At 30.9% G+C, this 72,089-nt stretch overlaps 1 protein-coding gene across 1 annotated transcript; it reads right to left on the minus strand.

Annotated features, from left to right (window-relative positions):
- Positions 1–4,539: 4,539 nt before the first annotated feature.
- LOC148273687 (trissin receptor-like) lies at positions 4,540–47,543 on the minus strand. The gene is made up of 6 exons (XM_088238346.1): positions 47,318–47,543; positions 29,777–29,921; positions 28,737–28,896; positions 26,968–27,165; positions 14,228–14,338; positions 4,540–5,386 (listed from the first exon to the last, which is right to left on the minus strand). The coding sequence occupies exons 1-6, from the start codon at positions 47,493–47,495 to the stop codon at positions 4,862–4,864; spliced, it is 1,317 nt and encodes a 438-aa protein (XP_088094472.1). The 5' UTR covers positions 47,496–47,543; the 3' UTR covers positions 4,540–4,861.
- Between the last annotated feature and the right edge of the window lie 24,546 nt (positions 47,544–72,089).

Genomic DNA, 72,089 nt, shown 5'->3' on the forward strand with positions numbered 1-72,089 from the left:
TCAAGAGACCATCGATACAAAATATCGATTTAAAGGGTGTTTATTTTATAGTACATGTCTTATTACTATTACATTACATTATATATTATACTCTGGTAGAAGAAATATTGTAAAGTGTTCTCAGTACAGGTTGCCTACATGGACGAGTAATTTATTTTTTTTAAATTAAATCAATATATTATTCAAATATTCTTCTCGTAAAATTTAGTGAATTGATCGATGAAAATTTTAAAACATCGGTTTTAAATTTATTTTATAATTTATACAGAGTAAAAATTGTAAGGTACGTTAGTTAAACAAAAAATAAAATCTTTTAAAAACATTTTCATTTCTATTTAAAATAAATCTTATTCAAATTTATAGACCAAGGCAATAGATTGGGGTTTTTATGTGACTGAGTTTTCAAATAAATGAGTAGAATCGACTTATCAGACAATTATTTTAACACATTTTAAACAGAAAGTGTTGTATTGTTTCCTCTTTATAAACTTTATTAAGTAAGGATATAGGAATTATAAACAACAGCTGTCGTTTCATTTATCATACTTACTCAATTTGTCCGCTCACATGCTGTGTAAACATATTATAGTGTCCACGAATTCTTCACGGGTCTCCCTGACGGCAGCCAATACAGTTTAATCGTGAACTGTACACTGTCAGCCGTAGACGTATAAATCAGCGAGTACCTTTAGAAGAAGAATTTTTTAACGTTAGGTAGGTGCCATGCCGGAGGATACGCGTTATGCGTTGCATATGCGGTGTTCACTAACTAATAAAATTTCTCATAAATCAAGTATTTTTTATGCAGTACGTCGATTTCATTGAACTTACCTATTATCAGAAATATATTTTATGTAATATACTAGATAACTTTATGAACGCAATTTTCAAATAAGATTCATTTATACGAGGGTTGCTACTTAAGTTTTGAGATAAACATGTAAAAACAAATATTCGTAATCGAAAATCGCTTTATTGTTTTTCAAAATATTATCTTTAAAGATCAATACACTTTTGCATGTGTTTTCCAATTTTCGAACCAATTTTCGAAGCATTTTTCTAGTCCGATTGAGGCTTTTTCAGGCGTCGAAAATCGTTGACCTTGCAATTTATTTTTTATATGCGGGAATAATTAAAAATCTTTGGGTGCCAAATCAGGACTGTTCGGCGGATGACCAATCAATTCGATGTTTTGAATGCTCAAAAATTAACTTGTTTGAGCAGATGTGTGACAGCTTGCATTGTCGTGGTGGAGAATGATTATTCTTCTGCAATTGGTTTCCTTTACTTTTTCGAACACTTCTGACAAACAAATGGTGGTATACGATTCAGAATTGACCATTCTACATTGTTCTAATGGAACAGTGGCGACATGTCCTGTTATTCCTAAAAAACGGGTGACCATTTGCTTCGAAGTGCTTCGTGCGCGAACAACTTTTGTTAGATTTGGCTAGTCTTGAAAGACCCATATGGTCAATTGTTGTTTAGTTTCGGATTCATATGCATAAATCCACGAGTCGTCGCCTATCGCGATCTTACAGACGTGTTTTGAAGCACTGCGATTAATTTTTTTTGAACATTTGTTTGCACCAATAGACACGAGCTTTTTTTTTAGCGATTTTCAAATTATGCGGTATCCAACGCGAACAAATCTTTATGACGACCAAATGTTCATGCAACATTGAATGTTTGCAAGTGGGACTAATGCCCAAGCGTGCTCCAATCTCACGGTATGTCACATGACGATCTTCCAATATCAGTTCACGCAAAACATCGATGTTTGCTGGCACAACAGCCGATTTTAGACGACCTTCACGAAATTCGTCCTGTAACGAAGAGCGACTACGATTGAATTCAGAAAACCAGCGAAACACGATGGCTCGAGATGGCGCTTTATAATCAAAAGTCGCAGCGAGTTAATCGGCACACTGTTGCTGGTTTTATCTACGTCGAAATTCATAGAAAATCATCGTAAGAAAATGTTCACAATTAAGTTCCATTTTTTCAACAAAATTAATTTCTCAAGTATCTGTAAACAACACAAATATTATTCGTATGACAAAACGTTCTGAGTACGTTTACCATGAGAAATGGCAAATTTTACGATGACAATGTCAGACTTGACATATTCACACTGGTGTTGCCATATCTCAAAACTAAGCAACCCTCGTAGTCATAGACTCCGAGCGAAAAAAAATGTAGGTATATTGTCGGGAGTCAAACCCGGGACCACATGCATAGTAGAAAATTGTGATAATCGATACACCATATGGTTAATATGATGTTAGAATTGGAAATCATTTTATAGTTTTCATTCGCAACACACGTGCATATTTTTTTTATATTATAGATGTTAAGTTAAGTTAAGCTGGATTATGTTTCAACATTATTAGGTTCATGCATTTTTTAAATTAATTTATTTTATATCTTGAAGTAGGGCACACATAAACATATTATTATTTAAGTAATTATTAATCAATAATAATATTGTATGTATCTTATAATAACATTATGTATATAATTAATTTATAAATAGTTTAACACATATATCTCAACTTGAATTTTTATGTTTTATTTTTTTCTTCATATTTTTTTCTTCATATTTTTTTCCCCGTATTACAATATTTTTGTATTGTTTATTTAAAGTTTAAATTTGTGACTTCGCCTTTTTTCTAAATGGTGGTCTGATTTTAAGCTTCGCTTTTGTATCACTAACTTTAAGCATCTTTTTTTCAAAATTCTGTGTTTTTTTCATTTATAATTTTATACACAAATATTATAAAATATTATTTGCCTGTATACTTTACCCTTGTATAATTTTGCATGAATCCGTATCAAAAAATCTTCTTCCTCTTCCCAAAATTGAATTTTTCAAATCAGCAATCTTATCGGCATTATAAAATTTCGAAACATAAAATAAATAATACCATTTTATTTTTACCATTTTTTTATTATGTTCTTGAAATATTAATATGAGTTTAATAACAATACACATATTTTTTCAAAATATGAAAACATTACCTGATTTAAATTTAAAAAATCATGTTATACCTACTTATGTTTTACAATAAACTCTTACTCTATCAATTCAATTTAAAATGACTAAAAATTATTTCGTCATTTCCCTTTTTTTCGAAATATAAAATATTGTATGAATTGTTAAAAAAATTCATTTTATTTTAAGTAACCTCTAACTAGTGTAAACTCTTACATTTTTCTGATAAATAATATTGGATTGCTATAAACTGTAATTAAAATCAATTTGGTTTATCAATTGTAGTTTATTGTGCATTTTTTTTAATCAACGGTGTACTTAAAATGCGTGATTAAAAAAGTAGTATTCGATGTTAAATTATGACTACAATTTTTTTTTGTATTTTTTATTGCAATGAAAGATAACTGTTTTTAAAGTTGGCAGAACTATTTAAACCTGAACTATTTTATTTTTATATTTTACCTACGTTATTTCTAATAAAAATATTAATTTAATTACAATCATGATATTTTTCGTATGTGTTGAATAATCTTATTCTTACTAGAATGATAAATCTTATTAATTGTTTATAATTATGTTAAACAATGTCATACGCGACTATAAATTTATATTTTTACCCTTGTAAATACATATATTGTATTTTCGTGATACGTTGTTTGAAAAGCATTTATTTAAACTTTAAAGTTCAACCTTAATGTTCAAATACTAAATTAAACGTTTTAGCCCTAACAAGGATTTATTAAAACCTATTTAATATACTTTTAATAAAATTTGTAGGTACATCAATGTATGTTTATTTGAAAAAGTGTGATATTTATTAAATAATGAGTATGAAAAAATATATTTTGTTTTTTTTTATCATACCCATTTTTAAATTCACTCGTGATCTAACTCTTCACACATTTACGTATCGTATTTTTATTTTTACTAAAAGTATGTATCTCTCATTTCATCAAATATCCTTATTTTTTTACTCTATATGTAAATAATATTCAACTAAAAAAAAAATGCCAACATAGACGAAATCTTCAAACAAGAATTATTTAGAATCTTCAAGTACAAATAATTAGTGCGTTGGCATACTTATTGCTAAAAGCAATATCTTCCAGCCAACCAAAAAACAAACTGCTCAAAAGAACAATTTGTCAAAAATTTGTACTAAAAAACGAAAATATATATCAAAAGATACACACATTTAAAAAAACATAATTTATTAAAAATAAATAGTTTTTTCTAGTATACTTGTGTTTCTTTTTGACTTAGATTTAAAGTTTTAGTAAACTTTAATTTTTTTGACCTTGTTATATTATTATTTTTTGCGTAAGTACATGATCATTTACTACCCTTATATATATAAATAATATAAATGGCATACATAATTTAGCCAAATAAAGTACAAACATACATAAATTACTCTTTGTATAGCAAAAAATAATAATGTTTTGTACTACAATGTATTAATAATAGTATCACAGTTTTTTGATAAGAACTATGTTATTTGCAAAATCGTATTTTTTAAAAAGGTGCTTGGACATTTAATTTATATGAGCGATTTTGCGTATTTTTCAAACCTTAATAAAAATCACTTGGGAAAAATAAAAAAATAATCTTATACAATTTGAAAGGTCACCTTTCAATATATCATTTGAAGCAACCGAGAAAAATTCAAGTATCTCCGCCCATATTTTTCAAACATTGAAGAATCTACTCGACTTAAGAATAATGTTGATATCAAACGTTTTGAAACTATAATATATAACAAGTACGAGATATACGCTTTCTAGTAACTCATTCCATCTTGGCTTCATCCGAGTGAACTTCTTTCATCTCAATCATACAAGGTGACTTGGGAGCTTTTATTAACTTTCAAGAGTCGTTTCCGTTGGCTGCTAGAGTAGCAGTACTACAGGGGGCTCTCGTTGATCTAGTAGAGCTTCTTCGGAGGAGAGATTGCTGGTGGTTCCCCAACTGCTGGTTCAGCCTCATTTGTTTCTTTTTTTTTTGGCTGCTCGCGCAGTTACAGAACAAGAGTTCCTGCATTCCTTTCCTGAAGTTTCTGGATAAGAAAGCGTAGAGAAGAGGGTTGATACCTGAATTGAAGTAGGTGATGAGGAATGTCAGGGGAGTAAAGAGCGCGCTGAAGTCACTTCCTCCCTGGTAGTTGGGGGACCAGTACTGCCACATCTTGCGAGCGTGGAAGGGGAGGTTGCAGAGGGCGAACGTCAGCACTACTATTATCAGCATGCGTATGACGCCACGGCGGGCGCGCAGCACGTTCTTGGAGAGGTGGTTGAGGTGGCGACTGCGCGGCGCGCTCCTGGCTGGCCACGTGGATACCAGGGCGGGGACGGTGGTGGGGGAAGCGGCTAACGTCGTCTCAGCGAGCGGGACCTTTAATATTTATCATCAAAAAATCATACTTAATAAATTAAATCAAGACCGTCAACAATGAATAGGGCATCTATCTTTCAGTAATAATTTCAGTTTCAGTGCCAATATTGCGTTCTATCTTGTTTTTAAATGTTCAATTTGTAAAAATAGAAAGCTCGCGATACCTTGAAATTTTTTGATTTAGTTAGTTTTCATACATTTGATTATTTTTATTTTAAACTTTGCCAGATTCAAAGGGGGGAGTACAACTTCTAAGCCAGGCAATAACATCTCAATTACACGATATCTGTTTGTTTACTATAAATATGTATGTAGAACTGTTGGTTACCTTAATAAAATATAAATTAAATACAAATAAAAAATAAGAAAAAATATTAAGTTGAATATGCATTTAAAGAGTATAAATCAAAATATTTAAAAAACGAAAAAAACACGTATATTTATTTCAAATGTAGGATATGGCTAGTTGTGGGGTGTGGAGCTTCTACTCCGCTTGGAGATTGATAGAAAAAAACGAGGTTAGCGTTCAATGTTGTATTTATTGCATGGCGAATAAATAATTAATTGAATTATGTCGCGCAAATGTAACGGCGATGATGTGTTGAACTGACTGCACTTGAACTACAAGCTGGAACTGAGTGACTGCATTTGACTGACTTGGTTGAACTGATTCTTTGGGCTGACTGGGCATTACCCCACCCTGTGGTCTTTTTATAGGCCGAGGTCTTTTGGTCTTCATATCTCGATGGCGGGAAATAAAAGTTTAATGAACTTTATGTACTTCAGGACATTGCACTGATGTAGGCGGACGTTTTATGTGCCATACTATTAGTTTTCCAGAAAATAATGTATTGTATCCAAAAGAAAGCGCTAAGTTTCTTCTTGCAGTCGTTGCTCTATATTTTAGGTGAAATTGTTGCGCGTTCGTGCATCATCAATCAATGGACTACGACCCCCACAAATATATATAAATATATATACATATACATATATATACATAAACATTTACAAATTACATAATGTTATAGTTTAATTTGCAATTTACTATTTTTAATCACCAGTTGGTATGAAATTTCGCGGGAAGGTTTTTTTTTTTTTAGATTCTCACAAAAAACATTATTCAAAGTTTAAACTATCAAATTGATTGCACTCTATTTTTTTTTTATAATTATTATTATTGAAAAATAAATATTTGCGTTCTTATGATTTACCCAAATATTTCATTTTGGGGGCCATTTTCAACGAATTGTAAATAACTCCCTATTAGACAATTGGAATCAAGTTGGGGTAGAGTGGGATCCGAACTACGGACCTTTGATCCGTGAGACCGAGACACTAGCCACAGTACCACAACCCGATTCTAAATTTTGATTTAGTCATATAGTTTACGATAATATTTTGAAGTACTCTAATATACACTAAATATATTTAAAACATAAATTTTCCGAACGTATTTTTTACATTTCCAATTATTTGATAAATTCTTATAATATTAATATAATTAAAAATAAAAATGTTGTTTTTGTACGGCAGCGAAAATTATACGTTTTAAGCTTTGATATGGTTGCAACCTTTGTTTTATAAAATCAGATCTGAGTGGACAATGTTCTGGCAGAATTCTTCAACTGGGTATCCAATGCTCCATTCTGCTCCATTACGGGAGTATCCAATGCTCCATTCCCATTCGACCATGGTTTGAAATCGAATAGCAATCAAAATTAAGCATTTCTTTAATATCAAGATTGAGAATAAAATATTGTCTTTTGCCTAGCACTTATTGAGAATAAATGTCTTTACTTCGACAATGTGCCCTTGCGAAATTGACGATGAGACGATCATCTCTTCTTTGACTGTCCCCTCTTCAAATTCTTTAAAAGAATCAAATTCCTTCAAAATACTGGAGAAAAGTACTCTTTACGTAAAAATTTTACTTGCCCAGAATAATTTCGATGCTGATTTACTTCTGACTAAATTCTTTATGATAAATAATAAAAATTTTCGTTTTTTTTTTGCCAAATGTAAATAATAAGACTAATTAAACGTAGTTATGCAGAAAGCAGCCAGTCCACAATTATCGGGTGTAGTAAGGTCAATTCTATTTTCAGAATTGCCAGACCGCTTTCATACAAAAAACTGTTATAATCACCTTCTGAAAATAGTGTCGATCACAAAAAAGGCATTTCTCAATTTTTAGAAAACACAAAAAAAACTAACGGTACTTTAAAAATCATTAAAACTGGTCAAATACATAATTGGATTCTTGTTTGTAATATTTTTTTTTTTAATGTATTCATTGTTTATCATTTTTGTCTAAGTCAACTGTTGTGTAGATTTCATCACTCACACTTTTCATCAAAGTGCTATTATCTCAGTTTCACTTTTCTATGGCTGGCTGCTTTCTGCATAACTACGTTTAATTTAATGTACCTCTTTACTCTTAGCCCACAATTTCATTTAATGCTTACGTTAAATTTAGACGGTAATTATATTTTATTGTAATATAACTCTTTAGTACTGATTCTAAACATCTCACATTATATCATTTTCCAGGGTAGATTTTTTTGTCGTTTCTCCTATAACTTTCTTATTCTTGTTTTTAAGAGCCAAAATCACAAGCAAAAAATATAAATTAAAAAACCTTTGCCTTGCTCGCGGTTTTTGTCTGATCCTTGCCCGATCTCTTAGAAACCATTTAACCCCTCACGCAGCTGGAAACACATTTTATCGTTGTGCTCTGTTACAATAAAAATTGTTAACTTAAGATCATATTTAAATATTTATGTTGATTTCAAAAAAGAAAAAAATAATTTTTTTAATAAACACCCGTTAAATTTATATATATGTATACGTTTTTACTAATTGTTTTTTTTTAAGTTTCCTTTTTTTTATATACTACTTTTTAAAAGGGTTTATTATTTTATTTTTAGTTATATTTTATTTTTCATTCTTGAGAACCCATGAGCTCTTAGCACGAGACTGTTTGTATTACCTAGGACATTCAATATATGTACATTGTAACAATACCAACAAATTAAGAATTTATAATTTTTGCCATTTCTGATTTACTGCGTAATATTTATTTTTTATCTTTATAATTTTTTTTTTTTTTTTTACCTAAGTATGTTAAGTATAATGAATCGCATAGCGTTATTATTTAGTACAATGCATAAAACAACTGTAACATTTTTTTTTTAAGAAAAAGAAAAATACCTGAGTTCTTATTATTTACTGATATATTAAAATTTTATTTCCTAAAAGTCATAAATAACTTGTGTTGGAAAAATGAAAATCAAAGTGTGGTAGAGAGGGATTTGTACCTCAAGCTTTCGGCCCGTGAGTTCACAATACTACCACTGGACTACAACTCGGTTCGAAATGTATAAATATATTGTTTTTGAATTATTTCTTAATTTTGTAATCGAGCACTGTTACTTATTTATACATATTATAATATGACATTTATGTTTTGTGCTCAGCAAACAAAAGTACATACCCCGTTATGTTTAATGTATTTATGTTCATGTTTATAAATGGCATGTGTGCCGTGTACACTAATACAATAAATAAATAAAAACTCATTTTATGAAACGTATAGCCACCTTCAAGAAACGCCTGAAACATTTGTATATATCCCCAGAACCCTGAACTCCTTGAGTTTTTACTGCTTTTTTTTTTCTCAGATGTATTTTTTTAAATCCCTTTTTTTCCTTGGTTCCTCTTTCTCTCTCCTTCCAAATTCATTATCTGATCCCACATTTTCCTCATCAAGTTAAAAAAATAAATCATTAATGTTAATATGTGCATGCCTTGTCTCACAATTAAAAAACAGCTGTTATTTTTAATTAATTAGGTTTTTTCAATATTTTATTTTAACACATCTTAATATATATTTATGGTTTTTTAGTACAAAATTTTGACCAATCTCTTTTTTTGACCATTCTGTTTTTTGGTTGGCTGGAAGGCTTTTAGCAATAAGTCAGCCGAAGTACTTTTTCTTTGTATTTGAAGTTTTAAATAAATAAATATTGTAGATATGATATACGTATGTTTATTGCCTAAGCTTTTCCTTTTTTCTAGTTCTCATTCAATGCTCAGGAGATATTTTTATTGGTTTATTAAATAAAAATCACATTAACGTCTTCCAAATCCAAAATTTAAAAGAAATTAAAATTTACACTGGTAAACTCTTTCTATCTTCTCGGTTACGGATTTATTTTATGATTTGACGTAGCGAAAGTCTGCCTTACGTATTACTGTAGTATTACGTATACTGTAGTACCCGGAGCTTCGAGTCTAGTAAATTTCAACATTTGTATTTCACGGTGACGAAATCTAAATTCTTAATCTTCCCGTCTTTAATGAAAGACATGGGGAATAAATGACTGTTTCTCTACAATCTTCACAATAATGTTTCAGGTATACGTGTAAACAAATCCGTTCTCAATCCGCCACACGCCGTACGCGAAATATTTCACAATCTTACTTTTTAAAATTCTCCTCGCATATGCGTGACACGTCAGTTAGGATAACATATTTTTGAAATTTGTTACTAATTTTCAAGGAAAAATGATATATGTATTTTTATTTTCACATAGATTATATATTTTTTGCTAGCGCTAAGCGGTGTAAGCATATTATGCTCTTTTTTAATACAAATTATTGTGATGATAAGATTTTCACCGTACTTTTAATAACACTCTTTGAAAATACTATTATTTTTCTGATAAATTTTAAAATCCAACTTTTTTCAGTGTCATCTTTAAAAAAAAATATCTTTGAAAATTGTCGTCTGTATATTAAATTTTTTTTAATCCCCTAGAAATAAATTTTGAACGTTTTTGCATTTAAAATTGATATAATATTATAATTTTATACTAGCGGACCTGACAGACGTTGCCCTGCCCAAACTTTGCCTTGCCTGCTATGAGCTGGTTCATCAAACGTATTTTTGTGATTCGAATTTTGGATTAACTACGAGTATATATATATTTGTCGTTAAATTCGACATTTCAATCTTTTCGCCATTGAGTGATTTGCTGTTGCCCAAAGCAAAATAAAAAAAGTGCAATATCACTAGCCGTATACAGATTTTTTGTACGTATGATGAATTATTAATATTCAAATATTGAATTCGCCTAGGTACTTGTTTATGGTTGAATTCCAAAACAAAAAATAAATATTTTCAAATATAGATTTTTTTTGCAAATGTTAAACTCCGTTCTTCTCACCAACAGGTTTGCATTTATATAGGAATACGATTTTTTAAAACGTATTGAATGTCGACTAATATTATTTAAGTATTGCCAAAAATCCAGTAAAAAGAAATAAATCGATAGAAATTATAAGGAATTTAAAGAAAGAATCTAATTGACATCCACAAAAAACTAAGGCTGTTTGTAAACATTCAAAAACAAACTTTTTTCATACACAAAAAAACAACATCCTTCTATTTATTTGCATATTCATTCAGATGAATAAAACATTTATACTTCTAATTTCTTTTTTACGTTTGAATTTAAGATTTAAATATCTACAAACATGCGTAGCGCAAAGATCTTCACTTCTTAGGCCGTTTAGGGGGAGTTCAGTGACATCACACGTACTATTTGTTTTCTTTTGCTTTTTTTTATTTTACGCATATTGATTACATTTTTTAGGAACACATGGTAAATTATAATTTTCAAAATATAAAGCAATCGCTTCGTACAACTAGGTAATTAATGGGCCAAACTTCATATTGATAATAAATATTGTTTTAAACATGTTTTTAAGAGTGGTTTAGAAAAAGCATGAAGAAAACTTAAATCTCTGTCAAACCCTTTGCCTTTGACCTTCAAGTAATGATTGATACTGATGAGATATTTTTTTACTAATAATTAACTTAGAGTTTTAAAAGAAATATTCTTTCATTTTATTCTTGTTTGTCGAGCGAGCTTTAAGGAAGCCCATCAGATAAGTTTAATTTCGCGATAGATTAATATCTCAATTATATGAAGAAATTATTTATGAAATAAAAACGGAAGTCAAAATATTTTATAGAACTTATGTTATCATCTGTCATTAATTGTTTTAAGCGATTGAATCTTTTGACTTATGTTTTTTTAATTTTTACATTTGTTGATATTTGTGAAGTAAAAGAGCAAAACACTTTGTCAATAAAGATGTAATTTTTAAGAATTATCTCACATACTTAGAAGCGCTTATAATTGGCTTATATTGGTCAAAATAAATAAGTGGAAGTGTACCAAGTATTTTTTAAATTAATAACTTATATGGAAATATAAGTTATTACATCATTACAATGGAATTCCATCAAAAATTGTCAATAAATAATTTAAATGAAATAAGGCTTATAAATATGTTTATTTGAAAATTCTTTGCTATTTGATTGTTGTGTATATAATATTTAAGATAATTTCCAATCTTTTTTTCGCACCATAACGGACCAGGAGGCCCAGAATTCTTATGCTGGAGATGGTTCAGAAGAAATTTCTGAGGTATCTTTACTTAAGGGAGTGCGGATATTATCCGTGGTTGTATCCGTCTGACTTCATACTGGGAATGCTTGGCTACAATAGTTTGGAGAAAAGAAGAAATGCATACTTGTTTATGTATTTTGTCCGATTGATCCGTGGTATTACGATCAACATAGGTGAAACGGAGAGTATTTTTCTTTATGTTCCTAATGACTACCTTAGACATAGACAGCTTGAGCTGTTTTATCTTCCTGTTGCAGAACCAACCTGCCGATGGTAATGCCAGTAGAAAAAGCAATGTCTTTACTCAACCGTATCTCTTCGGATATTGACATCTTTCATATTAATGATAAAAAGTTCATAGAGAATAGCATTCTTTCTCTATAACTGCTGGGTATTTTCTTTTTAACATTTTTGTATATTTAAATTTTAGTATTAGTTTTTTCGTTTTATGTATGCATTGAAATATTTTGTAATATACACAAACGTTTATAAAATAAATAAATTGAAATATTGAAACATTGAAATTGAAAATTGAAATTAAAATATTATAGTGGAAAATTACAACACAGAACACCAAGGCTTGAAAAAATCACTTTTTTTTTGTCCTCATCGGGAATCCAACCCGGAACCCTCCGTACGTGAGGATTCCACTATGATGCATTGATATCCTCATATTTGTTTGCAATATTTGGATATACTCCAAACGTGATTTAGAATTTTGTTCCTTTAATGTTCTTTCACAAAATGTTTTCCATGACACGGTCTTGCTAAAGTTGTCACACATACCCGCCTTGTAACTATGAGCCGTAAATAGTATGTAATACGTCTAGTTGTCTAGCATATTCCTCCTCGCCCACAATAATATTACGTGTACATTTGCCGTGTTCGAGCTCTTTTGCATAAATAAAAAGTTCATCAAATGTAAAAGGCGTATAAAAACACCGCTCTTGAAATAATATTTTCATTTTCAAATTTACACGTATGATACTTTGTAATCAAGATGTATGTTTATTTGAGTAATGCAAATCTCATGTTTTTATAAATTTAGACTTACAACATTGCTAATATTTTAAAAAGTATTATTCCATGTGTACATCTTATTAATTAATTAATTTTTACAATATTTGAGTTTGTCCAAATGTTCGTCGACAAAAGACTGGATTTCACCCCCTCGGGAGTCATTAAGATTAACAAATTACAACAGGGATGAAGAATACTTTAAATAAGGTAATATGAAAGTCTAGGCATTTACCTGTCATTGGCTGGTTTAAGTGGCCACTTTACACACTGTGTAACATTCACCATTTTGCCTATGTTCGAACATCCATATTTCTTCAATTCTTCCATTTGTTGATTTAAGTGAAGTTAAAGAGCTGAAACCTTTATTGTTGTGAAGATATTCAGCTGACTGAATTATTTCACATACTAGGCAACGCCTGAAAACAATTTTTCTATTTTCAAACTTCTTCTTGGACCAGTTGGTTTTATTACAATATTTGAGTTTTCCCAAATGTTCGTAGACAAAAGACTGGATTTCACCCCCTCAGGAGTCATTAAGATTAACAAATTACAACAGGGATGGAGAATACCTTAAATAAGGGAACTGGTCCAAGAAGAAGTTTAAAAATGTAAAAATTGTTTTCAGGCGTTGCCTAGTATGTGAAATAATTCAGTCAGATGAATCTCTTCACAACAATAAAAGTTTCAGCTCTTTAACTTCACTAAAATCAACAAATGGAAGAATTAAAGAAATATGGATGTTCAAACATAGGCCAAATCTCGAATGTTTCACAGTGTGTAAAGTGGCCACTTAAACCAGCCAATGACAGGTCATAAGCCCTGTAAATGCCTAGACTTCCATATTCCCTACTTTAAGGTATTCTCCATCCCTGTTGTAATTTGTTAAGTATCGCTTTTATTTCAACAGCGCCAGTGGGCAAAACATTACACAAAAATATTGCTTAACCCTCAGTTTGACATCTTGGCTCAAGGAAACAATAATTTTAAGTTTTTTTTTTGTTTTAATCAAAGTTTATTATAAATTGTGATAGTGTTGTTATGAATGAAAAAATACGGTAAAGCAGTTTTAACTAAATGCTGTTTTACTCGTGTTTTAGTTAATGAGAAAAAATAAAATCATAAGTATACTATGGGATACATCGTCAACAAAAGGATTGCGCCATTTTGCCGAAAAAATATCGCTTCTACGCCCTTCGTTTATTTGCTGGTTGTTGATGGGTAACTGCTACCCATCAACAACCAGCAAATAAACGTTATACAGCGTGCAGCGCAAAGTGAAACTTCGTGTTACGTAACAAGCCGGTGCGGTGCGGTGTAATGAAATAGCAGTGAGGAGACTCACGTCGGACAAGGGGAGCGGCGGCGGCGGCGGGGCGGCGGGGACGCGGGAAATCCTCCTCTCCATACTGCGCGCACTGTGCCATAGTCCCATCGCGATTCTCGTGTACAACACCTGGAAACATAACACATTCGCATTTCCTTATATAAATGCAGACAATTTATTTATTTGAACAGTTTACAGAGTGACCTAATTAGAGTGCACGATTCAAATTTGACGCCATTTTTTTATTTGCAGTTTGCAGCTCTGAAATTTGACAGCTGGCATCAACAATTGTTTTGAATATTAAAAATGAAGCGCTACACAACTGAACAACGCGTTATCATTGTGAAAACCCATTACAAAAATGGAGAACGTTACGCTGAAACCGCTCGCAAATTTCGCAAAATTTTCGGTCGTGGAAGTGCACCGTATGTGTCAACAATTCGAAGAGTGATCAATAAATTTGAAGAAACTGGGTCGATAATGGACAGTCAGTTTACTGTGCGTCGACGTACTAGTCGGTCTCTCAAAAACATTGCTGCTTTTACAGCATCCTTTACGGATAGTGTTACCGAAAACCCGGGAACATCAATTCGGCATCGTTCGCAACAACTTCAAATTTCGCGAAGTACAAAGCAGCGAATTTTGACAAAAGATCTTCACCTGTACCCATACAAGATTTAGGTCACATAGGACCTCAAACCAGCAGACCATGCACAGCGCCGGCAATTTGTTCAATGGGTGACGGAGCAAAATAAAGTGAATGACGATTTTTCGAAACAAATCATCTTCACCGATGAGGTGCATTTTTATCTGGCTGGGTTTGTCAAAAACAAAATTGTCAAATTTGGGGCTTAGAAAATCCGCGCGTGATCCATAAAAAACTAATGTACCCACAACGAGCATTTGCCTAGTGCGGTTTTTGGTCAGGCGTTAGTGACTGGGCCTTACTTTTTTGAAAAAGATGCCGAAATGCAGTGACTGTGGATGGCATTCGTTACAGAAACATGATAACGGAGTTCTTTTGGCTTTAACTGGATAGTAAAGATCTAAACAACGCGTGGTTTCAGCAGGATGGCGCCACCTGCCACAACGCCTACGAAATAATCGATTTATTGAAGCAACAATTTCCAGTCCGAATCATCTCCCGAAATTCCGATGTCAATTGGCCACCAAAATCTTGCGATTTAACGCCGTGCGATTTCTTTCTTTGGGGTTTTTTGAAATTTCGGGTCTATGCGAATAAACCACAAATAACTCCTGAGCTCAAGGCTGAGATCCAACGCGTCATCAGTGAGATAGAGCCACATCTTAAAATGTTATCGTTAAAATGTCATCGAAAATTTCATGAAAAGAGCATGGGCCTGTGTTCAGAGCCACAGGGGCCATATACTGAATATTTTGTTCCATACTTAATCGAAACATGTCTACTTTACAATGCAGTAAAAATATCATCAGTCGCTCAAAAAAACATGCGATTTTTTAACAAATTAAATCGTGCACTCTTATTGGGTCACCCTATAAGGACGGCAAAATTTCTTCCTACCGTACATTTACGGAGACTGGACCACTGTGCACGTGCAAACCACGAGTCCACTGCGTGATATCGCATGATTGGCCCACTTCACACCACGGCAAAAATCTACACTGCATGATAAAATACTCGTACAATAGGGTGGATCATATTTATAGCTAAGCAATTATTTGTTTATTTAATGCCTGGCAAAAACAAAATAAACATTACACCATTAGACCGACTAATTTCCAGTCGATTTTCTTTCGCAGGATTTTTAGCTGAGAGTACTCGCTAAATTTAAATAATGATTTGGATCAAACTATCATTAAAAAAAATAATTGTGGTCCCGTGGCCAGTATTATGGACTCACGAATCAGAAGTCCGAGGTTCGAACCCCACTCTACCCCAACTTGATTTCCATTTTCCGATAGTGAGTTATTTACAACTCGTTGAAAATGGTCACTAAAATTGAAATTTTAAGAACGCTGGTATATATAATTTTTTTATATTAAATTAATTATATTAATAATAAATTGACTATGGCGTTTTTATTGATATTTTCATTTAAATCATTGAATAAGGAATTTTACAAAAAAAAAACAAAAAATATAAATATTATGAAATATTGTTTTTCTTATAATGTTGTAGATATTTTTTCTGTATTTTTGTTGTTTTTCTTATTATCAAATAAGTACAAACAAATCTATTAAATATCAATCCACTTTAATTTTACCGTGCCGTTTCGATTAATATTATATGTGTGAAATAGGCCATTTTCCATCGGATATCACGCGGCTGGTTTGTTTATTTGGAAATTTTATGAAAAATGAACAGACTTTACCTACCCAAACCGTTCAATTGGAGGAAATCAATGATATATGAACGTATTGTTAGTGTATTATAATACTTGTGACATTTAAATCGTGGTTTGATTAAAGAGGGATCTTTGACATTAATGGGTAGATTATTCCACAATCGATCAGCTACAACTATAAAATAGGAGGTAAAAAAGGTAGAGCAGTAAATGGGTATTGAAAGGGTTTTTTCGTTACTCGAATGAAAAGATAGCCCATGCTGTGACAGAGGTTGAAAGAGCTCTCTCAGATAAACAGGAGAAGTGGGATTATTTAAAATATTGTGATAAAATGTAAATGTTTCTTCTATACCTGATACTGAGCCAGTATAGTTGCGTGCGATATTCAGTTATGCAGTCATTGTTGAATATTGGACCTTATCTTTTTCCTACAATTTCTATCTATGAAATAAAGGTCGTCTTTTTTTCGGGGATGCACTTGCCTTATTCGAAAAACCACCTTAACTAAATTCCATAAAGTTTGATGTGACAATTCTCAAATTCTTTAGACTATTGTTTAACCTCACAAAAAACTAACATCCCTTCTTGCTACCAACATTACGTGTTTTAAATATCAAACAGCTGTTATTTTTAATGAATCTGGTCTTTTATTTATGTATATATTTTCGTTTTTTAGTACAAATTTTTGATTAACTCTTCCCTTGACCAGTCTGTATTTGGTTGGCTGAAAGATAGTCCGCCAAAATTATTTGTGCTTGAAGTTTAAAAATAAATAAATACCCTGTTCATTTTGCTGTCGTTACGGTTTTCTTTATCTACAAGGTTACATTTAATAAGTTAAGATTTATATTAAGAACATTTCGCATAACTTTTTATGTCATTGTATGTTTGTAAAAGAAAATATTTAAGTATAACCTATAATATTTGAATTTCTACTTAACTGCAGATTACCAGTAAGTATGGTAATTATTGAAAACCTGACTGAATAACCCAGAAAATTAAAACATACTGTGGTAGTGTTTAAGTGTATTGTCAACCTAAATCGTGTGGGTATATAATTTTTATGGTGTTATTGTGTACCACAACACTACGATGTCTTAACATAAACAACTAATTGTTTTAAACCTTATCTACACCACATGACGCATTCAACAATTATGTCAGTTTTTGTTTCTGTAAATCATGGTGTTTATACCTCGTTTTTTATATTATAATGTTTCTTCAGAGTTTTTTGCAGATTAAAAATGAATCCATATACACCTTTATAGCAAACCAACAAACCATCACGCCGTTTTCTCGTAAGAGTAAGCAGAGAGTACAGAACGCCATATCACTTTATCTTTGCATACAGACCCAGCTTCCTCTACAAAGAAGAACTTCAGCCCAACGGGAAATTGGATACAAAAAATGTTTTCTTGCCCGCGGTAAAAATTAAAGCATTAAATTGTACCGCAAAGTTTCTTGAAAATGTACGGAAAAAATAATAAATAATATGCTGATAAAAACGCACTACTTTGAATGACGTCACTGGTTAATGTGAATCAACCTATGATCTGAGAGGTATGGAAGATTTCCGGTCTGCTTGTCGCTTCAGGACTAATGGGAAGAACTGAATGAGAATAAGTAGAAATGAACCTCTGACATTACACGCGGAGTTATTTCAGAAATACAAAACTTTAGAAAATCGTAGCGCTGATAATACGATATAATTTATTTTTTTTTAAATCATTTTTGACTTAGTTTAATAGTCTATTAACAAAAAATAAAAAAACCACTAAACTTCCTCATTATACTCCTACCACAATATACATTATACCACATCTTCTCATACACGCACGATAATTATTCCGACTTTTCACATGTCCCCCTTCAAGAATGTTTTGGTTTTGGTCATGCCGTATCTTTCTCGGTCTTCTTCGTTTACTGTATCTATCAACATTCGCATCGTAAATCCTTTTATCCTTTTTTTCGCCATCCATTAGCCCTATATGTCCAAACCCACGCAGAACTATTTTCTTAATTTTGTCTATGATGCTTCAGCCTTTAAAATTACATTTCGACAAGACTTTCATACTTGTTTTTCTAATTCCATACATAAGTTTCGGCACCAGGACTCAATAGCGAACCGCTTGTTTCGCCTTATATCGCCAAATAATTTGGTTTTAAATATAATAACCACGCAATGTTGACTTTATTATTATCATTTTACTTTAAATATTTGTACTCTTATCAAATCTAATCATATTTAACATATTGATTACATAGTTTCATGTAACGCCTTGTAGGAGAAGATCCATGCTAAGGCAGACTTACATAAATTTATATATATATATATGTGTATATAATTTATTATATTATGTTATATCGCCCAATATCGCCCAATTTCCATACTTCCAGTATTTAGTAAAATGTTCGAAAAAATTGTTTATGATCAGGTCTATACTCATTTGTCACGTAACTTTCCCGAACAGCAGCACGGCTTTCTTAGAAAACGATCAACAACAACTAATCTAGCAGTATTCACTCAATACATTTTCTCTCAATTTGAAAATAAAACTCAAGTAGATGCTATATACACTGACTATGCGAAAGCCTTTGATAAAGTAAACCATCTTACCCTTCTATTAAAGATCAAACATCTGGGTATTCACGGAGATCTTTTGCGATGGTTTACTTCTTATTTGACAAATCGCTGTCAATCTGTTGTAATCGGTGGCTTCTGTTCAAACTTTTCTTCTATACCATCAGGAGTGCCCCAAGGTTCACACCTCGGGCCACTCCTTTTCAATGTCTATATTTATGATATCAGTCAATGTTTCAAATTCGCACAATTCAGTCTTTTTGCCGATGATATGAAAGTATATTTACCTATTAATAATGATCAAGACAGTATAAATCTTCAAGAAGACCTTAATAGATTAAACACATATTGCATTAAAAACAGATTGTCTATTAACATTAAAAAGTGTCAGCAAATTTCTTTTTACCGCACTCGTTCTAAAAAAATTAATTATTCGTATAAAATCAACGAGTTAATTATAAATTCTTCTACGGAAGTCCGTGACCTTGGTGTTGTACTTGATAGTAAACTTACATTTAACAAACATATAGAAAATACTGTAGAAAAAGCTTACAAAATGTTAGGGTTTGTCATACGATCAACCAAACCTTTCACAAGAACTGACGCATTAAGAAAACTTTTTTTTTCATATGTACGTAGTGTCCTCGAGTTTGGTTCGCCGATTTGGAATCCTCAATATAATACGTACAAAAATCGTATTGAACATATTCAAAATTATTTTCTTAGACAATTAGATTTCAGAAATAATGTTTCATTCTCAAGTAGGACTGAGTCAGCTAATTTTCACAAGGTTCAAAATCTCGCAACTCGGCGTACCATGTTGGATATGAGCTTTCTATACAAAATTGTTAATAACGTAATTGATAGCCCAGAAATTGTTAGAGGCATTTCATATCGAGTCCCTGTCCGTAGAACTCGTCAATCTGTACTCTTCGACATTCCTAAGTCAATGACTAATTATTTAAGAAATAGCACTCTACGAAGAATACAGATTACCTATAATGACAGTTTTAGTGACATCGACATACTACATTGTAAATACCATATTTTTATCATATCAGTTAAAGACATTTTAAATTTATCTCCTGCTTGACTTTTAACTTTTAATTTGATTCTTGATTTTGTCTTTCAATTTTAACTTTTTAATTTTAATTCTTAATTTTAACTTTCAATTTAAACTTTTAACTTAATTTTAATTTAAACTTTTCATTTTAATTTTAACTTTTACTTTTAATTTTAATAATTTGATTTCAACTCTTAATTTATACTTACCTACATCTACTACCTGCATCGAATAATTTTATTGTTACTTGTGATTTTTTTTTACAATTAAATTGAAATGTTCATGGAAGCAGAGGGAGAGGGAGGAAAGTAGAGTAGCTTTACAATGTCTTCTCCTTTAAATGAACTTTTTATGGAATATTTTTATTTTTACTTTTTTAGAATTAAATTATTTTTCCCCTCTCCTCCTGCATTCATTAGTGTGAAATCTGTAATTGGTCTTACTTTTTAAAATTGTTCTTTTGTACCTTGTTGTTTATATAAAGACTGTATGATTTCATTAATAAATAAATAAATAAATAAAAAATAAATAAATAAATACATTATCCTTCTTGTAGTGGTAAAGTTGTCGTGGATAATACTACTTACCTTGCAATGTTGTTTATCAAACTTTCAGTTTCTTTCCTTCCTAACGTAATAAACCACAGGGTTTTTTTTTTGTGTAGTAGTACATCGGGGTAGATGAATAAAATATATTTAACCTTATTATAAATGCTAGGAGCCATAAAGCTAAAAGACCTCTCTCTGAAAATAGTTCTCGTTCGCGGTGCAATATATTTCTGTGACGTCACAATACAAGTTAATATATTGTGTCCTGTTAAGACGTGGTGAAGTGTATTATAATGATAGTGAATTATTTTTGCTTAGCATACTTTTTATGTTTTGTAATCTTTTATAACAACTGTTGTTTTTCCTTAATAAATATAAATGAATTCAATTGTCGAATATCCAAATCATTGAATTTCTCAAAGAAGAGCTCTGAAGAATATCGATAATATCTTATTTATAACCCTAAGAATAGACTTTTGTCACTTGACGAAAGGGTCGAAATAAGACAATGATGCTTATGTGTAAATATTTTAATTTTTCATATATTTTCTTATATATTAAAAAAAATATATACATTTACTGATCTTTCCGGTAGTTAATTATATCTGTTAGTTAATTGTTTTTTTATTAATTTAGATAATATTATATAAGTTAGTATAAATATAAATCTCCACCAACAAGCTACAGAAAGTGGCTTGGTGGGATATTAGTTTAAGTAATAAATAAGAAAATTTAAATGTTAAAACTATAAACATGTTGAATTATATTAATAAAATATTTGTTTTTTAATAAAAATGCACCTTCCATCCTAAGATACCGTAGGATAATATGCTTTGTACGAGCGCAAAGTAGGTACACAGTTTTTATCAACGAGCTTGATACAATATTTCGTAGAATTCTAAATACGAGTATGTATATTAACTTTCTTAATTTATTGGTTTTTTCCGATATATCATATTCCCATCTAAGGTTAAACCAAGGTATTTAATCAATTTAACGGTCTCTAAAATAGTACAGTTGCATGTTGATGAAGCAGGGGTGGTATTCTGAATCTTTTCTACCCCCCAGAGAGTGGTTATTTGGTAATTTTAATTTTTTTAATGCGATGACACTTTGTTTTTTATAATGGCTACATTGCTGAATAAAAGTCAAACGGTTTTCAAAAAATAATTATAAATTTAAAAAAACGGAAAAAAGTGTTTTGGGTAATGCTTAAGGTCGCAATAATGTTTTGAATAAAAAAAATCATATACCGTTTTGGATATTCGTATTTATTTGACGTTCGATCATCACTGCGGCCATAAATAAAGCAAAGTTTAGATGCATGCAAAAAATAAAAATCTCCAAATTAATCACTTTCTAGGGGATAGAGAAGATCCATAATACCATCCCAAGTGTGACATCATTATCAATGTTTAGACACTGATGGATCTTTATTGTTCCAAAAGGCGGTTGGTTTATATTATTTCGGATTTTAGTATTTTTCTCGTTGAGTCAATAAACTATAATCTAACCAGTTTTTTATTAGTCTTAAACCTTTTTTTACGTTTACTTTGCACTTTTGTCCATGTTTTATCGGAAAAGACAATGGCCGTTTCGTTTGTAAACGACACTGCCTCTCACCATCGATGTCTATAAGAACTTCAAAGTTGATTCAATTCTCTGAGCTAAGTGTATCATGTAATTCGAGTTCTACCTGTTAGATGATCTAAAAATCAAATGGAATTTCCTTATAACTCATCATCATAAAAATATTTTTTTGTAAATAAATGCCTCAATACGGGTTTTATCCAGTCATACCTATGTATGGCATTTGTGTTTTTTTATTAAACAAATTTCGTAACATTCCTTTTTTTATGTTCTCATTTACAGTAGTTTTCGTTTTTTTTTTTTGATAGTGTTTTTTTACTAATTTTAGAACTATTTATTTTCTATTTGTTTCAAACACAAAAAAATCTCCATCTTAGAACAGGCTGAGCCATGTACCAAGTCAACCAGAGGAGACTCCATATTCATGTTTCAATGGACTAGTTTTATTTAGGTTCCTTAGTAATACATGTTTTTTTTTAATGAAATTTTATTTAAATAAAATTTCTTCTTATCAGCCCATTTCTCTAGACTACTGAATAAAAGCCTCATTCAAATTTTTCTATGTTTCTCTGTCCCGTGCACTCTGTTTCCACCTATGTCCCACGAGTTCGTCGAAGTCGTCAGACTATCTCTTCTGTGATCTCCACCCCATTTTCCTTCTATTTTCATAGGGTCTTCAATTTAGTATTTTGTGGACCCACCCATCAACTTCTTGGATCACCACATCACCCGCTTACTGCCATTTTTGTCTTCCCACTTTTTCCGCGTTATCGACCACCTTTGCACGGCGTCTTATCTCTTTATTCCTTATTCGGTATCTTAAGGAGACGCCCAACATTTGTCTTTCCAGAGACCGCTTAGTGTGCACTTAATTTTGTGGACACTTTTGACAATGAGTGACATGGTTTCAAGACCGTATGTTGGTCCCAGCGGAACACAAAGTTTTAGACTTTGGTCTTCAGATCGTTTGGGTTTTTTTATTTCTGAAAACATGTTTCAGCTTTCCAAAACATTATAAATAAACTTAAAAATAAAAAATATAAGGACACAATCATTTAAACACGACACTTACTAAATGGTTAAAGTATAATACATACATTATGATTAGTGTTTTTTTTTTAGAAAAAGATTTATGTAAAAATATATGATTTAAATCGTGTATTAAAAATAGGAGCTTTGGTATTTTTTTAATTAGTACTAATAAATAAAATTTCTACTGTTTCTACGTAAATTTAGAAGAAAAAAATTAGCAATTTAAAAATAGAATGTAATATTATCGTCACCTTTACTTATAAAATTCGTAAATACACAAATGGTAAAAAAAAATACTTTAGTGTTTTCTGTTAAGGCTTTAAATAACCTAAATGTCTGTAAAACTTGTACATCCGTTCAGTGTTGCATTATTCAAAAATATATACCTACAAACAACCCCGCTACAATTATTTACCGAAGTAAAAACAGTTTTTACTCTCCCGTGAAAAAATGTAAGTTGGGATTTAAGAGTTTTGCTAGTTGGGTCGACGGTATTACACATTTGACTGTTAACGCATGTGAAAAAATATTTTCTTTGTTATTTGTAAAAATAGCTCATTGAATTAGTACTGCCTAGTTAGTTAATAAATGACTGATAACTCATTAAAAAAAATATAAATCTCTTTATGTACGTTTAAAAAAAACAGTTATACCTATAGTGTTGTTAATGTGTTTATAAAACAATTCAAATAATTTGGTTATTGCGTCATAAAAAATATATAAACACTAAAATTTGAGTAAAATAAAAACGTTCCTGTCGCCATTGTTTCGTTAAAAATAATTTCCGTTGCAAGCTTTTATTTTCTTTTAAACACTTTTTCTGTTATTATCATATTCCGACATCGGCCGTAAGTATTATAGAAGTGAATATTTTTTAGATACTGTGTTTTGGTAAAGTAACACCCCTTTATGACACCCCATCTCAAGAATCGTTAGCAAATAGTTTTTATTCGTCAGCTGTCGTCTAAAAATCATCCGTAATTTCAAATATTATATTACGAGTGCAAAAATCTTTGGAAACTCGTGTATGAGAATCGACAGAAGCTTCCGCTTTTTCTATTGTATTTAAAAAATACATATTTATGAAAAATTTCACTTCACCTTCCGCTTATTCATTGTTGATCTAACTATTATTGTTTGTTATTCCTTCCCTTATTCTTTCTGACAAAATATATTTTCGTAAAAGTACGCTTAAACGGATAGGTAATTCATTTGAACAGAATCATTTCTCGAATATGACATACTTTTTTAGGTAAAGCCCCGTAGATAAATCATAATCGGTATTTTAAGAACAATGTTATTTATTTTTCTATTTACGAAACAATACATGTCTTTACCTGAAAATATTATGAAATACTACTTAGTGGCTGAGCCTACAAAACATATGTAAGTATTTCCTCACTCGTATCTAATATCAGTTAGACTAGGCTAAATTGAAATGTATTGAATCAAAGATATACAGAATTCTTATTTAAAAATGATTAATTTGGTTTGTACCCATGGAAAATGAAACTGTTCTGTAGTAGGTACTATTAATGATCAAAGCGTGTGGTTTATTTCAACTTTTTAGCAAACAATCTTCATTTAAGTTTCAGATTCTCAGAGCTTTTAACAGTTGAAAGAGAGAGAATATTAGATGTACTAACATTTATGATCCACTTATACCAATGAAATCCGAGTACCAAATAACTTTGGATGGTATTAACATTAATAGGGGATCTGACAAAATAACTAAAACAAGTAACATTTACGTTAACCTAAAAACATATAATTTATATAACCTACCATTCTGTATATGTAGATATATCTATGTTTTAATGTTATTATTTTAGATAGTTGTACAATAAAAGGTATTGTACACGTATATCGACTGTTCACAAACAACGGTAAATAACCATAACCTCCGTTAGAAACAAAGTAACTACGCTTTTAATTACAGTAATATGTAGGCGTTCGTTGAACTTTTAGATTAAGGATACAGTTAAGAAACGTTTCAAATTAATTCAATTTAATTTAAGTTTTTGGTAACGTTAGATAATAGTACCAACAATAAATTTCTTAGGCAAAATATGCAAATACTTTTCAGACGTTTGTCGACAATAATTGTATTTTAGTATTTCTGGCCTTTTATTTCGTTTTAACAGTGAAGTTTACAAAAGTAAAGGTTCAATCAAATTTAATTACCAATTTATTTCACTTTTCCTTGCAAAGTGTGATATTACCTCTGTTACGAAAATTATTAACGATTTTCTAACAATAGTATTCAAAAGTATATATCGAGTAAGAGTTGGGGAGGATATCTCAGACCCTCTCACAGTTCTGAGCGGAGTGACTCGGGGATCAGTCATTGGCCGGATTGCATTTAGAATCTACTTGACTGATTTGAGGGAACTGATTCGGTCCCTCTTTTCTGACGATACAAAGTTGTTCATTCAATAATAAGCCTCCAGCAAATCCGAGATGACCTTAATCAGGTTTTTTAGTTGACCAGAGAATGGCTCTTAACACTGAATCCCGAGGAATGCACCGCCCTACTCGTTGGCCCTAGAGATCCAGAATTAACAAATACCTTGGATGGAAATCAAGTACAAGCAGTGACTTCACAAAGAGATCTTGGACATGTGATTACTTGTGATCTTAAATGGGATCATATATTATCGAAACTTTAAAACGCACCAATTCCGTTTTAAACCTTATTAAGAAAACATTCTCGCACATTACTCATAACTTGTTCCTCAAAATGTATAAAACATATGTTCGTCCACTCTTGGAGTATGCCTACCAAACCTGGAGTCTCTATTTTAAATAGGACAGACTTGTTGGAAAAAGTTCAAAGAAGAACAAATGGTCGTTTTTCTTAGGAACAAAACACATGAAAACCGTTTAAGGAAGCTTGGTTTGAGTTTACTTAAAAAACGGAGGCAGCGTGGTGATCGATTGAAACATTCAAAATCTTAATACGGCAATATAATGTACCGAAGTTGAAAACAACGTTCACGATGAATAATAACCGCCATTACAGAAGTCATTCATTGAAATTAAGCGCTACCTCCTTTTTATCCAACCTCAGGATCAACTTCCTGACAAACCGAGTTGTGGAGCAATGGAATGGCCTTCCCAAGAAAAAGAATGGTTAACGCCCGGTTAGTGAGTTCAAAAACCGCCTGGACGCACGTATAATATTATAATATTTTATTTTTATATTATTTTACACACATCACCTTAATAGCTGCTAGTACATAAAATAGTAATAATATCACGAAATACGAAAACACTGGAAACAGTATCATTTTTTATTTGACTAACAACGCTTCAACCTTTTAAAGAACTGGAATAAAATCATCATCTTTTCTGTAAAATATTAAAAATAATTATATACTTTATATATACATATTTTTAAACTTTACATCTTTTTATTTTACTACACAGTGTTCCACTAGATTACTCTTTGATTATCTTTATGCCATTCAAATCAAATTAATTCACCTTAATGGTTTTTTTGATACTGCATATTTGATATTCTTACCTAGTTTACAACGTATAATGTATCGAACCTTATTAAGGTTTGAAACTTTACAAAAGTAATACTTCCAAATGTTCTACAAAGGTATACTTACAGTCATCACCAGGAGAGGCGTCACGTACAGTAAACCGAAGTTGATCATATCAAACAGTTCCGAATCGAACATTTTCCTCTTCGCATAACAAATGATCTCAACCTGACCATCCTCCAATTTATTTGCCAATGTATGAATAAAGATGAATTTTGGAGCGCTATAAATGGCACTTGTTATCCATACGCCGACGATGACGTACTAAAAGCAAAAAAGAAATCTTTAAATTTTTTTACTGCTGTTTTTTAATCTAACACAGATAGTATGTATATAAATTATATTGAAAATATGTGCACAATGATATAACATATCAATTGATTGCTTCAAATAACTTTTTTTAAATAAAAACATAATGCCAAGCTAAAAACCCTATTATTTATAGGTCAAACACGGCGAACAAAAAAAAACATTTTTTAAGTCAGGTTTTTCGTGATCCCTTGATAGTTTTGTAAACTACTTCCACGACTTTTTTATTTTTTGAGCTTTGTTTTTTTAACTAGTTCTAAATAACGTCAAAGCTCATATATTTGGGTCCTACATAATAAATAGGTTTTATTATGTCGAATTATTTAGTATATTTTTTATGTGGAATTCATATTGAACTTTTGGCTCAAGTTTCAATACTAATTCAAATAAATTAAATATATCTCATCATCATCATCAGTGGCGCTATAGCTGGTTGTGGGCCCAGGCCTCTTCCAGAATCTGTCTCCATTCCTCCCTGCACCCCGCAGCTCTTTTCCAATTCGTCGGACCAATTACTGTAATGTTACTTTCCACATTATTCAGCCATATTAATTTTGGTACGCTTCTGCTTCGTCTGCCTTCCGTAGTGGTATAAATAATATTTTTGGGGTAGGGTTAACATTCATCGTTTGCACATAGCCAAACCATTGTCATCTTCTTATATTTATGAATTGTGCAATTTTGGGTTCGCCACACAGTGCCTCTAATTCATGATTATCCCGTCTCCCCACACTCCGTTTTGGTTGAGAGCACCAAATATCTTCCTAGATGTCTTCGAAGATCTAGATGTTTCTAAATATCCTGTTTCTTTTGTAAATAAATTGCTTTTTAAAAATAATTTTTCATTGTTCTTTTGAACAGGCACTGTGGCGCAGTTGGTTAGATGGATAACTGCAAAACTGGCATCGCGGGTTCGATTCTCGCCAGTTGCATGAAAAAAATTCGAGAAAGATTTTTTTCTCAATTAGTCTGGGTGTTATGGTGTGTTTTACATAACCTCCTTCTATGTCCCATCTTTTCCACCTGCTGACAAGCCTCTAAATAGAGGCTGAGCGGGTTAATCTTTAAAAAAAAAACACTTAAATAAATTTCTGTATATGAAAGTTGTTAACAAATTACAACAGGGATGAAGAATACCTTAAATAAGGGAATATGGAAGTCTAGGCATTTACAGGGCTTTTGACCTGTCATTGGCAGGTTTAAGTGGCCACTTTACACACTGTGTAACATTCACCATTTCGCCTGAACATCCATATTTCTTCGGTTCTTCCATTTGTTGATTTTAGTGAAGTTAAAGAGCTGAAACCTTTATTGTTGTGAAGAGATTCATCTGACTAAACTATTTCACATACTAGGCAACGCCTGAAAACAATTTTCCAATTTTTTAAACTTCTTCTTGGACCAGTTGGTTTCATTACAATATTTGAGTTTGTCCAAATCCCTCCCGAGGGGGTTAAATCCAGTCTTTTGTCTACGAACATTTGGACAAACTCAAATATTGTAATGAACGTTGTTGTTTTACTTACCTTAAGTCTTCTGGGTGTGAGTATTTGTTTGCACGTGATAGGGTGAATAATAGCAAAATATCTTTCCATACATATGACCACCAGAATGAATATGGATGCTGTGTAACTCAGGCAGTTAGTAAACTGGTACATCTTGCATAGGAAATCGCCAAACACCCAACTAAAAATAAAAAAAAATATTAAGTGACTAGGACAGACGTTTTACAACTATAAAATTGGTGGTACCAAATTGTATTTTCAATTTGTTGTAATCTGTTTAATAGTTGTATGTAAACATTTTTATGCCAATAACATTTAGATCCTTTGAAAAAATCCATTTCGATATATTTACACATATATATATATATATATTACTTTATTCTAAAAACAAAAAAAATCAACAATGTTTTGAGTATGTCCAAATGTTTGCAGACTGGCTGGATTTTCTCTCTAGGGAATTATTCTGATCTAAATTTGTTGTAACAGAGAGGGAAAACATTTTTGAGAAGGGAGTATGGAAGTCTAGGCATTTACAGAGCTTACGACCTGTCATCGACTGGGTTAAGTGGAATGGAAAAATGTTTTTCCTTTCTGTTGCAACAAATTTAGACAAACATTTTTAATCAAGTGCTTTGGAGTTTTATCAAGAATAAAATTATGTTTTAATTGTAAATAACAAACTTTGCTTAATATTATTTACTATAAAACATATGCTGTGGCTCAGTTAGTTAACTATGGTTAAGGTCGCGGGTTCGATTCCTCCTAGGTGCAAAAAAAATTCAAAAACGTTTTTTTCTCAGTTTATCTGGGCTGGTATTATGAAAGAATTTAAAGCGTGTATTTAGTACGCAAATACGCACTATACCGCGCGATAAAAGCTTTCATAATACCATCCCTGGGTGTTGTAGTGTATATTTCATTTATAGAGCTGATACCCCTCAATTATGAAAAATAATCCGCATTTAAGGGTAAAAAAAATATTTAAGTCACTTACATTATTACGAATACGTTCAATAAATTATATATAAAATTATTTATTTATTAATATTAATAATAATCACCTTGGGATAATGTAGATTGACAGGTTTTGGAACACACAGAAAATCCCCACACACAAATCAGCCAGAGCCAAATTGGCAAGGAAGAAGTTAGTTATCGATCGAAGCCTTCTAGAGAGCGTTACGACAACTATAACCAGCAAGTTTCCTGTAAGAAAACATCAAATTATTACCTGGGATTACAAGTATTACCGCAAAATTCTTCCTAGTCTCGCGAATTTACATTTAGACATTTATTTTCGCAAAAGGTATCTACTTTACATAGACAAATGTACTTTATTTTAGAGAAATAGTTCACCTTTTTAGACATATTTGAACAACAATTCTTACGCGATAAGCATAAAAAAGGACACGATTTCACAGAAACGTAAAAATAAACATTTAAACATCGCGTCTTAAAATATTTCTCAATTTTACGTGGTTTCAAGTTAAAGCCAAGTCATATTTACACCTTTTTACACGCAAATGTATTTCTATTTGCTACTAGAATATTTTGCGGTAAATTCTTCATAGTTTTTTTAGTATGTCCATATTTTCTTATTTATATACAGAATTCATTCCTTTTTAGATTTTATCCGGAATATCTTACGAGACAGATTTGTTTTTTGAGAAGGGATTTTGGATGTCTAGGAATTTTTTATCACCTCTCGTTGGCATGTCGTAAGTGATCACTTATCGTCGTCCATCTTTCAAAAAGGCGTATCTCGAATTTGCGTTTTTTTTACTGTTTTTTAAGAATTTGTTTGGAAAATTTTTGCCTTTAAAAATAATTTTAAAAATATCTTACTGTATTTTGCTGTTTTTTTTATTATTTTAAGACAGAATGATGCCCATTTATTCCATAAATATATCTAATTTTTTACTAAAAAAATATAACTCAATTCCGACAAAAAACAAGATACGCCTTTTTGAAAGATGGATGACGTCATGTGTGGTCTCACTCAATACGAATTTTCTAGCAAGTACCTTCATTGGCATAAAACATTTGGGAGTCACATTTTTTTTCTCTTTGTGTTTTGAAATTTTTATAAGCTTATCCGCATCACGTGTGTAATATTTATTTATTTATTTATTTATTTATTCATTCAAAATTACAAAATTAAATATTTATGAACTTATTAAGGCTTTTTAGGCTATGTCCGTGTCAAGCCACAATAAATAACAATAAAAATACATAGTAAAATTAATTAGATCAAATTATAATGACATAGAATCACAATCTAGAAAAAAAGGTAAATGTAATAAATAATCAAATTCCAAAGAATACAATGCAAAAAAGATATTCAGAAATATTTTTAAAATATTAATTATACAAATTAAGAATCACACATAATCAAATATACAAAATAGTGGTATCATTAAAATCAACAAAATAATAGTATAATATAGTAGTATAAAAAAAAAATAACACAAAATAAGAGCATGATTCAAATCAACAGAAAAAGAATATATTTATATATATATATATATAAAAGCATAATTAAAATGATAATTGAGTTATGTTTTCTAGAAATTGACTCAATTATAGTAAGAAATATAAGGAATAGGAGCAATAGCATCAAGCAAGCGAAAATAACATGAATATTTTTTATGGATCCCAATTAGATTTTTTCCTTACATTCTCTATAATTTCTTCCCACTTATTTCTTTTTACTGGATTTTTGGTAACACTAAAATAATATTAACTGACATTCAGTACATTTTTGAAAATCGCTTTCATGGATTAAGTGCACCCCTGTTGGTGAGAATAGCCGTGTTTGACATTTGAAAAAATAATTTTTCATTTGAAATTTAATTATTTTATGTTTTGGAAATTGAAGTACCTATGTACCTTTTAAAATTCAATATTTGAAAATTAATAATTTTTAGTTTTAGAATTCAATCATAAACAAATGCCTAGGTACCTACTTATCAATGAAAAGTATTTTTCCAAGGTTATAGCAGGCAAGCCAATGTTTGGGCAGGACAGAGTCTGTCAGGTCCGCTAGTTTATTATGTATATTTATCATAATTTATTATAATTTTTGGCTTTGTTCAATTTTTAATAAAAGGTAAAATCATGTCAATGGGAAAATTAAATTAAATTAATAAGCAAAAACTACTGTGAATATGTTTCTTCCGGGAAATTTAAACTAATTGATTTATTTTTTAAAAGCGATGTTTTGACGAAATAAATTAATATTTTAAATTCATTAAAATAGCAAAGGTATTTCCATCTATTATTTACTTTAATCAAATAAATTAGTTATATTTGGAAAATAAAACTTGGTTAATGTATACATTGAAATAAAAAATATATTGTTTTAATGATCTTAATACTTTATAAACATTTTGTAACTTTGACGCTGATAAGTTTTCTTTATAATATTCGTATCTGGCCATTAAATATTACGAAGTGAATGCCAATTAAATCAACAAAGAATATACACAAAATATTTTCGATAAAACAACCAGCCTAACATAGATTGAGTTTTTCTACAAATAATTCTTACTGAAATTACATTTGATTCATTGTAATTAAAGTAAATTTTTCTTGATTATTAAATTGCCTCGCAACATCAACAGATAAATAAATAATTAAAAGTTAAATTCAGCGCTCTCGGTGTCCGGGTGGATTAAAAATACAACTTGGTTTTGGTATCCAAACGCTCTTGCGGCCGTAGAAAACATTTTTTTATCGCGTATTTTGTATTTACATTTTTGTATATATGTACGTCTTTGTCATAATTTTAACTCAAGACAAGATTTGGACTTTTTTTGTTTAAGTTTAAACGGTTTAAACGAGCACTAAATAAATAGTCCAGATCTTGTCTTAATGCCCCTTATGTTTGTCAATGCTTCTTTTCCTTTTTTAAATGTTTTTAACTATTCTTTTATTGTTATATAAAACCTTATCAATTGTATAAAAGGACAATGTCCTTTAATGAATAAATAAATAAATAAATAATAAATATAAATACACGAGATAAAAGTGTTTCTACGGCCGCGAGAGCGGTCCAGAATAGCACCGCTGGACGAGTGCTTTCAACTCAGGTAAAAATCCTGAATTTGGAATTTGAGTGAATATAAGTCCGCCTCGAAGTATACTACTGTAAGCGCGTTTGCTTACCATGCTTAAGGTCCCGGGTTCGATTCCTGGGATAGTCTACATTAAATATTGATAAAAAAAAGGACGGCATACACTGCAATATTTTATGCTTCTGGACTAGCACCTGAAGCGTAAGGCTGATCACCTTACTTCAGGCAACAGATAATCGTTATGCACTGCATTCAGTGTACCAATGTTTAACTTTTATGAGCACGGCTGTATATGACAGATGATAGTAGACATAACCATAGACAGAAATAACGATCGAGCTTTTATCTTATGAATATATTCCTAAAATAATAAACAGTATTAGTTTTATGATTTTTTAATACCCTGCTTATTTATTATAAGAAAAAAAATATTTAATAATGTCGCCAAGTTCCTGTTTAGGATTTTTTATGAAAATATGGTTAGCGAATTTAGGAATTTTTCAAATAAGAAATTTATAACATAGCCGAGTTACTGTAACAAAAACGAAGATTTTTTTTGAAGTAAGTGACGTTAGCAGGCGCAACTTAAGGTTGATTTTGTGACGTTACGAAATTATTTTATAAGAAATTTATGGCGTAGCCAAGATACTGCAATAAAAATGAGAATGTTTTTGTTGAGTGACACTAGCAGGCGCTACTTAAGGGTGATTTTGCGGTGAAACTGATCAATGCAGGTAGCCGCTTAATTATAACATTATGTTTGTAACTATGCATAATTTCTATTTCAATATTTTCACATATCTACTAATCGCTTATTTGTATTTTCTTGACTCTTTTTATTTTACTTTGATATTAGTTCGCTATTCTGTTTTATGTCTGTAACTCTCTAAAATATTATTTAATTTAAAATTATTGATTGTTATTTTTTTTACGGTTAGTTTTAGCATTGTTTAATGTATCATTTCTTCTAATTTTTCCCTGTTAATTCATCATCATTCCCATTCCGCACTCAATAGTGCATAAGGCACTGCATTGGCACACCAATTGCAGCATATCTAGATTTTTATTACATGAAGGTTAGATGATCAGTCTTACGGTTCAGGTGTCAGTCCAGGGACTATTAAATATATTGGTGACATATTTTAATATTTTAGAGTCAACCATGTCGGAAATCGAACCCGAGACCTCTTCCATGGCCAGTGAACGCGCTGAACACTAGACCAAGAGGCCGACATGAGTATCTCCCGTTAATTATTATGGCGTGACACAGGTAATTTTCAATATACTTTTTTACCCCTTTGGTTAAAACTATAAAAATCATAGACAATTTAAAAAAACCTTTCATGTACTAATAAATGTACTGACTTGCTCATATATCTAAGTTAACCTATGCAGTGCCTTAGGGTGCGAGCATGGGTATAATATAAATTCAAGGTTTGCCTACAATAATTTTGACATTTGCAAAATATCGTTTGTAAGTTAAAAACATGTCCTCTGAAATATTCAGCTCTGAGAACTCTACGAGTATAATATTACAATTTCTGAATAATATTATTATTGCTACGTTTATCGGTTTAGTAGGGTAAACATTCACGTTTGCGACTAATGCGTTTACACAGAATCCTTTGAGAAATACTCTGAAGGATATCCTGATGTCCACAAAAAGAGCACACATTCTGAACATAATTAAAATGGGAATACTTATGCTAATCCTAAACTCGGAAGATAAATAGATTGACTATCCCTTCCCGGCAATATGTGGTATGTAGCTAGTAGCTAGTACACATTGCATCTAATAACTTGTATATCTCTGTAAATATACTAAAAACTGTGGTAAAATTTTCGATATTCCTTCGTTATATATTTATGCATCGGTTAAAATAATTTATTATTAAATAATCAAACCTATAAAACAACTTTATGTAAAAACTGTGTTACTATACGCACGTAAGCATTATTCTCTACCTTCCGTTACAAATAACAAGAGTTACTAGATACTCCACCCTGGTGCTGCAAAAAAATAAAAAAATAAATACAACCTTCGGTCAAAGAGGGTTGTATTTATATTTTTTGTATTTATTTACTAGGTTAAAGTGTACAATCTACTTCCATTATCCATAAGGACAATTAGTAAGTTCTCACAATATAAAATTGCTATTAAGAAATGGATAGTGGAGGAGGGTTGCGCACGGATCGATGAGTGGATCAAGCCAAATAGGTAAAATGTATGCACTGTTTATGAATTTTTTTTAATTGGTCTGTATAAATTGATTATGTTTTTTAAGAATATTTTTGTTTTTTATTGTTTATTATGTTAATTATAATTAGATTAATTGGATTAATTACGTTTTTTTTTATTGTTAGTATTATGTTAACTTTGATTAATAGCTAATCTTAGGCATGTTTCACATTTTGTAAAATGTTTCCCTCGGCACGGGACACTATCAGTGAGGGAACATTATTCTGTATAAAAAGAGAATACAAACAATGTAAAAGTATAAAAAAATAAATACTTATTTGGCACAAAAAAGCATTTTATTAGAAATTTTCGACAATCGCCACATTACATTTATACATTACACACGTATACATTCAAAAGGTTACCAATTTCTCGCATTGTCCCGGCGATGCAGTAAAAGAGTACCAAGTATATGACTGTCTCAAACATTCATTACGTCTCACTCTGGATGCTATAGATATACACTCGCGAGCGAGAGCGGCAAATGTACGCGTGACGCAGGCCAGCTCTAAGATCTCCGCTAAGGGCGGTTCTCTTGCTCGCGCGGCAACAATTTGCGATTATATTTCAAATATTATTACTTTTGCCTTCGAATATAGTTAAATGAAACAATTGCCAATAAATGTTTCATTTTTCAGATTCTAAATCCAACATTTGTATATGTGTGACTACACAGCATTGGAACGCGCGGAATTTTCTAGCACATTGTGCTAAGGAAGGGTCACCCACCATTATTAAAGTTCTTCGCCTTAATTTGAACAGTAATTTTTTTCTGTATTTGAGATTATGGTTCGATATTTTTCACTACACAAAATAGAATCTATCTCTATAATTTGAACGAAAAAATTGTTGACAGAACATTTTTTGAAATGAAACACATTTTTCGAGTGCGTCTCAAAGAAGTTGCACGTTTCTTGGAATACAGCGTAAGTCAGTAGGCAATACGTGATTTTTACGTTTATTTAGACAAAATACTTAAAAATCATGTTTACCCTTAAATTTCGTACAAAATTTATAAAGTTTTTATCGTCTTTTGCAAAATTATTATTTCGTGGCACGTTTTATTCTAACTAGGGCGACGCTGTAGTATATGGATCGAAAAACTGATTAAATTTTGAATCGGATAATACTCTGGCGTGCAAAACATAAATTGATGAAAACCTTTAATTTTAAAACACGTACTAATATTTAGCCAATTTTTCCCTCAGATTTCTCGCCCGCTTGCAAATAATCATCTAAACTTCTCTCTTTGTACCCAGTGGTGCATAGGGCACTCCAGTTGTAGCGTATCTGGATCGTTTTGGTAAAATGGAAGGTAAGATGATCAATCCTATGCTTCAGGTCCAGAAGCAATGAAATATTGCCTTGTATAACCACTACGTTTATAAACAATATACCACGCCCACTCTGCGAGCAAGACGTAACACTACTTTATTGGATTAACATTCGCCTACGAGTTGGTTTGTCATAAAGAATGTGGTAGCAAATTATGTGGGTAGGCATTGTTAAAATATTGTCACAACTTCAACATCATTTTTACCCACAACCACTGTTCACTTCCCATTTTAGTTTCCTTTAATCATCCACCACAATAAGACCTCGTGTAGTGAATCGCGTGTTTATTTTGTTGAACTTGTGCCGCATTGTAGATTTTGTTTCCACCAACCACCAGTGTTCAGCTCTAGATCGGGGGCCTGTCCTAGTGTTGGTACCGCTCGTAATTGACCAGTCGGACCACCGCAATTTCATCAAGAACAAACCAGGTTAGTGTCATCCATTTCTGATCCATCTCATTCGTTGGGGTTGTGACCGACTGACACTGCATACCGTATATCGAGGATATCGATTTATTTCATTAAAAATAAAATACCGTCCTTTTTGCTAAATAATATCGTAGAATCCCTAGGGCTTCGTTTCCCGCAATTTCTCGCCCCGCATCCGCGTGAGAGTTCGTTTTCCCGCCAGAATGAAAGTATAAGTAAAACTAGCTACATCCATTGTTGGAACAAGAAAAACCAAGCATGTTGTATTCAGAATCTAAAAAACGTTATTCGTAAATATGGAAGTCAGAAATGGTTAATGAAATACTAGAGGATGTAAAGTGATCACATAACCCAGCCGACAACAGAGCATAAGCTCTATAAATGCCTAGACTTTTATATTCTTAACAGCTTCATCTCTCTTGAAACAATATGCAAAAATTATTTATTTATTTATTTATTTACTTTATTAACTTTCTTAAGCGATGATTTTCTATAATTTGTTTTAACATTCAAATACGTTTACATTATTATTTAATGCAACATTAGTTCATTATAGAAAATTAATGGTTATTTTGGTAGGTATAGGTATTTATTTAAAGAATTTACTTTTCATTTTAGATTAAGAAAGTTTTTCTACCTATTCAAAGATGTTTTATTGTTTATTCTTTGTTGTTCTCAATATGTGTTATTTTCTAAATGCTAATATTATTTATGTCCTGAATTGAGTTGTCGTAACTCCTGGGAATGTAATTCGACGTATGTTACTTGTAAAATTCTTTGTGTTTTATGATTTATAAATAATTTAAAAAATAAATAAAAAATATTATTAACTTTCATAATCTTTCATCTTTATACATATAATTCTTCTGTATGTGTTATGTCACTGAGCTCCTAAACGGTTTAACCGATTTACGTGCGGTTTTCAGAGAAATGTAAATATTTGCACTGCGCGTGTTTGTAAAATCTTCAATCTAATATATAAAAAAGAAGTTAAGAACATAAATGTTTTATTCATCGATCTATCAGGATTGCATTCGAGGAGAATGCATACGAGTAAACAAAAAAATGGAAGGATGTTGTTTTTTTGTGTTTAAAAAAGTTTATTTTGAACGTTTACAAACAGCATTTGATTGTGAATCTCAATCAGATTTTTTCCTTTAATTCTTTGTAATTTCCATATATTTATTTCTTTTTACAAGATTATTGGTAATACTAAAATAATATTAACTGACATTCAGTTTAATTCAAAAAATCGTATTCCTACATAAGTGCACCCCTGTTGGTGAGAAGAGTGTTGTTTGACATTTGCAAAAAGAATTCTATATTTAAAAAACATTCATTTTATGTTTTGTAATTCAACCATGAACAAGTACCTGGGTACCTATTTAAATTCAATATTTGAAGTTTAACAGTTTTGCGTTCTGGAATTCAATCACAAAGAAGTACCTAGGTACCTATTTTTCCATGAATAATCTTTTTTTCTTTTATCCGGACATTTTTTGCACGCTTTCACAACACAATCAGGCATTTTCCTTTCTGTTTCGAATTTTTTTGGGTTTCGAATTAAATGTCAAAATCGCGTCAAAACCTGGCTGGCGATTAAATAATGGCTAAATTCACGTTGGGCATGAGTTGAGTGTCTTAATTTTAGAGAGCTCAGGGTAAAACGTGGTTAGACTTTACTTCATTAACAAGTAATTTCGTATTTTCTCCCTGGATTATGGCACTAGGGCAGTGAGTGTTTTGAGCAGGACAAAGACTCTTAGCCAATCACATGAGGAGATAAAACAAAAACCAACCCTTATTACGAATATTTAAATCGCTCAAAAATTAATAACATGTGTTCTTATTGTTTTATCAATCTAGTTATATATAATCATTCTTCTTTTCGCGGGTATGTCACTGAACTCTTCCTAAACTGCCGGACCGATTTTGATTCATTTTTTTGTGTGTGTTTGGGTAGGTCCCTAAATGTTTTAGATTCACAATTGGATTCAGTAAATAGCGCTGCGATCTCAATGTCAAATGTCACTTAGTATATTGTTTATCGGAAGTTCGATTTTTTTGAGATTTTGCGTTTGCTGAACCAGCTAATAGCAGGCAAGCCAACGTTCGGGCAGAACAACGTCTGTCGGGTCCACTAGTTATGTAGTCCTATTCAAAACATTTATTAATCTAATCATGTTAAAACCTTTTATTTGTGTTTATTCACATGTTATTATGAAGCAATAAAATTACCCCGAAAAAATAAAGTCGTTAAATACGTAGGCCTAATACATCCCATAAAACCATGGTGAAACTTCCGCAATATCAGTAAATGAATATAATTTATCAAACACCGTTTCCGTGAAGCTTCTGTTATTTTTCTCCTACGCACTACGCCTACACACAGCGTTACAGTATTTTACCTTTTATTGTGGGTACCGAATCAAACGAATTTGGACTAGGCGAAGTGTGAATTTCAACTTAGAAAAACACAATATCCGACAGTACTTTTTTATTATGTTTTTTTCTTACGTCGATCTATCAGAGCATGTTTGGATTTCTTTTTTTACTATAAGACCATCATACTGCTAATGAAAATATATTTAGTGTGCTTTATTTTGAATTGAAAGGAAAAGAGCACCTCGTTTTTACGCCAAATTTAATATTTTCTAAAAAAGGAAGTTGTGTTCGAGGTACGTATGTATCATCACCATCATTCCTTTAACTGTAATATTGCACAGTTTTAAGACTCTCGCCTGAAGCGTAAACGAGCAATTATAATTGTAGAGTAATACTTCGCTCTCTTTAGGCCTCAAATATTCATTTGTCGCGCCCGCCACAGGTCTCCCACTATGGCCATGTGTGGCGTATTTCATACGTTTTCGGATATTTGAAATTTCGCGCCGGCTGTCGCTACCGCGATAGGTCCGCACCCTGGACACGCCCTTCTTTCCTTTCCTTCGTGTGTATATTTGCCTAATGTATATCGAATCCCGGGAATAACATTGGCACGTCTCAAAAAAACTACGCGAGCAGTTACTCGTACACACACTGCCGCATTATCAGTAAACTATCATTCGTTCGCAAAAACATTGACATAACTTTAACTGCGCGGACTTTTTTTGCATCACACAACAGGCCTAGAGGCTCAATCACAGTGGTAAATTACAGCACAGAACATCGAAGCTGGAGAATAATCACATTTAATTTTTGTGTTCTCACCGGTAATCAAACACGGAACCTTCCGTATGTGAGTCAAGCATCTAAACCCCTACACCACGGAGGTTTGTGTCATTTAGGTTTAGCCTATATGCCCCAATTTTTTCTTGTATATAAATAAAATAATAATGTGTAACATTGATATTTTTGCTTTAAAGGAACAATAAATATTTTTGAGAAACATTTATTTATTTATCTGACACTTTATATACATATACATATAAGGGCGGGCATATTGCCTTAAGGCAATTTCTTCCTACCTACCCAAACCGTTCAGTTTGAGAAAATTATAAATACATGGACATATTGAATCTTACAATTTTATACAAAAATTAAAAGCAAAGATTAACAAAAATAAATATATTTAAAAAAAAATGAACACTATACTATGAAGAGAGGAGAGGGGATGAAAAGGAAAGAAGAAGGATAAAGGAACAATTTAAATTTACTTAACTTAAGAAGGGACGCGTCTCTAACATTAGTGTAACATGTCGTTAGTAAAAAAATTTTACATACTACAAATACCGATAAAAAAATATAAAATGGATTTAGAATAATATAATTGTTTTTTCAAAATCAATTTGGATATTATGGAAAAATGTTTTGATATATAAATTTTAAAAAGATTTTTTTTTCAAATACATCACTAGAAAAACGCAATATGTTTGGCCTTGATAGTTGTGACGTCAAGATTTGTGACAATGATCTAAACAAATTTGAATGATCGGGAACAAATAAACATAAATCGTGACGTTTAGGGACGTGGCCGATGGAATAACCGTTTTTGCGGGAATTCAAAATAGCGAATTTAAAAATATTTTTATGCTACTAATGGGTAACATTTTTTTACTGGACAGTATTTCATAGACCTTCATTACTTTGAAAATGTTAAAAAAAGTGTTTGTTTCCTATTGTGTGGATAGAAAATAATATTAGAAACATTTTTACATAGTTAAAAACATCAATTTTGGACGTGCGCCATTATTGTCGCTGAGGTACGACACATAGGCAAAATAATTTGTTTCTGGGTTCCGTTCTACACATAATTGACAAAAAATAATATTTAAATTAGTTTGTACGCTGCAATATTTCGTTGTTCTGAACTAGCAACTAAAGTGTAATACTGGTCTACTTGCCTCCTCTCATAACAAAATGATTAGATAAGCTGTGCTGTGATTGTATTACCAATGCAGTAGTATGTGTATCATTTAATGCGGAAAAAGAAAATAATATTAGAAAATTATATAATAAAAATATGTTAACTTCTATATTTTATTATTATCTATTTGAGACGAATACCTTTACTGTCAAGGAGATGTCCGTCAGTCGAATTCACTATTTAATTACGACCTCAAAAGAGCATTTTGTTTTTTTTTTAATATTTTAAATATCAAACCCTTTTTTTGACAATTTAACTTAAATGCATCCGAATATATTTTTCAATAAAAATTTTCTATATGTAGTGGAAATAAACACTTTAAAAATATAATAAATGAAGCATAAAATAAAAGTAGATACTTGCTCTTAAAACACCGAAATTACATTTACATAATATAAATACATATAAAAATGATTAAGTCAATATTTTCTCAATTAAAATAGTAAAATTGGATTAAGTAAAATGTTATACAAACACAAGTCAATCGACCAAAAAAAACTTTATGAAACAAAAAAAAATGAATAAAAGATTAAAAAAAACCGATCGCAATATTTCATACGTAAACAAAGAAAACAAAATAAAATAAAAGACAAACCCACATAAATTAAAATGTAAACATTTATGTGCCCCGTAGTCTAGGTAAGCGCGTTTACCTACCATGCAAGAGGTCTCGGATTTGATTCCTGACACGATTGACGAGAAATATTTATTTGAAAAGGCGTTTTACACTGCGATATTCGATGAGTTTGATTCCCGACATAGTTGATATGAATTTTTTATTCGAAAGGGTGTTTTTTCACTAGGGTTTTTTATATTTCCTGGATTGGCACCTGGACCTCGATTATGATGGGAAATTAAAATTTATCTTCAATTATATCTACAAAGTAAAATTAAATTTTCTGTATTAATAATGGAATATGTTTACAATTTGTATTTCTAAACATGTTCAATTACCGGTTACCGACGAAGATATTTGGAATTTTCATACAAATATACACACTTTCGTACATAAATATCAATATTAGTTTTAACCGTTTCAGCATATAACGGTGAAGATAGCCGTTCATAATCGCGGCCCTGAAGCGTAAGACTGGTCATGTTACAAAAACTATCCGGATACATTACGTTTGGTGTACCAATGCAGTACCATTAGTTGCGAAAAATTAATTACGATGATGCAAACATCACAATTACGATAGATGTAAAAAAAAAAAAAATACGATGTAAACATAACAATTAATAAAATAAGAGAAAATAGCTATTGCCAAATACATGGATTAGATTTAGCAATCCAATATGTTACGTCTTGATTGATCTGATTTCGAAATGAAGAAAAAGTTACCGCTAAATCATCGCTTTCCTGTTTGATGTATTGCCAATGCCTGTTCCAGCAACAATTATTTAACTGCATGAAATAATCCGTAGAACTTTTCGATTTCGACAGCTCGGAGCCTCGTTTTATCGATCTCAGTATCAGTATTTCCACTTTGTTACAGTATGCGGGTTTTAGACCTACATTATTTCAATTAAGGTAAGCCTGTTCGGCAGTCGAATAAATACATACATGGTATCCCTTGCTCATGTTCAAATTGAATTTCAACAAAATTCAAGTAATTTTTTTTACTTAAAAACGTTATCAAAAAAAAAAAACTGAGAGTAAAAATGAATCTAAAAATTTAAACAAATCTAGAGCAAAGTAAAAAATAAATTAAGTATAAAAATAAATTTATGCATATAAAAATAAACCTAAGAAATTAAACAAAAACAGGTACGTTTTAAGGTAAACAAAATTGTTTTTAGTAAGCTAGTATTTCATTTGGTCTCTAACATCACTGACACCGGTGCGATGGTTGTGGCAAAGAAACTAAAAGGTGAATCTTTACGGCTAATATCCTGTTGAAAAAGAAGATAATCATTGGGAGATTCGATTAGTTATTCGATAATATCTTGACATCAGCAAAAAGCTAGAATTTTGTATTTTGTAAAACATCAATAATATCATTTATAATATTTAATAATAATAATGGAGCAATGTGGGCTCCTTGAGGTACTCCAGAAGTAACAGTGATTGGAGAAGACAGGAAATTATACATTTAAATTAACTGTTTTTCTTTCACTTAGATAAGACCTAAAAAACAATGATAAAGGATCTCTTATACCAATGGCTTGTAATTTAGCCAGAAAAATTGTGTGATTGACTTTAACGAAAGCTTTAGAAAGGTCGATATAAAGGACATCAGCCTGAAAAGTTTCTTCAAGAGCACAAGTTATAAAAGCAAATTGATTGTAGTGGATGTGGCATCTCAAAAACCATGTTTTGATCAATCAATATATTTTTAAAAACAGGTGTTATTTTTTTGTTATAATTGATTAAAATATTTTCGTAACAATAGATAACATTAATATACATAGGCCTATAGTTTTTGACATTTGACCCGAAAAGTATGCATATCATGCTATGCGGTAATTTCACACATTCATACTCCTAGTCAATATTACAAATGTTTTAATTTAATTACTAAAAAGAAATCCCTAGTGCAAACATGAATAGAGAAATGCCAGTGGTGGCGTCGCGTTTGCGTCGCCCACACGGAACAATTCCTCCCTTATACTACCCACTCGTTAAATTTTTTCTCGCTACGCCCCTGCTCATTAGGAAATGAACCCCACAATTATTATCGGAAACAAGACATGAATCAGGCTTTTTTTATATAAAAACACTATTACGAGATTATTTTTACCGCACCCACCTCGCTTGATTTGTTTTTACCGAGTTTTTGTTGGTTTTCATTGTGTAAATTAGTTAATCACTCGTAAACCGAAAACGCCTCCACTTGCGGGAAAAAGGCTTGAACAAAGTAACTGTAATTATTGTAAAGGCAAAATATAAATTAAATTTCTCTGGATTTTTTTAAACTGATAAATATAATATTTTGTCGTGGTTATTTATATTATGGATTTGAATACATCGTAATGTGTCCAAAAATCCTCCCACTCTGCCCCACTTTCACCGCGCGCATGCGTGAAGTCACCGCGTAATGTTGCCAGATCGAGAGAATATAACCAAAACACAAATGTAAGATAGTTAAATATATTTTTTTTAACGTAATTTGTTAATTTCTCTAAAATTTTATTGTACACGCGGAAACATTGATTGGCACAACAGAATAGATAATTAAAGGGTCATTTAATAAGAATAATTGAATTAATGAATCAATGAACTTTAAACTTCAAATATAAAACAAATTTTATTTTACATTGATATTTTTATTTTATTTTAAATAATATTTGATATTCTTATTAATCAAAAGTAGCGCAAAAAGTTGATTGCGCTGGCAACACTCACAAAATGTCCGTTTTCTTTCACAATCTAACAGGTGGAAAAATAATAAAATTTTTGAGTAATGCATTAGCTACTTACACATGCTTTCGCTACTTACACGTGAAATGTGATCCCATCCTGTTTTTTGTTGATCCCAGCAGAATTTCTACACTTTAAAACGACACAACACGGCATTGTTTAATTCAAATCGGGAGTTGCGTACTGAGCGATGTCTACAATAATGGGTCAAAACGAAAAACTACTCGTTTAAGAGTAGTTTAGTCGCCTTCTGTTTGGTGCACGTATGCGGTTTCTGGACTATTCTTAATTCTATGTACGGATGTAATTAAACATTATTTTAAGTTTATCGAAATATTTGAAGAATAAATACATGATTTTATCCCCTAAAGAGTTAATCGAGAAATATGTTTATTTTAACGGAGATACTAAAATGCACCTTAACATAATAATAATAAAATAAAGTAATCATGCCATATAACATACTTAAATACCAAAAAACACAATATTTTTAATTGAATCGGCATTCACTTCGTAACACTTCATTATAAATTATTATGAAAATAAAACTTTGTTATCAGTGTTACACAATTTTATTCTTTTACAAGAACACAACTATAGTTTCGGGAGAGCACTCCTCCCATCGACGGGTGATATAAAACTAATATAATAAACACAGAATATTGTTCACAATGTCATCGAATCTAAACAAAAAATAAACAGATTAATCAGTGAAACTTAGAGCAGGGGGTTTTTATTCTTATCTAAGGTGTTGGCATATGAATGGATGGTTATCTTAAGTACAGATATGAAAACATGGACAAAACATTAAGTCGAATTTATTTCTTAAAATTTAGCACATAAGTGGAAGTTGCAATAAGTAAGTCTAAGATTTAATGTGTGGGAAGACATCGCTCGGCTAAGAGAGTGTTAACAGACGCGGGTCTAAGAGGGTGAGTGCGGTGAGGGTGGTCGCAAAGGGAACATAGTCAATAAAGGCGAGGGGTGGTTGAATGTGTGATTATTAATTAGATTATTTTCAGAATTTAAATTTTTGTGAATTTCTATAATTTCTAAATTATTCATATTACTGCCTTTGTTATTTACTTGGTGCAGATTCGATGACATTGTGAACAATATTCTGTGTTTATTATATTAGTTTTATATCACCCGTCGATGGGAGGAGTGCTCTCCCGAAACTATAGTTGTGTTCTTGTAAAAGAATAAAATTGTGTAACACTGATAACAAAGTTTTATTTTCATAATAGTTTCATAATAACCAAAAAACACTTTTATTTTAAAATTTATTAGAACTGAATGTAATTGTTTATTTTAAGAATATAGCTGTTACAGGAAAATTCCGCTTCGTATTTTTAAATTTTAATTTTTAATCCCACGCAACCACCTTGATACTTTTTTAAAATTGTATATATTATACTACCTTGATAATTTCATAAGTCGAGATCAAATAACCTTGTTAGCTAAAATCTATTGCATCGCGTAGAAACTGTTTATTTTTTTAAATTTAACGATAAGAAATAAAATTGAAAAATGAAATAATTCTATTTAGTTTATACTTTCAAATTTATTCTATTTTGAATGGCTTTTTGAGGCAAAGGGAAAATAATAAATAAAAAAGGAATAAGAATAAAATAGCACGAGAAGAGTAAATAAAATGTACGAAAAAGAATTTAAAACATATTTCTTACTAAACAGATATATGGATCTATCAACCTCTTGACAGCAAGAATCGTGTCTACGATAAAGAGATTTTGCAGTAAAAATTCCTTTGGAATACTCAAATAGAAATATCTAATATAGCTGTCAATTTTTTTTATTCGCTTTGTAACTTCCCAAACTTATGTGTATACATTCAATATATATTGCCTATCATTTACTGACGCTTAGCTTAAGAGGTGTATTTTTTTGTATAAATATTAATAAAACCGATGTTTTACATTTTATAACCACGGTATAAACTTTGTATAATAAATTATATGATGCTTAGCAATACCGTTCTTTGTTTTTAATTTTAATTATTTTAAGTTAATGAACCTTTCCTACGAAACAAATAAAATTTCATTTTTATCATTTCCATTTTATTTTTCTCTTTTGTTCATAGTAAATTATTCGAAACTTGCGGGAAAAATAAGATTTTTGCTAATATTTAACAGGAACAAAACATTTAATTTTTCTTAGATCTACGAAAAAAAAATACTAAAAAAAAACAACATTAGTTATTGTTGTCAGTCAGTGCATAGTAAAACGAAAATGAAATTTTAAAAATATTTATATAATTTTAAAAGCAGTTTAAATCCTGTTTAAAAAATACATTTTTGAAATCATTATTTGAAAACATCAACAAATATGCGTATTTAACAAATTTTAATTTAGAAATTATTACAATATTTAGTTGTCAAGTTATGTAATAATTATTAAACTTATTTTTCAGTAAATACTTTTTGTTGTGGAATCCTACAAAACTTTCATTTTCACGTAATATATAATTGGCAACGGTGGTTTAGCTACCGTGATTGTAAGGAAATGAAGGATGAAATGGCGTAATTATCCACGAGTAATGACATATGAGTAGCACAGTGAAACTAGAGAGCATGAAATTATTTGTCCAAACGCGAAAAACCTGTAGGCACAGTGTGCAAAAGATTCGTTGCAAGCTCGAAACAGTAGCAAAAACCGTTAATACTACAAAGTAGATACATATATTCACACTTCCCTTCAACTGGAAGTTGCGACGCAGACAAAACACGCATACAAGAAGTAAGAGAAGCAAATATATCAAAGGAACTGGGGAGAGACTTACCAAAAAAGCAACAACAAAAGACAATCGTGTAGAGAGTGATGAATATTGCTCTAACGTCAGTTCTGTCGAATATGTACTCTTGTTCCTGAGAGAGCGAGTCGTTCTCTTTCTGGGAAATGTTCCTCCACTCGAAGTAGCCCCCCACTCCCTGTAGGGGTTGGCTTTCGTTGAAGAGCATGGCTCTCGGTATAATTCTTTCTTTGTGAACGCTGTACTTTCACTTTGCACGAACACGACCCACGCCAGCGGTTACACTTGCATGTTCACTTGTTAAGTCCCCACTCGATAGGGAAGCACCTAAACACATAGAATATATATAAAACATTACATATTTGTATCGCACCTTTTTTGTCGTTTTTTCGTTCTATCACTTGAATTATTTTATCTAGATATTACATACTTCTTTTTGACAGTAAAAGCTAAGGGTTTTACCTTTAAAACCAAAACATTCTTTTAGAAATCCAATTTATGTATCATTCACAGTATTTATTTATTTTCAGTTCACAAACAGTAAAAGATATCACAATATTTATCATATAAAATAATAACAGTTAACATCTTTCACCAATTAAATATGAACATCAATGGTAACAAAACAAAAATTAAAAATGTTTAATTGACCAAAACTTAATTTATAGTAAATGTAATTAATGCAAATTATTAAAGTTTAAATTTAATTAAAAATATATGTAATTATTAATATTTAATACAATTTAACTCACATATTAATAATTTTTAAACGGTATTGTAGTCATAATAAGTTTTTTTATATGTAGCAATAATAATAATAAAAATATTAATAATTAAAAAGAAAATAAACAAACTAACGTAAGACGTCACTCCCTATTATGTTCACAAGAATCGTTTTTTTCTTTTACGTAATCGGAAATTCTAATATAAATATATGTATTTAATTAATTTAAAAAATGTATTAAGTAGTAATATTGTATACTAATATCTGTTATCTGAATAAAAAAATACCAATTACAAAAAAAAACAAAAGATGTAGTTACAATCAATTATATTAAATTAATAAGGGTATTGAACAATTTAAATCAATATCAGAATCCTGTTCCACACTATTATACAATCTCATGATTTAATAAGGAGTTACGGTTACAGATTTTTTTAAATATGTACTTAATTTTGGATATGCGCGATTTGATCGATGCAGTTTATTGTTGGTTGTTATTGGTGTTTTCTCTTGTTTCTTTTCATATTAAATAATTTATTTATATCTTCAAGTTCAAAGAATAAATAGTTTAGCGAACTTGTTACTAAAATAAATATTATCCAGTCACCACTTAACATTACTGTTGTTACATTTAATTTTGTTACTTTTTTCTTTTTTTTTCTTCCAGTTGTATACTTTTATTTACCAATAAAAATATATTATTGCCAAAAATCGCAACATTTTAACTTCAAATATAGCGTTTTCTGTCAATCGTTGTGTTTTTAAAATAAGGCCAAATATGTATTTAATTCACAAATGCGATACTACCCAGAAAGTTCAAAGGTCTAGGAGGATAAGGCTTACGTTTGCAGCTTTTAATAAAAACTGATAAAGGTCAAATTTTGGGTTCGTGAAAATAAACACCTTGCTCATTACTTGGAATCCTAAATTTAAGTCTTAAGCGACTCTCATTCATTTTTTACCAATATTTTTTTTATTTTGTTTAACAACATTTCTAGTATGTCCAAATGTTTGTAAACAAGTATTTGTTTTTAAACAAGTATTTGTTTGTCAAGATTGACAAATATAACTGCATGAAAAAATCTAGAGAGTTTTTGGTTTAACATGAGTAAGGTTTTAACTCTTTTACTCCTCAAAAATCAACATAGGTGAAAATTGAAAAAAAAAATCATACATTTTTTTTTCACCACAACAGGCCAGGAGGCCTAATTACAGTAGTGAATTACATCACAGAGCACCCAGGCTTGAGAAAAATCACATTTTAATTTTTGTTTTCTCACCGGGAATCGAGCCCGGAACCTTCCGTGCGTGAGTCAAGCGTCTTGACCACTACACCACGGAGGCCGTCATATATCGCCATCATATTGAAGCGTAGGAAAAATAGTAAATATTTCATTTTATTTTTAAACTAAAACTCACACCTAAGCGTGTCTTCACAATGAACACGAAGGCAGCATAACGTGTAAATGTGAGATCTTAGAAATTGTAAGCGATTGTAAATATCTTGGCCTTACATTAAATAGAAAACTTTTTACTTCGAAAATCACATCAATATTGTTAGCACGAGGGTAAGAGTGTGTATGATAAAACTCAATCATCTGAAGAAAACATTACCCTTTCAATTATTTACGGTGGTCTACGTAAGTCTTGCTGAATCAATACTAAAATATCATACGGAATTCTGTCGTGGGGGGATCTCATAAGGCATACATGGATATAATATAAAAATATTCAATATGTTACCCAAAGATTGCGAAACCATGAACCGGATTCAATTTAACAAATTTGAAAAAAAATGGTTACTGTATTTAGGTCGAGAAAAATCGGAAAATTTACTAAAAATAAATTCCTAATAAATTGATATTGTATAACTGTTTAGTATACTAACAAGTAAGTAGTAATGTTATTGTTTATTTTTGCATAAAAATGTCTGCCTTAAAACAGGTTGTACCTAGTTAGGCAGACTAGACATGATCCAGAGAAATCTATTACCTAAGTGTGTATGTAATAGATAAAGTTATTGTTATTTTTGTTAATGAACTTCAATTATTATTATTATTATTAATATACAATTTTCATAAAAGACCCCACAAATAAGCGTTGTGGGGAACTTCCGGTGAAGCAACTATATCACTTTAACTTAATATATTTTAAAGCCCGCTGAAGGCGTCTAAGGTATATAAAATATAATATACAAAATAAAACAAATAATCAAATACTCTGATGAAAAAAACCCTGCTCAATCATCACCATGGAACCAGGTCAGTTTCAGCCATTAAATTGGCGACGTCGCTAGCCAGATCTAACTGGGTCTAACGCCCGCCATTCGTTTGTCTATTAATAGGAGCATATTATTCTCCCCTCCCTTGTAGGCGAGTGAATATTTCTATGAGCCAACTGAACCTATATTAGATCCAGCTCTGGAAACTGGTGAAGTCCAGAGCACAGAATTTCGATTGAAGCAGAACAGCTGAATTTCTTGTACTAAGGTTGTTTAACTGCTTCCCGCCGAGGTAAAGGTCTCTATCAATCTGGAACAAAGAGACAAACGATGAAAGGACTTCTTCATAAAAAAACAAGACTTTATCATTTTTAAATGCATAGTACTGTTGAATTATTCATTTATAAATTTTTAATATAATTTCCTTTTTTTGTATTTGCAACGCTCCAACAAACTGTATGAGATTGTATGAGATTGCTTCGGGAATAAATACATAGCATCGCTGATGTTTTCATTATTATCCATATACGTATATCGTATATGTGTATATCATCACTGTCATGCGGATTATTATATAACGTTTCTACATTCCATTTTTCGACATGTATAAATTTTTATTATTTTTATTTTTCTATTATTATTTTGTATATTTTTCTATTATTATTTTGTATATTGTTTTGATTATTTTGCATATTGTTTTGATTGCTTGTATATTGTTTTAATATGTTAATAAAAAAAATGATTTATATATCGAAGAGTCCCGACTTAACACGGAATTTTTTAACAAGTCGGGACATAAAAACAAATAATTGTAAACAAAAACAAAAATAAATTTAAAATAAACTATTATTTATTATTAGTTTAGCGCAATCTAATTGTTGTTTACATTTGTATATATATTTCATATGCAATAAAAAAAAACATCCTCGTTTAAAAGATCACTTTACACCCTATGTAACATTTAGCACTCTGTCTATGATTAAATATCAATATTTATTCTAATAGCGTTTTACTTCACAAAAATCAGATATCGCATCTCAACAACAATCAAATCTACTTTCGTCGCATTTAACAAATGCAAAGATTTCTCTTTAAATTTCCACAGGCAAAATTCCCTTTCTTGTCCAACAATACCTTCTCGGAAATTAATAACCAGAAAATGTTACTCCCATAAAAAACTATGCTTACGTCTGACCTCTGCCCATTTTATGTTTATCCACACATACGTAAGTGTCGGGACTATGCACTGCCAATTAAATATACTTATGCAGAAAGCGCCCAACTGAAATAGATAGATACTGAAATAATAGCACTTTTGTAAAAAGTGTAAATAATCAAATTTACACAACAGTTGGAATGTTTTTTACTTTGACAAATAATAAATAATGCAAACATTAGTTTTTTTTGTAATACAATAAAGAATTTGAATATGTATTTGACCAACTTTAATAATTTATAAAGTCTGGCTGACCATACAACCTAAAATATGTATTTTGCAGAAAACAACCAGATCTTACATTAAATTATACCTTATTCAAGCTTTGAAAATATGAGGTGACATTCTGTAACAAAACATATTTTTACTACTGGGCCTCGGTTAGGATGGGAAGATAAGGACGCCATACCTTCACCATGACGGTATAGTTGGAGATAAATTCTCTTGAGCGATTACGAAGATACACTACCGACCCTCCACCTTCAAGTTTTGGGTAGGTACATCGTTATCAGACAAGAAAAGCGTATGTCACGATACACATATCTACGCACTAAAGTGACGTAGCTTCAAAATGACGTCGTAGTTGAAGTTAAAATCCTCCCGACCGATTACGCAGATACACTACCGATCCTTCAAGTTTCGAAGTTAGTACATCGGTTTGTACCGACGGATCTAGAACCCCTCGATACGTTTATCTACGCATTGAAAGTGACAAAAATTATGTTCCATCGAGCAATTTCTTTAATTTGGATTATCGTAATCTTTACTTTAATTTGGATTATCGTAAATTGATAAACCCTCTGAGGTTAGCACTTTTTTTCTTAAAAGTCTATTAAAAATATGAAATGGAAATAAGTTAATTCTGAAGTCGAATTAAATTTTGACATAACTGTCGGTATTAAAAACGAGCGGCTAGATGCAGTGGCTAGACTGGCTAGATACTGCCCTATTAACATACAAGAGCATCTACTCGTAAAATGTTACCACTGTAAAAAAATAATTTAGTTATTACATTTTTTCCATCTGTTTTACATCTTTTTGAGTGTACGTATCGAGAGCCGGCCTTGAAATCGCTCAGTAGATAAATACAGATGATCGTTAAGTATACCGTCTTGGTAATTGTCAAAAGTCATATAAAAATCATGTTCAAGCTAACATTTTTAGCTTGCATTGGGATTTATTGGAGTTTATAATTACTTTGAAGTGAGCACTTTTTACCACAGAAGCCTATTTAAAATTTAAATAAGTCCTATTTTAAATGTTAATGAAGTAAGGAACGCGAACCTACCGGTTGACTACAAAGCCGGCTCCTTTGACGTCTCGATACCAACACTCAGAAAGATAGTAAAACAGATGGAAAAAATATATTAACTAATTTATTTTTTTTCAGTGGTAACTTTTTTAACTTTTATTCATAAGACAATACTGGAAATTGAAAGTGTTTTGTTTACGTGAAAAAGATATACACGTGCATTTTTTTATACTGAAGGTAAGATAGTTGATGCGCCAATAATCTGAGAGACGGTTCAAATCAATCTGTAAGATATTGCAATCCCTAATTGAATTTATGTTCATAAATATTTTACTAAAGCCAGCAAAGAGTATAGATTTGGCATGAAGAAAGCATTCCTGAATGTCGTTGATATATATGTTAAATATAATTGGCCCTAGAATTAATCTTTGGGGTACGCAAGAAATGACAAAAAATCTGTTGGATTTGTATCCTGCAATTACTACAACTTGTAATCAATGTTCAATGTAAGTACACGTCTGTCGATATAAATCACTACTTATGCCAATTATTTTCATTTTTTGCAGTAGAACTTTATGATCAACTTTATCGAAGGCTTTACTAAAATCCGTGTAGATTGAAGCAACTTGGAATCGGTTGTCCATATTTTTGAGAAGATAGTTAGTATAATATACTAAATTGGTCACGGCAGATCTACCACATATAAATCCATACTGTGAAGTACTAAAAGAAGACTTAAGTGCTTCGGAGACTAGATCGTAAATTATCTTCTCAAATAGTTTAGAAAAAAATGATAATTTAGAAATAGGTCTATAATTTTTTACCTCCGATTTAAGGCCTGATTTATAAATAGGAGAAATAAAAGTAGTTTTTCATAGTTTTGGGACAATACCACTAGATAAAGAATTATTAAAAAGCAACGTGAACGGACTTCCCAGTTGTTCCGCGCAGTTAATTATGAATATGGGTGGAATTAAATAAGGTCCAGATCCTTTTGTGGAATCGAAATTATTTATATACTTTATGACTAAGGGCCGGTTGCATCAAAGTTGGTATAAATTTAGTTTAAAGTTAAATATTTAAACTTAGTTAAGGCTCAAAATCTGGTAACTGAGAAATTCCGTTGCATCTACATTATTTTAGTTAAGTTAAAGATGTTGCCACTGTAAAGGTTCAAGTTTCACCCTAAAAATTGTTGGGATTTTTGCGCAAGCATGTACATGTTTATTTACATGTAGCAATACGCATGCCCCGCGACACGTCTTTGGGCACAAACGTTTAAATTTCGTTCCAATTTTCAGTGTGTGCGAAAGGGCGAAGCAACACTGCGCATTCGGAGAAGAAAGGAACAAAAGGGACATCGTCCTTTTTGAACTAGATAAAAAATTAAAAGAGGAAAAGCTAAAACAAAATGAAGGACTTTTTACTCTAGGAATAGAGCAAAAAAGTTACACTTTTCGGGCAACTATGGCAGCCTTAAATGCCCAGAAAGAGTTAGCTGAGCTCAATCTAGCTCTATTTAAAAATAAATAAACAGCATTTCAATACAATGATGATTTAGATTTATTTTACACCACGTCGCTAATGATCAAGTCCTGTGTTTTGAAAAATAATTAACAATTAAAAATTCAAATAATTATTACTTCTTCACTTTTTTGACATTCGAAATCTTGCGATAAAGTCGGACTCTTCCCACAAAAAATGGTCCGTTCGTGGTTTGAACAGTTTTTTTTTTCGGTTTAGAATAAACTTGATGATAAATTCGTCATCGGAAAACGAAAAATCAGATAAAATGGACATTTTGTGCAATTTTTCACAGATCGATCAATAGATTTCAACACTCACGACGCTTTTTTGACAGATGGCAGATCGCATTTAACTTTAAACTTAACTTTAAACGGTCCCCTGGCGGCCGGTCAAATAAAAGTAACTTTTTTGTTTATATTTAGTTAACTTTTTAGAACGCATTTTGACATAAAAGTAACTTTTATTTGACTTTAGCCCTGATTTTAACTTAACTTTTGTCGATGCAACCGGCCCTAAATCAGTATTTACTTCTATGTTATTGATATAAGTTGGAGAATTAGTTAACATATCCGTTCAGTTAGTTGATACAGCTGATGGCTTTTCGTAAACGGATTTGAAAAAGGTAGCAAATAGCTCACAAATGTCATGCCCGTAGTCAGCAATAGTTTCGTTGTATACCATTGAAGGTATGGAAGATTATTTTTGTTTAGATTTTACATAAGCTCAATAAAGTTTAGGGGATTTAAAGATGTTGGTTTCTGTGCACTCAATGTAAATTTTAAAAGCGGCTTTCGATTGTACTTTTTGTCTAGATCTTAAAAGGGAGAATGTCAAATAATCTATAGGATTACTGTACTTTTTGAACGTTGGCTTATGTATATTGCTTAAAATGGTTATTATTTTGAAAGGGATAAAATAAATATTCGTGAATAATTGAGCTAAAGTTGTGTTTTTATAACAAATTACGCGTCATATTTGAACATAAGGTGAATGATTGCATGTGAGTATGCTTTTTTTTTCAAATAAGTGAGGGCAACGCAATACCGTCGTGTTTCTGGTACAAGTTGGTAACTAACACTTTACTTGTTTTGCGATATTGAACTTTTAAAGTTAAAAGGTCATCCCGAATGAGCAATTCAAATAAAATCATTAGTCGAATATTGTGAAATATTATTTTTTGTATTTATAAAATCTGAAATTTAATGCCATTTACGAAGACATCTCATTTTTCGCAGATTTGTAGTTACCAATTTGAGCCTGAAACCCGACGATATTTGCTATATCTTAGATGTTTTTAGGATAGGAGCAACCTGTCTATTTATTTATTTAGAATACAAATTGATGTACAGGTAAAATAATTATATGAACTATCCAAATTATGCAAAAAATACCTCAAAATCCCAAACATGCTTCGACTCGTTTGATTGAGGCACATTATGTTTTCACATAGAATATATCGGTGGTAATAATAGATCGCGTGTGCGCTGAGCGATGCATTGAAACATTAATGACAAGATTGCAGACTTGATATAAAAATAAATAATTTATTCGGTTTTCAGATTACCATTTAAGTACAATGAACCATCCGTTCAATTACCCTTACAATCTTCTTCTTCTTTACGTGTCATGTCAGGTCCTCCCGATGTTGACAACCACTTGGGAGAAAGCTCCCCTATCCTGAGCAGTGCGAAACAGCTCCTCTACATGTCTAATCTCCCCTGGTCCATGCTCGGATGTCTCAAAGCCAGGAAATCTGTTTTCTTCCGACCTTTCTACGTCTCTCAATCTCTCCCTTCGTGACAAGGTGAAGTATGGCATATGTATCACCTCTCAGCACATGGCCAAAGCATGAAATCTTACCAAGCTCGGCGGTGGTGAATAGTTCTCTCTACGTAATACTTCATTGTTGGTTATCATTTCGGTCCAGGATATTCTTGACAGTGTACGGAGGATCCACATTTCAAATACTTTAAGGCGGTTTATAGTAGTAACTTTAAGAGTCTACGCCTCAAAACCGTATATTAAGATAGATCATACTCGTACATAACATTTGACCATTCCCCATCTCAGCTTTAGGTTAATATGATAATCACAAAGAAGATTGTTCATGTTGTTAAATGCTGTTCGGGCCGCTTCTATTCGGCATTTTATCTTAGTGTCAGGGTTTAGATTCTCAGTAATGATACTGCCCAAGTACCTGAACTGTTTCACTCTCTCAATATTGACACACTTAAGTTCGAGATTTACAATATGATGACTCTCACGGCTAAAAGCCATGAGATTAGTTTTATTTCCGTTAATATAATAATTTACATTAATTTTTATGTATATATGTATATATAAATATATATGTATTACATTTTATTTCTACTATATAGAAAAGATTCCTTAAAATTAGTTATTATCTTCTCAAAAATCAAAATTATGTAAGGCTGAGATAAGCAATATCGAAAAAATCAAGAAAGGAGCTCGGCGCTGCTTTAGACATGTAGAGCGAATGGACAGCGAAAGAACGGCTAAGAATATTTACAATGCAAATGTTGATGGATGCAGAAAAAGAGGAAGACCAAGAAAGATATGGCACGACTAAATCCAAGAAAAACTTAAAGATGGACATGTCTTGTTTTTTTCTGAAATTAGTCATTCTTATGAAAAACTATTTTTTTAAATACGGTAACATATGCTTTGAATGTTTATTACAACAGCAAAAGGCTATGACCGCCCCTCCATGGACGCGGGACTACCGTGGGGTGCTTTGAAAATACGAACGAAGATGTAAGCCATGCGCTTCAGTCTTACGCCAGTCAAAACTACGAATTTTTATCCTGAAAAGACTCATATTTTATTTCCAAAAAAAATAATCTTTGCGTTTTTACGATTTATCTTCTTATTTCAATTTTGAGTCCACTTAAGTAGTAAATAATGTGTTAGTTAGCAAATGGGATGTTAAATTTGCATTTCACGTCAACGCAGTTGGAAATCAAACCGGTGACCTCTTCTTCGGGATTTTTCCCTGAGGTAGCCATGGAGTCGAATACACTCGTCCGCCTGGTTTTATTTCACACAGAAAACTCTTTATCAGAAAATATTTTTTTCTCCGTTTAAAGAAGACATTTTTCCAGTAAACAAAAAGCTCCATTCATTAAATAATTTTTCTCAAAAGTAGTTTTTTACGATGAAGTACTCAAGTATTAATTTTAATTATATACCTACCAATCTAAAATTCAGTAATTTTCATTTCGCACGCCAAAATCTCGTTATCCTGTTATGTTTTCACTAACTATTTGGTATATTTGCGTCAGTCTGTTACAGGAGACATTTTTATTGTTTAAAGTGATTTCTCGCTATGAATCACATAAGTATTAAATTGAAATAAATCTGATGTTCATTAAATTCGTTTTAGTGTACACGGGAGGATCTTTCAAAAGCTTCATTTAACATTTTTTAAACATTTTAAGCCCTGCTTCTTGGATCGTTATTAATCTAATAATAAGCCTGGATCCAGGCCGATGAAGAATACAGCTCCGTGTGTTTTACACTCAAAGACTACTCTCAGCAAACATTTTGAAAAAGGAAAGTTCACCTCTTAGCGTAGTAGTTGGCGCATTTGCCTTCCATGCTTAAGTTCCTGGCTTAGATTCCTGGGAGAGCATATATGAAACAAGTATTTAGATACCAGTTTTAAAAAAAAAATATTTTTGCTGAGTCCTTGGACTGGCAACTGAAGCGTAAGACTGATCAAATAACATTCTTATAACAAATGACCGAGTAACGCTGCATTGATTGTACCAATGCGGTGCCCTATGCACCATCAGGTGGAGATAGGGGTTTGATCATGAAGATGATTAAAATGATGATTAAAAATGTTGAATAAAAATTAATTAAATAAAATCAAAATCCTTTCGTGTTTTTTATGAACCGTTTGTCCACATAACAACGTTTATGAGTGACTCTGAAGAAATCAAGTAGCCGTAGAAGTAGTCGGTCGAAAAGTACAAAGGAACAAACGATTCCTAAACGTAAAGGGTTTTTGAGAAAAGCGTTTTTAAACGCTAACTTTGATTCTCGTTTTTTTGCACTTACTAAATTCTCAGTTTCCAGTATTTTCTGAACTAAACTTAAACATGTCATGTTTTTTCCGCTTTTTCGGCTTCCACGTCCAGGTATATTTGCTCAGTAAACCTTTTAAGCCGTTTTATTATCTTACATTCCCTCTATTTCCCGCAAACCTTTATTGTACTCTTTCTTGTTTTCACATTGTATAAAATTATTTCATCTGTGTCAGGGCGGATTGAGAATACAGTCGTGTGTCTGAAATTGAACCAGTATCCTAGACGAGTCCATTCTACTCGGTAAATAGATAAATTTTGAAAATATGATTTTTGCGATCAAAAAAATTCATGCAAACTTTGAGCATGTTTTCAAAAAAATATTTTTTCTCGGTAGATTGAGAAATAAATTAGATAGAAATACTGCAGAACTCATATATAAAACTATAATTATTCAACATTTGGATTACTGCTGCACAGTGTTATTTTTAGCCAATGACTGAAACTTAAATAAATTGGAAGTCCTTCATAATAGAGCCATGAGAATTGTGCTTAAGAAAAGTAGATTTAACAAAATTTAAAAAATGCGAGAACAACTCAATTGGAATCTATCTGTTAACTCTATCTGAATACAGAAATAAATTGGGGCATTTATATAATACTCGGTTTACTAGTGTAGATGGACTAGCTCTCCCCAAATTCAATAATAAATACGGGAAAAGAACACTAGAGTACAATATACCAAAAATTTATAATATGCTCCCATTAAATATTAAAAATCAAAAAAACTTATCTGGCTCAAGACAAAGACATCTGCTGTGAATCAGGCTTTTTGAACGTGGTTTTTTTATATTAAGATTTTTTTTGTGTTTTTCTTTTTTATTTGGACAATTTTTTTTTTCAATGTACATATTTTTCTTTTTTTTCATAGTAATAAGAGTTTGTATATGTTTATAGAATTGAAGAGATAAGATTATGTACATATATTAGAACTTGACTATAAGCACCAGCTGACGAACTGCATTTTATGCAGTTCAGTAGGACTTGATAATTTATGTTATTTTTTTTAATGTCTTTGATAAATAAATAAAAAATATAAAAAATAGCAATAAAAGTACTAAATATTATTAAAAAATTTAATATAAAATATATATGTATAATGCCTATATTGTATATAACCTATATATAACCTTACCTAACCTAACCTAATATTTGTATATAACCTATATATAACCTAAACTAACCGATATATAATAGGCTTGTTTTTGTATGTAAATTTTTAAACAATCGAATGCCCAAATACTTCATTAATAAGATAGTGTAAAAAAAATAATTCGTACGTATATTACTAGAAATAAGGAAAGAATAAGGCTGTCATTTGAAAAAAAACAGAATCCTAAAATTAAATACGTAAAAAGGCTTAAAAATGTATAAAGAGATGCCTGAATGTATGAAAAGTGAAAAGAGTTTAAATAAATTTAAAAATAAATGTTTTGTTTACTGTAAAATTATGTAAATAGATATGTAAGAGTTAATATTAGTTTATTTACTATGTAATATAAGCTAACTTAAGAAATAAATAAAAAATTTAAAAAAACATTTCAGTTTCCTATGCACCGCCGAGTGCGTACGTATGATGATCATGCGAAAGTTATTTCTGACTCCTTATGAATTTTAATAGTAATTTGTGGTAAAAATCATTTTATTTTCATCTAACCTTGCACATTGCATTTTAACTGGTTGCGGTGACATCATTCTCTTCAACATTATTTTTATAACGAATTAGGTTTACGGATTCTTCCAAATATTTTAAATCCGCATTTTATTATTTAAGTTCATGGACGGATGCATTGGACACTGCTTTTGAACAGAAATTTCACGTATTTATATTGTTTGTTGCATAAAGGAAAGATAATAAACACACGTTAACCAAAACATTACAGTCATGGTCCGCTGTCCACGGTACGTTCATTCCAATAATACATAAAATAAAAGAGGTATGTAAAAATATATTCATTTATACAAAATAATAGCAATGTAAAACAAATAAAATATTAGTACCGATAGAAAATTGTGAAAAAATAACTTTATATTTATTCATTTATTTAAAACTTAAACTTACACAAATAATAAGTACTTTGGCGGACTGGGCTTATTGCTGAAAGCAATATCTTTCAGACAACTTATTTAAATTTTGAAATCATATTTTTGGTCAAGTGTACTGAATAAATTATTTTTAAGTGTTCTCCGTATCTATTGTAATTTGTTAATATTAATGACTCTTAGGGGGTTAATTCTACTCTTTTGTCTACGAACATTTGGACAATCTCAAAATATTGTAATAAAACCAACTGGTTCAAGAAGAAGTTTAAAAATTTGAAAATGGTTTTTTAGGCGTTGCCTTGTATGGGAAATAAATCAATCAAACTAATATCTTCACAACAATAAAGGTTTCAGCTCTTCAACTTCACCAAAATCAACAGATGGAAGAATTATGGATGTTCAAACATTGGCAAAATGGTGAATGTTACACACTGTGTAAAGTGGCCACTTAAACCAGCCAACGGCAGGTCATAGGCCCTGTAAATGTCTAGACCTCCATATTCCTTGCTCTTAAGTGTTCTCCATCTCTTTTGTATGTTGTTAACTTTCATGTGCTAAAAATTGACATAATTCTAGCTTTACACACTTATTAGAGTTTCGCCGTTCTCAAACAGTGTTATATTTCAATTATTTTTTATGGTAATCGATATTTTCAGAGAAAAATGTTATGGAATTATTGAAGCCTCATATAATTTAAATATTATATATCTGACATATCACATCACATATTACAAAATGAAAACAAAAAACTTGATGAAAATACATGGTTTTCAGATAAGTTATATATTTAGTTTTTAGGCTCTCCTGGGAATTCTACTTTTTTGAGTTATGACTATTTAAGGGGCTGATTTCAACGAATGTTTAATGTGCTAAATACATCCCGAGGTAAAACAATTATGTTTGCGTATAATAATTATTGTAATCCAAGCGCGCCGTCTAAAGATAAGCATTTGCAAATTCAGGAAGAACATACAATTTACTTAGGTATACTTAGGCATAGAATTTATGTAAATACTTACATAAGTTTCATTATTCCGGTGGTTCTCAAAATAGTCTATATGGAATCAATTTCGACTTGCTGCGTATTCTTGTCATAGAAAAAACAATTTGGTGTCTAGTATTGACCCCAAATATTAAATGAAATAGTAAACAATTACAACTCTTTCTGTTAACATCATTTTTTATGTTTTATGTAACAAAAAAATTACATTCAACCAAAATATTTTTATCTAACCCTTATAAGAAATTGAACTTACGATCGCATGCATAGTAGCAACACGCTAACCGCAAAATACCATATATAGTAAATAAAATATTATGCTTCATAAAATACAAGGAAAAGAAATTTGTATTTCAATAAAAAATATATTTTTGTGAGATTTTAAATGATTTTCGAGGTGCGATTTGAAAATAAAATGAAAAAAGTTGAAAAAATACCGACCACCTTCCTACCTACGAAAGTATTAAAAAATATAGGAACATAATTGCAAATATATTTTGATCATGTATAATGTTTTTAGGTAATAGATTTATCCTTAAGGCTGTAGTCTGATAAAAATTAAGAAAATCATACTAAGAGGCGAGTTTTTTGGGTAAGTATCGTTTTGAAATTCCGCCGCGGCAGCGCTGCGGTCAGTATCTCGCGCAAGCGCACTGTGTACCAACATCTGTTGACAAACCACATACGCCATTGCGTCATCAGTCGATCGTGTTTACATTTTCTTTTGCTATTTAATATACCTCAGCCGATTTGGAATCCCGCTGACTCTAAAATATGCGCAGTTCTACATTTTCTTGGTGCTAAAGGCATTATGAGTGATGGAATGATACGCAAATGGGTCAGAGCTTACAAAGATGGCCGAACAAATGTTCATGACGAGGAACGAGTGGGCGAACCTTAGTGATCACTGACGTTTTGGTGCATTTGGCGGCAACCTTCTATCACGACGGTATACAAAAGTTTGTAGTTTGATATGACAAGTGTCTTTATATTGGTAGTAATTATATGTAAAATTAAATAAAACTGTGATCTTTCATGTAAAAATAAAATTGTTACAAAAAAATTACTTGTTTTTTTTATATAAAAACGGTATTTACTTTAAAAACACGCCTCGTATAAAAACTAAATAAATGGTGTTCTTTCAACTTTCATTTTTCATTTTGGAAAAAAATGGCCACAATTTATTTCAACACCTAATACTATATATTTTGTGTCTGTTTAAATAGGTTTTCACTGTTTTCTTTTTAATCGTTTACTCTACGCAAAACCATATAGGGTAAATAGCACTGTATCAGCTGTGAAGAACATCTTTGAAGTTAACAGCTTTAAAAAAATTGTATTAGACACGGTAGACCACGGAAAAAATCGCAAATGAGCCACAGGGCAAAAAACTTTGGGAACATCTTCATTATACAAATAGGTAGACGCACAAGTTGTTTGTCATCAAGCGCCGTAGCGAGTTGGTGTAGATATTCATTGAAAACACTAAGTTACTTGGACATGGGTTAAAATGGGGGTATTGTTTCGTTCACACTCCTAGAGTTGTAGATCATTAAGGAACTTGTAACTTTACACAACGTTATAATAATGGTACATTGTCTAATCTTAGATTAGCCCTTAATGACCACGCAAATCGCTTTCAGGAATACTTGAAATTGCGTAAAACGTGATTTGTATATTTATTAAAATTTAGTGAAAGTGCAGTGAATATTCGAAAATCGACATTTTCCCTATTAATCAAATAATACACATACAAGAAAGAGATATACATATTTCTTTAGTTCATATTTGTTTCCAGGTAACTCGTTACTACAGACACGACACTCGCTGGCAGCAGCTATCAAAATTTTGACAAATTTACTTTAAAATATAATAATCTACTAATTCCAAAAATTGGATTGTATTTACGAATGAAGCTTTGCATCGGTTCTATGTTTCACATTTGCAGTGCAATCAAATCATTTTTTTACCACACACAACGACCATTTCTGTCTAATGTGACATCTGATTATTGTTTGTTATGGAATGAAGGTACGGAAGGCAATTACCCACGAATTGAAATGTCATTTACTTCGCGCACGTAACGTGTCTATTTAACTGTACGTCATTGGTCGAATACATCATTTACGTACAATTCAAACCACGAAGCTGAATAGCCACATAAATAAATAAAAATACCAAAGTTACTTCCTCAAAGTCAAAACGTTAAACGATGTTCTCACTCAACAAATTTAAATGTATTATCATAATATTATGAATGCTGGCAGCAGGCATATCAAAGAATGGCAGATAATTAAATCAAGATTTTAACTCGCGTATTTTCACTGAGCAACACAGCCTCATGGTAGGCAAAATAACTACTATTTTCTGAGTTTTTATAATATTTACTTATTTTCAGAAGAAAAGTGGAGTTTATACATTACTTCAATTAAAACTTTAATGCAGTTTGGGTACTTTATCTTCTTCTTCTTCTTATGGTTCCTCTCCCCGATGGAGGTTGGAAATCATCATTGCGATTCTTACTTTATTGGCAGCTGCCCTGAACTCCATATTTAAATTAATTTAATTTCTAGCTTCTCTCTTCGTTTTTCATGATTTTCTTTAAATAACTTAAATAGTTTGAACCGGGTTGTGGTCTCGTGGCTAGTGTCGCGAACTTACGCATCAGATGTCCGAGGTTCGAATCCCGCTCTACCACGACTTTTTTCCAATTTTCTAATGGTAAGTTATTTACAACTCGTTGAAAATGGCCCCAAAAATGGAAATATTTGGGTTAATCATAAGATCGCAAATATTTTTTTTTTTAGCTTTTAGGAGTTCAAACCTTAAACCTCTTATGCGTGAGTCCACAACACTAGCCATGGAATCATAGCCCGATTTTGTTTTTCTTTTTTGATAAATTTACACTTCAGCTTTAAAATATCGCTGCGTAGTACCTTGACATGGGGATGAAAACTATCAACAGAATAACGCCACAAAAACCTTTTATCCATATAAACCTCAATAAACTTAGCTTTTGCCATGAAAATCGACCTTTATATTTGTGTAGCTTTAAATGGCTATCTTTCACAATACGGATTTAATTGCTCAGTTTATTGCTTCATCTAAATCGAATTATCGCTTTAACTTGTAATTAAATTTTACTCTTGACACACTCAACGTGCAAGACCTACGTATATATCAAGATGTAATGTTTAATGTTCCAGAGAACAAATATACCCAGTGTTTATCGGTTGTACTTGATTTCAATTAGAACATTACTCGAACATACCTTGTATTGCATATTTAAAAAAAATGCAAAAAAATACACTCTAAAAATCGAGGAAATTAATGCACCAAAAGTGTTATCTCCCTACCCACATTTGCATCTAATACATGTTTTTATTTAACAATGGACATCGGTAAATACGGTCACGCTTTGGACCGGGACCATTGAGATTCAAGAAAAGCCGCTAAGGAGATTCTCTATGATTCCCGTCACGAAGTGTCCTCACCAACTAATAAGGTACTCCATAAAAAAATATCTTTCAATGGACAGTACTCACATATTTTTCCGGGATATCTGACAAATATTAAATGAAAGATTTCCAAATGGTATATTACAAAGTTTATTACAATATAAATGCAAAATATATGGATAAATACAATATGAGGCTGTATTTTAAATTTAATATAAACGATCAGTTTTTAAATAAATAAAACAACTTTGTTTTTAACCACTAAGTTTTATTTTTCACCGACCGGTTTCAAAGCAAACAAGCTTCTTCGTCAAGGTTTACGTAACTAATCTATTGATTCCATTTTTTATCTCTATCATGTTCACTAAATACTACACGTGGACCCAATAAATCAAGTCGTTTTTTCCTTACACGGGTGGTAATTTGATATCAATATCAATCAGTAAGACAGGAGAGGACTGAAAGAAATATTGTTTATTTGGTTATTAATTATTGTTTTCTTATTATGAATCGCTTTTTTAATTTCTAAGATTTCTAAGTTGTCTAATTTTAATATTTTATTTTCAACATGAAGTACTTTTAATCCAGTGTCTTTATTGAAGTTATGATTATTTTCTATCAGATGATTTGCGAATTCAGAAAAATGATTATTATTTAAGCATTTTAATTGTTCTTTTACTCTAATATTAATGTTTCTTTTAGTTTTTCCAACGTAGACTGAATAGCAATCATTAAAATTTAATTGGTATATTCCAGATTTATTATATTTGAAACCGGTAGGTGAAAAATAAAAATTATTGGTTAAAAACAAAGTTGTTTTATTCATTTTATTATAATGAATAACCACATAGTTAGTGCTTCTAATATTAACTTTAGATCAGTTTTTATTTTAGCGACTAGAAAACTACTATGCTACCTAACTAGGTAAATCTAATGAAATACAGTTTTTTTTAGAATCTCAATCATCTTCTTGAGGACATCCATGCTGAGATTTCAACTCAATGGTCATCTTCTTCGTGAATTTTTCCTCGTTGATCATTCTATCTTCGAAAGGTTTCTCACTAAGTGGGTAGTTTTTAATTTCCAGTTACCTCTAGTTTTATATTTCAACAAAAGTAATTTATAGTTTTTACCCATCCGAAAGCTTCAATATTACATCTTACTTGCAAGATGCAATTAAAAAATACATTCCAACTTTATTAAAAGTACAAACATGACATTATTTTTAGGTTGAATATTAAGGGAGCCCTGTATCAAAATTTAATAAAAATGCTTGTTCATAAATAATATGGCTTGTTCAGTTCTACATTGGTCAAGTTCTTAGATTGGGGGAACTTTCGAGTTCATGGTGACATCTTTATTTCAGTTTTTTTGAAGCGGACCGGTCTTCGCGGTCACGACATTTTGACACGAGACGCGTTCAAGTGGCGACCTGTTTTACCGACTGTACGCGGGTTGCCACTCTACCAAATAAATTATTGGAATATCCTTTTGTCATGGTACCTACTTACTCGGTAACATGACAATACCTATATCTACATTGGCTGGTTTATAAGCCAATGACAGGTCGTAAGCCTTGAAATGCCTAGATTTCCATATTTCCCTCTCAAAAGTGTTTTTTCTCTGTGTTGTGTTAAATTTCAAAAGTAAAAAATTTTAATAAATAAAATAAAATAAAATTTTAATTTTAATTTAACAAAACGTAATTCAAGGAAAATACTCTAATGGTTTTTTTTTTGCATTTATTTGCACAACACGTTTTCCCTTTCAGTATTTAATAATAATATTACGCACTGTAATTCCTTATCCCGAATCATGAGGTTGTATAATGGTGTAGAACAGGATACTGTTTTATTTAGTAATGATTCACATGAATTCAAATATTTCTTGACAAAATAAATCATACTTTTAATACGTTTTTTGCATTTATTTTTAATCATTCAACACCATCTTTAATTCAATATTTATTGTCAAACACGAAAAATAACTTGTTTTTATTATTAGACTATTGTTTGTAAATTAGTCATATTTAGAACTAAATTTGTTGCAACAGATAATAAAAATATTTTGGAAAGAACATATGGAAGTCTAGAGATTTACAAGGTTAATGACTTGTCATTGGCTGGTTTAAGTGGCCACATTACACGATGTGTAACATTCACCATTCTGCCTATGTTTAAACATCCACATTATGCAACACACTCTTGTGTGTGTAACACAACTGTGCGTGTAAAGTGGCCACTTAAACCAGCCAACGACAGGTCATTAGTACTGTAAATACTTAAACCGCCATATTCCTTTCTCAAAATGTTTTCCCTCTCTGTTGCAACAAATTAATTTCAAAATAATTCCCTAGGGAGGAAATCCAGCCTGTCTGCAAACATTTGGACATACTGAAAACATTGTAGTAATACTGAAATGAAATATTATGAAATTGTGTTAGTAATAATAACTATCATAAATAAAATTTTAGTATAATTAATATTTTTGATTCTTGTTTTGTCAGATATAAGTTTTTATTTTAAAATTGTTTTTTTTTTAATAAGTTTCTGAATGTTTCAATTTTAATGTTTTGTATATTTTTTTTATTTTATAATCATTCTCTTATAATATTTTTATTGCATATTTGTAAACATATTTTTATCTGATAATTATGTTAATAACTGTGGAAAGCTAATTACTTTAATTGTAAAACATGGTATTAATTAAATATTCCATTGGTATTTGCATGTAATTGTAAGTGTATATATTGGGATATATTTTACTGTTTGTGAACAGAAACAAATTAAATTTCAATTAAAACATATAATTCCTAGTAATATTTACTGCTATGAATGTTATCAAACGTTTATTAGATCTTTCGAAATACTATAGACAGCGAAAATATTTTTTAATTATACAAAAAAGTTGCACGAAAAAAAATCAGTTTGAAATAATTCAAAGTTTTAAAAAAATTGCTTTTTCGTCAAAATGGATTGTTCTGAATTTTTGTCATACTCATATTCTATTTTGTCCATTTTAACCTCAGAGTGATAATGCGTCAACCTATAGAGAAGCCCTATGTTTCATAGAACGCAAGCGATGTTAGTTTGTTGGTTAGCAACCATTTTGTTTTGTTTGACAACATACGCATAACGGTTATATCGGATACTTTTGTCGCTGTGCTTGGCTTTGTTTGTAAATAACTTGAATATTTACGTTATAATAAATAAAAATCGACTGTGTTGAATTACGATAAGTTTGGTTGCATCAGTAGGTGCGTCAAAGGTGTTAAAGGAGTCCGTTTTCACAGGTAATTGATTTCGAATATTTTCTCATGATTTACATTGATTTTTTGCATTTATTGTCCCGACACGTGTATTATGTTGCTTAAAAACTTTCCTTATATCAACATATTTACTACAGATACTATTTTTTTCTCAATTTAGGGGATAAATTTGTGAATTAAAGTATGTTTGCTGTTGATAATGACATTGATTACGGACAATATGTCGGGTCCGCACTAGGCATCCATATAAAGTTGGAGTCTTTATCGAGTAGAAGTTGATTCAAATTTTACTCAAAGAAAAGCGACGTTAACCTTGAAATTGCATCTTAAATGACGTGTCAAAATTTCAGGCCGCTATGACTCGCCGTTTCGGAGATGTGACGGACAAACAAACAAACTCAACACTTTGGACTCTGGTTCCATGGAGTGGGATTTATGTCTCAATAAATAAAACACAAGTATATTGTAATAAAATAAAAAAAAATATTATAAAAATAAACACACATTTGTATTTTAAGTTTTATAAAATAAATATAGGCGAATTATAGAAAAATAAATTGGAATAACCCTGCAATAATAAATACACAGGTACATATACAAAAGTATTTACAATGCAATTTACAAGTATTTAATATCCATTTCAATTCTCGACCTGAGTACGGCTCATTGTTTTGCTGCGAACTGTAGCTAACTTAATATCCAAGTCATATAATGGGTTTCCTACGTTTGGGCTCCTCTATAGCTTGGATTGCATTATTACTCTAAGATTTTAACAAATATCTCTTTTTTTTAATCTTTAAAAATAATCTGTTATCTTACTAAAATTTGGTGCATCTTACATTTACGTATTCAACTATTGACTTATATTTTGATACAGACTTTAAATAAGGAGAATTAGGAAGTCTAGGCATTTACACAGCATATGTAAACTGCCATTAGCTGTTTATGAACCGTATTTTAATATTCATAATTCTGATAACTATATTTCTTTATTTCAAATTTCAATATACTTAAATTTTTGTGAAAAACTGAAACATTAAAAACGCGTTACTAAATCAGAGATTTTATTAAATTTAAGGAGAAAGCATGATTTTCACTGTCTATTTTCATAAAGGTTTTCAGAATAAATAAATGTTGTATTTATGAAATAAAGCTAAAATCAGACGATAAGGGTTAAATCTTGATTAGCATTAGTAAACTTTTCGAAGAACTTTAAAGTTTAAAGTTATGTCGACTAACTGTTCACCAGATCTCGTTAACCCTTTCATAACGGGAACTTGTAAAGTATTTTTATAAAATTTAGAAAAAAAAAACCTTTGTGAAATAATTTGTTTGAATTATACGGGTTTTTTTATTTAAAATTTCAAAATTTTAGAAATCAGTGTGATTTTAATTTTAAAATGATTTAGCAGTGTACGATTTTAAAGGTTTAATACGAAACTTACTTTTTTAAGCAAAATATTTTTTAAATACTGATAAAAAAAATAATGGATTTATTTATTTACAAAATAAAAAATAATTGCATATTTTCTTTAAGGCCTAAGACACAAACTTGTCGACCGCCAATTTTATTTTAAATAAAATGCAATTCAAACCGACGTGCGTCAATCTCAAAGTATTTCTCCGAACCGCAAATAAATTAGTATATTGCTAGATTTATTACAGGACGCCGCGCCGCGCTGCCACTGGCCGGGCCGTGTGTCAAAACTACAATATAAATTTGTGAGAAGATAGGCGGCTCAGCATTCCAAAATATTTCCAGAGTTTGTCGGGGATCATGAAAGGATTAAAAAAAAATATCTGTAACAGTATCGTGTTTTTATGTAAGTTCCTGCATTTATTTCTCATAGGATTTTATAATTTTTAATTTAAAATTTAATCCCTGTTTGATTTGGATATTTACCTAACTATTCGTATAGAATAAACAGTTCAATCATCAGTAATATTGCTACTATTGGAATTATGGGGTGAGACGTTTCTAATATCTGACCCTTAAGTAGATTACATAAGAAAAAATGCTCTTACCAAGCAAGAGAGTTGACATGTGAATGAATTTAATTTATGTTACTGAAAATCTTATCTACTTTAAACGTCATGGACGACAGTCCGCAAACTTTAAATGTTGGGTACAGGGTTCCGTACGGGGATAGAACGCACTCTTAGAATCCTGTACTGCCGTCATTAAAAAGAAGGACGCATCTAACATTTTTTTCGACAATGAGTTAAATACATATTCTAAATCAGAAAAAAAAAACGCATCTTCTAAAAATATATCTATCTTCCTAAAATAACCACAACCCTGATTTTTTCACTAATAAATGAAACTAAACTGCAAAATGTCTTGAAGATTACTAAATATAAAAGGCTGTTCTGGCTTGCTTAATTATTAAAGACTGATTAAAATATTTATTTTTTCTTCTATTCCGTTTTCCAAAACATCTTAAATGAATGCACCTACTCGTTTTCAATAAAATTTAAGATTTGCTGGTAATTTCGAAGTTAATTGATTATTAGGTTGACGTTACTAGTTTGAAAAACAGTAAATGGCCAGTAACGTCTATTTTATGTAGTTGAGTAGAATCAATTGGCATATTAACACTAAAAAAGAAAGACGTTTACTTAAGTACTAAATAAAAAGGGCGTTTCTAGGTAGAAACATCTTTTTATTGAAGTATAACATATTTTTTTGTATTTTTTTTACTAAAAACAAGATGAAAATGTTAATTTTTAAATATACAACGTAAAATTTGTTTTAATAAATATATATATATTCCGTTAAGGCAAACCATAATACATACTGTCGCATAATAATATACTTAATATTTGTAGTATTTTTCATTCAGCGAATTTTTCAATCTCCGAGTTACAAAATAATTATTTTCTCCGTTTTTTGTTTTATGTAGAAACGTCTTTCTTTCTTATGACGGCAGTGTAATTTACATATTTTCGACGTCAATTAGAGTTTGTATCTTTCATTTGGAGCCCTCAATATAAAAAATAGATTAACCGAATTGACTCTTCAGTTAAGTGCCGAAAATCGACGTTTATTACAGTAAATAATACAATATGTTCTGCTTGCAAAACAGTGAAAAGGTACAATTAAGTACAATTATGTAAAATTAAATTATTAGCAAACATATTAGACACTGTATCCTCATTAGCTATAGAATATACTTGTTCTGAAGTAAGCATTTATTTATTCTTATATAATACAGCATATTTAGTCATAGAAATGTCTAGGATGATTGTTACACAGTGTGTAAAGTGGCCACTTAAACCAGCCAATGACAGGTCATAAGCCCTGTAAATGCCTAGACTTCCATATTTCCTTCAAAAATGTTTTCCCTCTCTTTTGAAATAAATGTAAAAATAAATATGGAAAGTTTACAAAACTGATGGAACTTTAAAAAAAACAGAACTGTCAAAGTGTATGAAACTTAACAAAATATTAAAAGAAAAATAGTAGAATCTAGTGAAAAACAAAAATATTTGAAATTTGACAAAATAACTTTTTTTTAAAATACAACACACTGAAAATAAAATGTTGGATCACACACAAACTCTTAATTGCTGCTCCAACTGGCTCCTTCCTATTTTTAAAAGACAATATTTTATATGAAATTTAAATTTGTTTCCAGCTAAACATAATATTTGTTGTACTCTATATAATCAAAATTTATATCATATTTCAATTTTAGACGGTTGGATCTGAATACAGGTCTAGACAAATATACGTACTTACCTAAACTTCAAAGTCCAAACTCGCAAGAACACGGCTGACGTCATTTTTGTGAATAAAATATTAAATAACTTCGTAGATTGCCCTAAGCTTCCATCATTTATTTATTTTAGAGTCCCATTTCGGTTTTTTTATAAAAGTAGCAATAACAGTTACCGTTTCACAAATCAAGCTTCGAGACATCGTGTTCATGTTGTTATAAAATAAATGGCTTTTAAAAAAATCTTTAAAAAGTATATATTGAG

Source organism: Micrasema longulum, unplaced genomic scaffold (genome assembly GCF_059751315.1).
Source record: "Micrasema longulum isolate JH-2025_06_02 unplaced genomic scaffold, ASM5975131v1 h1tg001870l, whole genome shotgun sequence".
Taxonomy (NCBI): Eukaryota; Metazoa; Arthropoda; class Insecta; order Trichoptera; family Brachycentridae; genus Micrasema; species Micrasema longulum.

Coding starts and splice junctions, on each gene's coding strand:
- LOC148273687 (XM_088238346.1), bottom strand. CDS start 47,495: ATGCTCTTCAACGAAAGCCAACCCCTACAGGGAGTGGGGGGCTACTTC. Junction 14,339..26,967: donor CGCCTCTCCTGGTGATGACT/GTAAGTATACCT, acceptor TTATGTTTCCAG/GTGTTGTACACGAGAATCGC. Junction 5,387..14,227: donor CGCCGCTCCCCTTGTCCGAC/GTGAGTCTCCTC, acceptor TAAATATTAAAG/GTCCCGCTCGCTGAGACGAC.